The sequence below is a fragment of the Canis lupus genome, chromosome 22 (genome assembly GCF_048164855.1).
Source record: "Canis lupus baileyi chromosome 22, mCanLup2.hap1, whole genome shotgun sequence".
NCBI classification, from domain to species: Eukaryota; Metazoa; Chordata; class Mammalia; order Carnivora; family Canidae; genus Canis; species Canis lupus.
Genome location: NC_132859.1, coordinates 10800058 through 10872146, shown reverse-complemented (window position 1 = coordinate 10872146; position 72089 = coordinate 10800058). Strand labels below are relative to the sequence as shown.

The 72089-nt window shown below is 35.5% G+C and overlaps 1 protein-coding gene across 2 annotated transcripts; it reads right to left on the bottom strand.

The window, feature by feature from the left end:
* Positions 1 to 19124: 19124 nt before the first annotated feature.
* Positions 19125 to 49029, bottom strand: PLSCR5 (phospholipid scramblase family member 5). Of its 2 annotated transcripts, XM_072792360.1 has the most exons (9): positions 48625 to 49029; positions 42289 to 42355; positions 36820 to 36983; positions 32252 to 32294; positions 30978 to 31198; positions 28671 to 28832; positions 26295 to 26456; positions 23518 to 23601; positions 19125 to 23431 (listed from the first exon to the last, which is right to left on the bottom strand). In XM_072792360.1, the coding sequence occupies exons 2-8, from the start codon at positions 42299 to 42301 to the stop codon at positions 23563 to 23565; spliced, it is 804 nt and encodes a 267-aa protein (XP_072648461.1). In that variant the 5' UTR covers positions 42302 to 42355; positions 48625 to 49029; the 3' UTR covers positions 19125 to 23431; positions 23518 to 23562. The 2 variants fall into 2 exon arrangements, with proteins under 2 accessions (XP_072648461.1, XP_072648462.1); XM_072792361.1 differs by lacking the exons at positions 36820 to 36983; positions 48625 to 49029 and having other exon boundaries at positions 42289 to 42467.
* Between the last annotated feature and the right edge of the window lie 23060 nt (positions 49030 to 72089).

The window sequence follows — 72089 nt, the reverse complement described above, 5'->3', positions numbered from 1 at the left end:
AGATTGATATTCATATTTTTGAATGTTTGGTAGAATTTACCAGTGAAGCCATCCTGTCCTGGACTTTTGTTTTTTGGGAAGTTTTGAGTGCTGATTCAATCTCTTTACTAGTAATTGGTCTGTTTGGATTTTCTATTTCATTATGATTTGATCCTGGTAGGCTGTATGCTTCTCAGTGTTTATCCATTTCTTCTAGGTTGTTTATCTTGTTGGCATATAATTGTTCATAGTAGTCTCTTATGATCTTTTGTATATCTGTGCTATCAGTTTTTTTTTGTGCTATCAGTTGTAATGTCTCATCTTTCATTTCCAATTTTATTTAAGTCCTCTCTCTTTTTCTCTTGGTTAGTCTAGTTAAAAATTTAAGTTTGTTTATGTTTTCAAAGAACTAGCTCTTTGTTTCACTGATCTTTTGTTTTTGTACTTTCTGTTTCATTTATTTCCACACTGATCTTTGTAATTTCTTTCCTTATATTAATGTGGGGATGAATTTATTCTTCCTTTTCCAGTTCCTTGAGGTGTAAGCTTAGGTTATTTATTTGAGTTCTTTCTTATTTCTAAATTGCCATGAAATCCCCTCTTTTAACTGTTTTGCTACATCCAATGAGTTTTGGTATGCTGTATTTTTTTTCATGATGTATAAGGTATGTTGTATTTCTATTTTCATTTGTTTCAAGGTTTTTTTTTAAATTTCTCTTTTGATTTCTTCTTTGATCCATTGGTTGTTCAGTAGCATATTGTTTAATGTTTATATATTTGTGGATTTTCCAATTTTCTTCTTGTAATTGATTTCTATTTCATACTATTATGTTCAGAAAAGATGCTTGGTATGATTTCAGCCTTCTTAAATTCATTAATAGTTGTTTTGTAGTCTAACATATGCTTTGTCCTGGAGAATATTCCATATGTGCTTTAGAGGATGTTTATTCTGCTGATTTTGGATGGAATAGTCTGTAAAAATCTGTTAAATTCATCTTGTTTAATATAGGATCTCAGTCCAACATTTCCTTATTGATTTTTTTGTCTTGATTGTCTATCCATTGATGAAAGTGGGGTATTGAAGTCCCCTACTCTTATTGTGTTGATGCTTTTCCTTTTATGTCTATAACATTTGCTCTATATATTTAGTTGCTTCTATTTTGGATGCATTAATATTTACAAATATTTTATCTTCTTGTTGGATTGACTCCCTTGCCATTATATAATGGCTTTCTTTGTCTCTCACTGCAGTCTTTGACTTGAAGTCTATTTTGTCTGATGTGGGCATAGACAAAAACTGAGGTGTCAGACATATGCACAAACTCCTTTATGGGATGCTGGTGGCTTGGAGTGAGGCAGAGGGAGAGCCTAAAAATGGCACCTGCTGCCTCTCTCTCTCTCTCTGGAGAGCATTGCAGTTTGCCTCTTGATGTGTGTTAAAATAGAAGCCTTCTCCTTTCACCCCAGCTATTATGGTAAGTTAATCGTTCTCTTTCGTGGAAATACTGGGCAAGTTTCAGTCTGTTTTCTCTACACTATGCCCTGGGGAGTTAGCCATGATGAGTCATAGAAGCCTTTTAACAATTGTCATGTGAGCCTCATGGCTGCAAGCCCTACTGGTTTTTATTTTTATTTTTGTAAAGATTATTTCAGAGAGAGAGAGAGAGAGAGAGAGAGAACTCAAAGGAGAAGGAGAGAGAGTCTTAATCAGACTCTATGCTGAGCACAGAGCTGGAGGCAGGGCTCAATATTGTGACCCTGAGATCACGCCCTGAGCCAAAACCAAGAGTTGGTTACAACCCACTGCACCACCTGTTGCCCTTCCTACTGTCTTTTAAAACTAGATGTTTTGGGTCCCGTCTTTGAGGTAGAACTATTAAAAGTTTTAGTGCTAGATGTGGGGTCCAAACTCTTCACTTCTCAGGGGAAAGTTGGGAGTTGGGAGTTCCCTCTTGTTTTGTTGTTTTTGTTTTTGTTTTTGTTTTTGTCCCTGCACTTGGAATGGAGTTTATGGTAAGACTGGATCAGCCTCTTACCTGTTCCAGTGTGTGTGTGTGTGTTCCTCATTCATCTCATGTGTAGGAGTCACCCGATGATCTTCTAGATTTCTTTCAGAGGGAATTGTTCCATATATAGCTGTAGATTTGGTATGTTTGTAGGTGAAAGTGAATTTAGGAGCCTCCTATGTCATAATCTTGAACCATAACCCCTCAATCTTAATCTTTTTAATCATTCTTCTCCAGATGTCCTCCAAATTTGCAGTGTTCTTAAAGTTTGGAATCTATTAGTATAGTGTTCATTGTATCCAGGATAGAGGATTATCACCACATAATGCCAGAGCTACCACTTTTGTTATGGACATTATATTTCTATCAATTCATTTTAAAAAACTTTGGCTTTTTAAAAGTTACTTGAGCCTGTATTTAATATTATTTTTTATATAAAATGCTAATACAACCTCCATTTTGAATTCTTTTCTTTTAAGATTTTATTTATTCACAAGAGACACACACACACACACACACAGGCAGAGACACAGGCAGAGGGAAAAGCAGGCTCCTCACTGGGAGCCCAATGCAGGACTCAATCCCAGGACCCAGGGATCATGATCTGAGCCAAAGGCAGATGCTCAACCACTGAGCCAGCCAGCCATCCCATCCATTTTGAATTCTTGAGGACAACTTTTATTAAGTCTGACCCATTACATGTTTCTGTTTAAGATGTTCATTTATCCCTAAATAAGAAAATAATTTTTAAAAATTAATTATATACAAGGCACAGTGTTTTTTGTGTCATCAAGAATAGACACAAAAAATGGTTCAAAAGCAGAGCCTGCCATGAATGGTTCACAAGCAGAGCTTGTATTTTAGGAAATAATATGAATCATAAACAGAAGACAAATACCTAATATTTACAGTAGAAAGTGCTAACTTGCATAATAATATTACCATTATATCTTGACACGAAGAGAATGGAAAAAATAAACAGCAAAAATTAGATATCTTGAGACAGAAACAATATGGTATTCAAAAATGAAGAGTGACTGGATAGACAGAAAAATATCAAAATGTGCCATAGTGAGAGAAAAGTATAAATAGATGTAGGGAAATAGAAATGCTTCAAGCATGGCTACATTTTAATTAAGGGCATCAGCCTAAGATTATGTAAAATCTATATTTTTATTCTTTTTGCTCTAAAATGAAATTTGAAGAATTTCAAATCATAATTTGAACATATCAAATACATCAAATACAACATAATCAAAACATCATAATAATGTTTTAACTTCTTAACAATGAGATTTTACTGCCTTCCTCCCTTGGGAAGCTGTGTTTTTGGTTTTTGTAACTATCCACAACTGTATGAAGTGCAGAAATCAAGGTCTGCCACCAATGTGGTGATGTTTGATGCTTCCTCTGCCTTCACTACTGCCCAATTTGTTGTTTGAGAAGTGAAATATTCCATTCTGCAAAAGGATTTACATTTTGGCATACTCTGGAGGCTACAAGAGGCGTAAACCAGTGAGTGATGCACGCATGCAAGCAGCAAACTTACTTTATTAGAATAAAGGGATAGAACTATTACGTATATATCAAGAATGAGAATATGTTTTACTTCCTACAATGAAGTCATAAGATTTTGTAGAATAGAATTTACTTTGAGAGTCATTCACCATATCTCTTTTTTAATTATTTAATTCACAATTTTTAAAAAGATTTTATTTATTTATTTATTCTTTCTTTTTTTAAGATATTATTCATTTATCCATGAGAGATACAGAGAGAAAGGCAGAGAAGAGACATAGTCAGAGGGAAAAGCAGGCTCCATGCAGGGAGACTGATGTAGGACTCGATCCCAGGACACCCGGGACCATGCCCAGAGCTGAAGGCAGACATTCAACTGCTGAGCCACCCAGGTGTCCCTAATCCACAATTTTTATACATTATACTTTATTCCTGCTATTCACTGTTGTAAAAAATGTATGTTAATTATAATGTAAAGCAATATGATAATGTTTTTACATTTTTGACTCATGTAACAGTTGCATAGTTCATTCATAATGATTATTAAAAATAGGTAAGAACTTATTAATTTTCTGTAGACTAAAAACATTTATAATATACTTATTAGAATTTTTCATTTTTTCAGAAATAGCAATATTAAAATCTAAGAAAAGAATAAGTCTGTTAATTATATGGATAATTCATATAATTATATATTTATAATTTCTTATTTTCTAATGCTATGAAATAATGCAGAAAAACACTTAAACCTTTTTTTTTGGCAAATACACAAATGTGGCTCCTAAGTCTTGTGCCAAAGTGCACAGAGAATGGTACATTTATTAAGCATATGTGAACAAAAAATTCAGCAAGTCATTGTATGCCTTTGCTTATCTTTTTTCCTTTTGGCTAATGATATAATTATTGATGTTATTTATCTTCATCTGAGAGTTAAAAGAGTTAATATTTAAAATTTGCTAATTATGCTCCTAATTAAAACTTATAGTAAATATTTCCTGGAAAGGAAGTTAAAACTTAGTTCAAATAGAAAAATTCAGAGTTTCTTTAGATTATGATGCTAAATCACAGGGGTGCCAGGAATGCAGTAATGTTACTTTCCAAGAATTCTTAACATTCATCTATTTTCACAGCCTGCTGTTTTTAGTGGATATATGAATTTTTCTAATTCCTCAATGTACATGGTGTTTTGTTTTAGAATTCTCTTTCATTTTCTGGCATATATTTGTTTCCTCTTTGTTCAACAATTTTTATTTATCTTAGTCTTCAGTTTTGCTATGTATCTAGTAGTCTTAGTTTATTCATATTTAAGAATGGAAGACTGTTGACTTAATTTTTCTCTGCTCTTGTATGCCTGTTTCTCTGCTAGCTTTCTCCCACCTACAGGACTAGGATTGGAAGCTCAGATCTGAAATAATGCCTGTCACCCTTAGGGTGAGCAGATGGGAAAACTACTCTTTGAAAGCTAAAATGAGGTAGAGTTTACTTGTGGCATTGGAAACCATTACAGCAATATTAGAAATCATATGCTTATGCAGTTAATTAAAATTATTTGAATGCTGTTTTTTGGATGCCCGAAAGTATATTGGGCTGCAGTGCTCAATGAGCATAGGGAAAAGGGATAGGTTAGAAGTGAAGCGAGCATTAGACACTTAGGAGAAAGAAGAGGTAAGTTCTCATTTTTAGTTGTTTTGAACTGAGAGAGACATTTAGAGACACTTATTATGAAAAAATCAATGTATCCATTATATAGAGAAGGAATGGTAGGAAGGAAAGGCTGACATAAGGGACATAAGTAAGTAGGTTCAGATAAAAGATAGTGACAGTAGAAATGGAGATGAAAAGAAGTAAAAGGTAAAAAGAAGATAGAATTTGTAGCATTTCATGACTAATTAGCTTGTGACTGGTTGTTGTGAATACATACAAAGAAATAACTTCTTCCTTTTGCATGACCAGTAGACATAATTTTCATATAAAAATAATATGTAGAACTCCAGGCAACATGTCTCTCCAGAATTATTTTCTAACTGTATCAAAATTAGATTCTAAGTAATTAAAATCTGATCTACTGACTTTAATTGATATATTATATTTTCTGTAATCTAATATGAAGCTATGATATTTGGATTTACATGTAAAAAGTATGGAGGCAATTCATTCAAAAGCAGGAAGCCATCATCTAATTTTTCACTGTTCCTCATCTTTTTTTTCTATAATTTCATAAAATAATATCTGGGGCTCAACTTTTTAACTCATATTACTCAAGCATTTATGGTTTGATTCTGGAAGAACTACCTCACTCTTATGAGAATAAGAAGTTTATCTACCTGTTTCTGGTGTATTATTTCTGGTGTATTATTCTATGGGCTTTGCTTATATTGTTACTTTCCATAATGCTTCTGTATCATAATAAAATATTCTCTGTCTCAAAGACCTGACATTGCCACCCTCTTCCAGATCCTCATGGTTGCTGATATTTGCTCTCTATGTTACTTCCAAGTTACTTTCGTTACATTAAAAAATAATGTTCATTCATTTTCTCTGCTTCCTTTATTTTCATTATGCCCAAATGCACTAAATTAGGATCCTTAACAGAATTCATTTAATACTACCTTCTCTAAGGCCTGATAATACTTGAAGAATTAGATATAAAGAAACTATCTAAACCATGTCTTTTGTTTTTGTAACTCACTGTAGCACTGAGCATGCTCATAGGAATATTTCTTCTCTTTGATTTTCTATAGCATCATCCTCTTTTGTTTTCCTCCTGGTCTCTAGGCAGTTCCACTCTGTCCACTGTGGTCTCTTCTTTTCTTTACAGTTTTAAAGTATTGTGTCCCAAGGCTTTCCTCTACTTTTAACACTCTTCTCTTTTCATGCAATATAGTTTCCGTGGGTTAAGTCATGCACTCATGGCTTCAGTTCCCAAATTTATTTATTTATTTATTTATTTATTTATTTATTTATTTATTTATTTATTTATTTATTTATTTAAGAGTTAAACGTTGGGGGTTTAATCTTAGACTGCACATATTATATAATGTTTCTATTTTATTTTAATTCCAGTATAGTTAACAGACAGTATTATATTAGTTTCAGGTGTACAATATAGTGATTGAATACTTCCCTGCAACACTCTGTGCTCATCAGAAGCACACTCCTTAATCCCCATATTAAGGAGGATTCACCCATCCCCTACCCTCTCCTCTGCCAACCACCAGTTTGTTCTCTGTCATTAAGAGTCTGCTTGTTTTTTTTCCCCTTTGCCTGTTTTGTTTCTTAATTCCACGTGAGTGAAATCATATGGTATTTGTCTTTCTCTGACTGACTTATTTTACTTAGCATAATACGCTAGCTTCATCCATGGCATTGCAAATGGCAAGATTTCATTCTTTTTAATGGCTGAATAATATTCCATTACATATACATACCGCCTTGTTTTATCCATTTTTCTATCAATGGATACTTGAACTGCTTCCATAATTTGGCTATTGTATTTTTTTTCTAAGTTTTGATTTAAATTGTGTCAACATATGGTATAATATTAGTTTTGGGTATAGAATTTAGCGATTTATCACTTACATACAATACCCAGTGCTCATCATATTAAGTGCTCTCCTTAATATCTATCACTCATTTTACCCACCCCCCTTCCCACCTCCCCTCTAGCAACCATCAGTGTGTTCTGTAAATCTACAAGTGTACTTCTTTGTTTGCCTCTTCCCCCACCCCATTCGTTTTGTTTCTTAAATTCCATATATAAGTGAAATCATATAGTAGTTGTCTTTCTGTGACTTATTTCACTTAGCATAATACTCTATAGCTTGCCTGTGTTGTTGCAAATGGCAAGACTTCATTCTTTTTATGGCTGAGTAATATATCTTCTGAAGCAAATATCTTCTCCCATTCTGTAGGTTCTCTTTTAATTTTATTGTTTCCATCACTATGCAGAAGCTTTTTATTTTGATATAGTCCCAATAGTTTATTTTTGCTTTTATTTCCCTTATTTCAGGAGACATATGTAGAATAATGTTGCTATAGCTGATGTCAGAGAGATTGCTTCCTGTTCTCTCTTCTAGGAATTTTATGCCTTCAGGTCTCACATTTAGGTCTGAAATCCATTTTGAGTTTATTTTTTGCATAGTATAAGAAAGTGGTCCATCTTTCTTTTGCACGTAGCTTGTCAGTTTTCCCAGCACCATTTGTTAAGGAGACTATCTTTTCCCATTTAATATTCTTTCCTGTTTTGTCAAAAATCAATTGGCCACATACTTGGGTTTATTTCTAGGTTTTCTATTCTGTTCCATTGATCTACGTGTCTAGTTTTGTGCCAGTACCATACTGTTTTGATCATTACAGCTTTGTAATATAAATTGAAGTCTGGAATTATGATACCTCCAGTTTTGCTTTTCTTTTACAAGATTACTTTGGCTATTTGGGGTCTTTTTTGGTTCCATGTAAATTATAGGATTTTTTTTTTTGTTCTAGCTCTGTGAAAAATGCTGTTAGTATTTTGATAGGTATTGCATTAAATGTGTAGATTGAATTGGGTAGTATTGACATTTTAATGATATTTGTTCTCCTAATCTATGATCATAGAATGTCTTTCCATTTCTTTCTGTTGTCTTCAATTTATTTCATTGGTGTTTTATAGCTTTCAGGGTACAGGTCTTTCACCTCTTTGGTTAGGTTTATTCCTAGGTATCTTATGGGTTTTGGTGCAGTTGTAAATGGGATTGATTCCTTAATTTCAGTTTCTACTGCTTCATTATTGGTGTACAGAAATGCAGCAGATTTTTGCAAGTTGATTTTATATACTATGACTTTATCAAGTTCATTCATCAGTTCCAGCAGTATTTTGGTGGAGTCTTTTGGGTTTTCTATATATGGTATCATGTCATCTGCAAATAGTGCCAGTATTACTTCTTCCTTACCAATTTGAATGCCTTTTATTTCTTTTTCTTATCTAATTGCTGTGGCTAGGACTTCCAGTATGATGTTGAATAAAAGTGGTAAGAATGAATATCCTTTTCTTATGCCTGACCTTACGGGGAAAGCTCTCAGTTTTTTCCCATGAGTATGATGTTCGCTGTGTTTTATTCATATATGGCCTTTATTAATTTGAGGTTTCTTCCCTCTAAATCTACTTTGATGAGAGCTTTTATCTTGAATGCTGTGATTCATCAAAAGCTTTATCTGTATCTAATGAAATGATTATATAGTTTCTATCTTTTTTCCTATTGATGTGATGTATCATGTTGATCAAGTTACATATATCGAACCATTCTTGCATCCCAGGAATATATCCCACCTGATCATGATGAATGATTTTTTAAGTGTATTGTTGGGTTCTGCTTGCTAGTGTTTTGCCAAAAATTTTTACACGTATGTTCATCAGAGATATTGGCCTGTACTTCTCTTTTTTTGTGATGTCTTTATTTGGTTTGGTATCAGGGTGATACTGATCTCATAGAATGAATTTGGAAGTTTTCCTTCTTCTATTTTTGGAATGGTTTGAGTAAACAGGTATGAATTTCGAAACGTTTGGTAGAATTTGCCTGTGAAGCTATCTGGTCCTGGACTTGTGTTTTTTGGTAGTTTTTTTTTTTTTATTACTGATACAAGCTTCTTGCCAGTCTTCAATCTGTTCACATTTTCTATTTCTTCAGTTTTGGAGTTTCTATGTCATTTATTTCTGTTCTAATCCTTATTGCTTCCTTCCTTATGGTGGTTTTAAGTTTTGTTATTCTTTCTCTAGCATATTTAGCTGCAAGATTGAGATTTTTCTTGCTTCTTAAAATATGTCTATATTGTTATAAACTTTCCTCTTTGAACCACTTTTGCTGCATCCAAAGGTTTTAATATATTGTGTTTTCATTTTGTTTGTTTCCATGTACTTTTTGATTTATTTTTTGATTTCTTGGTTGACCCATTAGTTTAACCTCCATGTATTAGTAATCTTTCCAGATTTTTTCTTGTGATTGATTTCTAGTTTCACAGTGTTGTGGTCAGAAAAGATGCATAGCATGACTTTGCCCTTTTTGAATTTGTTGAGGCTTGTTTTGTGGCTTAATATGTGATCTATTCTGCAAAATGTTTCCTGTGCACTTAAAATTAATGTGTATTCTGTTTTACGATGGAATATTCTGAATATATCTGTTAAATATATCTGTTCCAGTGTGTCATTCAAAGTCACTGTTTCCTTGATGATTTTGCTTGGATGATCTGTCCATCAATGTAAAGTCCCCTACTATTATTGCATTACTATCAATTAGTTCCTTTATGTTTATTATTAACTGTTTTATGTATTTTGGTGCTCCCACACACAATAGTTGTATCTTCTTGTTGGATTGCTCCCTTTCTTATTATACAGTGTTCTTCTTTGTCTCTTTTTGCAGATTTTGTTTTAAATTTCATTTTGTCCAGTATCAGTATTGCTACTCTGGCTTTCTTTTGACATACATTTGCATGATAAATGTTTCTCCAACCCTTCACTTTCACTGCATTTATGTTTACATATGAAATGAGTCTCTTTAAGGCAGCATACAAACAGATCTTTTCTTTTTCAAAAGATTTTATTTATTTATCTGAGACAGAGAGAGAGCAAGCATGAGCCTGAATGGGGGAAAGGGCAGAGGGAAGGGAGAGGAAGAATCAGATACCCTGCTGAGCGCAGAGCCTGATGTGGGGCTTAATCCCCAGGGCCCCAAGATCATGACCTGAGCCCAAGTCAGAGGCTTAACCTACTTAGCCACCCAGGTGCCCCAGGTCTTATTTTTTTAACCACTCTGTCACCCTGTGTCTTTTGATTGCATCATTTAGTCCATTTAAATTCAAAGTTATTATTGATGGGCATGTATTTATTGCCATTTTTTTTACTTGTTTTGTAGGTTTTCTCTGATCTTTTTTTTCTTTCATGGTTTGCTGATTTTCATTAGTGATATACTTGGATCCTTACTCTTTATCTTTTGCATATCTATTACTGGTTTTTTGATTTGTGGTTACCATTCAGTTTATATATAACATCTTATGAATATAGCACTCTATATTAAGTTAATGGTCACTTAATTTTGAACTCATTCTTTACTCCTCTCCCACCATGTTTCAGATATTTGGTTATCATATTTTCCATCCTTTTATTTTGTGCTCCTTTGACTGATTTTTATAGATATACTTAATTTTATTTTGCTTTTGTGCTTCCTGTTTTTCTTACTCTTATTTATGTTTTTTGTTTTCTACTCACAGAATCCCCCTAACATTTCTTATAGATCTGGACCTAGTGGTCATGAATTCTTTTAACATCTGCTTGCCTGGGGACTCTTATTCTCCTTCTATTCTGAATGATAGCCTTGCTGGATAGTATATTCTTGACTCCAGATTTTTCCCTTTCAGAACTTTGAATATACTGTGACACTTTATTCTGGCCTACAAAGTTTCTGCTGAAAAATCAGCTGATAGCCTTTTGGGGTTTCCTTTATGTATCTGTCTTCTCTTCTTCTGTAACCTTTAAAAAATTTTTTATCACTAGTTTTTGCCTTTCTTTCTTTCTTTCTTTCTTTCTTTCTTTCTTTCTTTCTTTCATTTCTTTCCTCCTTTCTCCTTCCTTCCTTCCTTCCTTCCTTCCTTCCTTCCTTCCTTCCTTCCTTCCTTCCTTCCTTCCTTCCCTTATCTTTGCTGTTTTAATTATGCGTCTTGGTGTGGACTTTGTTGGGTTGAATTTGTTGTATCTTATAAGTCTGGATTTCTGTTTCCCTCCCCAGATTCAAGAAGTTTTCCGCTCTTATTTTTTGAAATATATTTTCTGCCCTTCTTTCTCTCTTTTCTCTTTCTGGGATCCCTATAATGCAAATGTTATTATGCTTGATGGAATCGCTGAGTTCTCCATGTCTTTCTCCTTATACAGTATTTGTTTGTCTCTCATCCTTTAAGTTTGATTCTGTTACTCTATCCTTCAGGTCACTGATAGGTTCCTCTGCTACCTATAGCCTACAATTTATTCCATCTATTGTGTCTTTAATTTCATTTATCATGGTCTTCATCTCTGATACGTTAGTTTTTTTTTATCTCTTTGTCAAGGGTCTCACTGGTGTCTTCCAACCTTTTCTGAACTCCAGTGAGTATCTTTATCATCATTACTTTAAATTCTCTATCAGGGATATTACTCATTTCTGTTTCACTTACATCTCCTGCTGTGAGTTTGTCTTGTTCTTTCATTTGGGACATATTTCTCTGTCTCATTTTTTCTAGCTCTCTGTGTCTATTTCTGTGTGTTAGGGAAACCAGTTACATCTTCTGCTTTTGAACATAATGGCTTCATGAAGAAGATGTTCTGAGGTGCCCTGCAGTGCAGTGTCGCCTGTTCTCAGAACCCAGCACTTTAGGGGAGTCCCCTATGTGCATTGTTTTCATTCAGCTATGATATCTGAGTCACTTTTCCTTTCGGTCTAGATACCTGCACAGATTCTCTGCCTGTTGTGGGCTATGCTCACTCTCTGTCATGTTAGTGAGACTCAGGCCAGCTGGCTCTGAGAGGGCACAGGATTGCAGGGGAGGTCATCAGCAGGATGATGGTGTTTGCAAAATTTGCACTGTGCCACTATTCCTAAGCTGGATCTCCTCAAGTGTGGTGGATGCAGGGTGTGTGTATATGTAGGGTTAATAATATGTGTGCTGAGCCCAGGGCCAGTGGGAGAACTCCTGGTTGGGTGTCGTGCACCGCTAGTAGGTCAGGAAGCAAGTGCTACCTGGCAAAAGTGCCCCTTTTGTTTTTGCTTGGGGTGTGGAGAGGAAATGGTGCCTGCCAGCTCCTTTGTTCCTGGAGAATTCCCCAGTGTGCTCTGAAGTCAGTGTAAACAGATATCCCTTCTGTTGTGCAAGCTGTAGCTTCTGTGCTGCCTCTTCTTGGGCTGCTGTCTCTTTAAGGGTGGGGACCCAGCTATCAACTGTCTTCCAGGCTCACCTAAGGCTGAGTCAGCTGATTTTTAAAGCCCCAGGTTCCAAGTCCAGCATGTTATATGAACTCACAGAATTCAGCTACTCTGGTTTTCAAGGCCAGACATTATGGGGATTCATTTTTCCCATGCAGGCTCCCTGATGCTTTCCCCTCTTGATGACTATAGTTCCTCCCCCATTTAGGCAGCTCCCACCCACCATTTCTCCTCCTCCTAAACTCTCTGAGGCAGCTTCTTCTCTACATTTAGTTGTGGAGTTTGTCCTGCCAGTCTTGGAATCACTCTTTAATTTGTTTACTCAGATATGAGTGATATCTAGCTATAAATGTAGGACAAGGTGAGCTCAGAGTCCTTCTACTTAGCCATCTTCACAAGCATCTTCTGGTCCCAGACAGAAACCTTTGAATTAGAGCTTTCTCCTGACAGATACCTGTCAATATTTTTCACTTTGATGTTCCATAATCACCTCCAAACTAATCCAGTAAGAGATGAACTTCCTGTTTTAACTTCTTACTGCATTCTTATGTGGATGGAAAATAAACTAGTAACAAAAAAGATTATAGTGTATACTAATGATAAATTAGATACAAAGTTATTTCAGAGTGTAAGTTTTGTCCTATTTAATATTTTGACCCAAGGATATTTTTTTTCCTATACTGAGTGCTCACATCATTAATGTCATCACAAGTCAGACTATTATTGAATTATGTGAAGGGGAATATTGATAGGCTGGAATTTAAATATGTTGGGTAGTGTCATAGATATCTGATATATATTTATAGGTTGGACATTATGACAAATAAATCATTGCAAAAACCAAATAAATATGCATAAAAGGTGGACTCATTTTGAACACAATTGAAAAGATTAGGAGTAGTCATAAAGGAAAAAAAAGCAAGACATTATTTCTCTTAATTTTAATCTTTAATTTTTTTGTTGCATAAATTCAAAAATGTCACTAATTTTCTTTTATGAGGCAAATCTGAATAATTTATTTTTTTAATTTTGCATTCTTATTTATTTTTAAAGATTTTATATATTTATTCATGAGAGACACAGAGCAAGACAGAGAGAGGGAGAGAGGCAGAGACACACGCAGACGGAGAAGCAGGTTCCATGCAGGGAGCTAGACGTGGGACTCGATCCCTGGTCTCCAGGATCACAACCTGGGCTGAAGGCGGCACTAAACCGCTGAGCCACCTGGACTGCCCTGAATAATTTCTTTTAAAGGGAGTTGCACTTTAACCATTGTGTGTATAGGGGGGTAAGTGTGTGTATGATGCATATAATGAGTTTTGTTCAAACATTTCAGAAGTATCTAAGGAAATAATTAATTCCCTCATTATGCCACTCCCAACTCTGAAATAATCACTATTAAAAATTAGTTCTTAAATAGACATAGTTCTATATGATAGAACTCCATTCTAGCTGTCATGCTTTTTAAACAAATGGCTAAAAACATTTTATATGACTTTTATGACTGCACACCTATGCTTCTGCTATAGCAAATAAACTAAACGTTTGCACTTCTCCCTCTTTTGTCTTTTCACACACACCCCACATATAATTATTTTTGATTTTACAAAAAATGATCATAATTCTGCATACTTTTGCAAAGTAACTTGCTTTTTGTCACCTACTATAATATAGAGATTTTCTATCCTATCTGTCCATTTATCTATATATTCTATCATTCATCAGACTTACAACTTAATTTTAAGAAAAGAGAATTCCATTTTATGTGCAAACCAGAATATATTAATTCATCACTGTTGAGCATTTTACATATTTATTAATAGTCAAGGTAAAATCTGGTATGATAAAAAGACTTGTGGACATGAAATGAAGAAAGTCATTTAATTTGTTTTACTTTTCATTTTCTATAATTTTGATATAGAGAAGTTGTACTGGTCATCTCTAAAGTTGTGCAAAACTAAAGCCCTCTGTTTTCCTGTGAGACTCAGTTCAGGTCATTTATATGGGTGGCATTGCTTTAAAATACTCTAAAGAATTTTACCAATATATAGGTAGTACTACTACTGTTACTGTGATTTCGCAATCACTCAGTGAATTGGAAACTTGAATTTAAGACAATAGACCAGGGATCTGTTCAGGCATCCCAGAGAAACACAGCTGTACTCTAAGGGACTCAGACTAGCAGTAGGTTCATATAATAAGTAAAGCACAGACAGATTACTGAAGATTTTGAATATCACATTTGGGATTTGGACATAAAAATAAAGCAAATACTATTTTGTTAGCTTTGAGTAGGAAGTTGTTTGCAACACTGGTTGCGTATTTGTACTACTGGGCAGATTTTTAATAAAGAGTACATTACCCAGAAGACACACCTAGGGATTTTGATCTAATTGGTCTGAAATGAGGCCTGGACATTGGTACTTAAATATTCTTATGGATTTTGTGCTCCTGTCATTTTATTTTCTGAAAAGCATATTTAAATGTGGTGGGACATCCCTGATCAGACCTACTCACCCTTGCTTGATGATCTGGAATCACCAAAGCTTGAAGAAATTTGACTCCATGTATGTGCCACCGCTTTGCCTATACATTTCCTGTGAGGATGATCAATACGCATCATAGAAGTGACCAAAGTGAAGAGTTTCCTGCATGATTCTAAATAATTTTAGATTATTATGTAATGATTGTTTAGCTTTTAAGCCAGAAATAACAAATAAGATTTGGGAATCTACTTTCAATTATATGCTTAATCTTAATAGTTACCTTTATTTAACCACTTAACAAGAGAATGTTATTCAGTTTCCTTGGAAATATAAGAATATATACATTCACTGAATTGATTGGAAATGTATTCAGTCTGTTCATGAAAAACAGTAACTAGGGGAGCCCTGGGGAGCCCCGGTGGCTTAGTGGTTTAGCGCCGCCTTCAGCCTAGGGTGTGATCCTCGAGACCTGGGATGGAGTCCCACGTGGGGCTCCTGCATGGAGCCTGCTTCTCCCTCTGCCTGTGTCTCTGCCTCTCTCTCTCTCTCTGTGTCTCTCATGAATAAATAAATAAATGAAAAATCTTTAAAAAAAAATTGAAAAACAGTAACTAAACTTTAGTGTTGCACAAAATGCATATATGAAAACAGTGTATTTCTTGTTTGATAAGAAAAATAACATCAAGTTTCACCCTTCCATATACAAAATCAGTGCATTTTTTCTAAGATTACAGAAAGAAGAAAGTGAGCACTCAATAGAAATTGGTCTTTCCATGCATCTGGTGATAGAGCTAAACAGAACTGATAATGTGAAGTGCTGCTGCCATCTGCAGCATGAAACACTTATTAAAGGCATGTTCCATATATGTGTGTCAACTTGCTTATATAAAAAAGTAAGAACTGTTTAATTTCTCTATTAGTCTTCCTATGTATTTTCTGCTAGCTTTAAACATATTTAAAAATGTAATATATTTTAAAACATTTGAAGGGTGTATGAACATGATATAGGTACCAAAATTAATTATATTTGATTGTTTGATTATTCTGAAATTAATTTTGAACAAGCAATTAAATGATAGATTAGTGGGATGCCTGGGGGGCTTAGCAGTTTAGCGCCTGCCTTTGGCCCAGAGCGTGATCCCAGGGTCCTGGAATCGAGTCCTACATCGGGCTCCCTGCATGGAGCCTGCTTCTTCCTCTGCCTGTGTCTCCGCCTCTCTCTCTCTGTGCCTCTCATGAATAAATAAATAAAATCTTTTAAAAATAAATGATAGATTAAAATAGTCTTTATGATTCATTGATACCAGGAAATATTTTCTAAATCTTTTATGTTTAGCAAAGTTTTATAGAAATCACTCCAATAAAATTTAAACTTTTTTTCAAATATTTTTTTTCTTTCAGGTTTACTCATTACTTTCTTATTTGTTATATATATATATTAGTAATACAGGTATCCACAAAGAGGATACCAAGATATATTGTCAGTGGATGAAAGATTTTGAGTTGTTGGGTATATGTTACTTTCCCAGTGATAGCACCAAGTGTTGATGAAAACATTACTTATTGAGGCCTTAGGGGGATGAGAATATTTCTCTCCTAGGTTTCTAAATTCTTTTTCTATGTATTTTAAAAATTTGTCCTTTTGCCATTTCTTATCCACTCATATTCTCATCTTAGAAGCTAGACAAAAGTTAACAGCACTGTGATACTTTCTTATAAGAATGTAAGTTATTTAACATTTCCGAACATTGATCTCCCCACCTGTGCCTTTGTGCTTATAATAATCATTTTGTTGTGTTGTTGCATTGCAGTTAACTGGAAATTGCATGTGAGAATCTAGCATAATATTTACAACATGCTCATTAATGTTAGCTTTTATATATTCATGAAACAAATAATTTCATCATGTTTAGTTTTGTTTGAGCAAAATACCAAATTTTCATATTTTAAATCTCTTATATTTATATTGTAATTGACCATTAAAAACTTGATATTTATAATTAAGTGGAAAATGCCCAGAAAATGTATTTTCAATTATTTTGATAATAGTATTTGGCAGATAGTCAAGAAATACTGACTCAGTCAACAAAAGCTAGATTATCCTTTTTTCCTTAACAAGATTATAGTTTATTTTTTCTCTTTAAAATGAATGATAGATTCCTTAAATTACATAACTTAAATTATTTAAACCTCAAACACCTGAACAGTTCACAATACATGTCATTAAGTACAGTGCTTACTTGTTTTTATGACAAAGAAAAGTCATAGCATAAGAAATTTTAAAAATCCATTTGCGTTCAGAGAATTTTTATCTAAAAAGCCTTTTAGGATAATGCACAGATTCTAAAACAAAATGTTAGAAGAAAGAAAAATTGCTAAACTTGAGAACTCAAAATACTATAAACGATAGGTTCTTTTCCCCCTAATTTTAACAATTAAAGAAACTACGACAAAATGTTAAGATAAGAGTATGTTGTGAAGTGTTACTATTTTATATTATTTCCTATGTTTTATCCTCATTTTGATAACAAACAAATGTATGTAAACCTCAATGAATTAGAATTTCAGTGAACTGCTATATATACTGCTGGGCTATACTCTGATTCTTCAGATGACCTAACAAAATCTCTCTTTTGTAGGGAAATATGGGTAACTTATTTAATGAGTTTAATTTCTTTCCTCCAGGATGTTATGAATAGGGAAGGATATTCATGGTTTTTGTTTCGTTTTATTTTTTTTGTTGTTGTTTATCTCTAGTACCTGTTGGTTCACTTGGACTCAGTTTTTTGTTCAATCTAGTTTCTAAACAATTTTCAAAGCCATTAGAGGATGCTTTGGTCAAGTACAAACAAAACACATCCAGGAGAAGCTATTCTTTGAATCATGATAGCAATACCAGTGAAGGACAGCTGCAAGCACAGCTGAGTGGGAAGGGTGGCCTCATTTCTCTGGAAGGGCCTCGATTCATTAGGTGAACGTCAACTTGTGGGACCTCTTCATTCTTTTTTTTCAAGATTTTATTTATTTATTTGTTTGTTTATTTATTTATTCATTTATTTACTTTTAAAAGATTTTATTTATTTATTCATGAGAGACACACACAGAGAGAGAGAGAGGCAGAGACACAGGCAGAGGGAGAAGCAGGCTCCATGCTGATGTGGGACCCAATCCCGGTACTCCAGGATCACACCCTGAGCCAAAGGCAAAAGCTTAACCACTGAGCCACCCAGGCATCCCTTTATTTATTTATTTTAGAGCTAGGGAGTTTGAAAGAGTGGAGAGAGGAACAGAGGGAGAGGGACAAGGAGTGGAGCCCAGTGTGGGGCTCAATCCCATGAGCCTGAGACCATGGCCTGAGCCAAAATCAAGAGTCAGAGGCTTAACTGACTGAGCCACTCAGGTGCTCCAGGGTGTCCTCATTCTTGATGATAATTACAGTGTTTCTGACTTCTATGTCTTTGTGCTGTACTCTCGGCATAGCTTTTTTGTTTTAGAAGTAAACTCCATATACAACAGGGGTTCAAACTCACAACCCCAAGAACAAGAATCACATGCTCCTCTGACTGAGCCAGCCAGGCACTGTGCTTTTGGTTTGGGATGTTCTCCTAGGGGCACACTTCCTGGATTTGACCCCACCTGGCCAGGGGCGGGGAACACATTCATCTCATGCGTCATTACTCTCTAAGGGTTCTAATCTCTCACTCTAAATGTACTGAATGCTTCCCTTTTTTTGTGCCTTGATGTATGTTCTTTTGTCATGAAACCTGTAACACTGTATTGTACCAGTTATGGTGAATGGTATGGCCATTCCTTCAGCTTCCCACAACACAGACTGGGGCTTCATCCTTGAGTTATTAATATTCCTTACATCTCATATCCAATCATGTGCCAGGTTTGGTTAATTTTCTCTTCCATACTTTGCCTTGCAAGACTTTATATTATCAAGCCCCTGGCCACTGACACCTCAGTTGCACAGGCTACCTGTATTTCTCAAAGTTGCTCTGCAGGCTCTTGGCTCAGAGCCTTTGAACTCACTTTTCCATCTGCCTGGAACTCCATTTTTCCACACGTTCTAGTGAATTGCTGCCTTTTTCCCCTTCCTCTGCTCAAATGCAACAGTAGTTCCATTTTTTCTCTATTTCTTTATTCTGAATTATTTTTCTTCATGAAACAACTGATTGTTCATCATAGCAACGAGTCACAGTCAAAACCAGTATTAAACTTGTTTAATCAGTGATTGATTACAAAAGTACACACATGTATGAAAAAAAAATTCAGTAACATTCCCTGCAGTCCAATTTTGTAAAATCAAGTAATCAGCCACAGCTTTAGTCCAGTGAACATTTCTGAGAGTCTGCCAGTCAGAAACAGTCTTACTCTGATAAACACATTTTTATAGTTAAAGTTAACACTCCAGCTTCTACACTTCACACTTTTCCAAAACCCTATGTAGACTTTCTTTTGCTTATAAACTGTCTTCCAAACTCAGCCCTCCCTTGCCTAAGCAAGCAATAAATTAAACATTGTTTTAGACATTGAGTGATAGACTCTTTATCAGGATTTATGATCACCTATGATTACATGATATTTTTGTTATCTGTTGGTTTATTGTCCATCTGTGTTAGAACATAAGCTCCAAGATGACAGGCACCTTGTTGCATTATTCCTTGCTGAAAATTCATGCTGACATAGATGCCCAGTACATAATAACAACGTCATAAATATTTGTTGAATGCATCCATCTTTAGAGTAGGAATATCTGCCACTTAGCATAATATCCCCACTGCCTAATATATTGCCTAGTATATAGAAACAATTCTGTAAAATATTAGTTATATAAGTAAATGAATACATTCGTTGACCATGCATATTCTAAAGTATTTTTTAGGGATATCCTTGAAGTAAACCCATGATTATTCAGAAATCTGTGCATCCATATACATAGGTCTTTTTTTAAAAAAATATTTTATTTGTTTATTCATGAGAGACACAGAAAGAGAGGCAGAGACACAGGCAGAGGAAGAAGCAGTCTCCTTGCAAGGAGCCCGATGCATGACTTGATCCTGGACCCCAGGATCATGCCCTGAGCCAAAGGCAGACTCTCAACTGCTGAGCCACCCAGGCGTCCTCACATACATAGGTCTTATATATTCATCTCTTTCTTCAGAAATACACTAGCTGAAAAGATGCCCACCTGCCTATTCAACATATCCTTTTGGAAAACTTAAAGGAATGACAAAATCACTGTTTAAAACTGAATCCAGGATCTTTATCCCCAAACCGGATCCTCTTCTAAATTTCTCTCTGTCAGTAAATGGCAAAAGCCAGAAATCCCCTTTCTTCCTCTAATCTTCAATTTCAACCCAGTATCAAGTAATGGTCATTTTACTCCCTAAATATATTTCTGCTCACTTCTCTCCCTTTACACGAGTGCCACATGTCCAAGCTACCAATAGCTGTCACCTAAACTATTTTTAGTAACCTACTAATTGGTCCATGAGCATCCTTTCCTGCACTCTTCCCAATCTAATCTTTAACCAATTAACTCTTAAGAATGTTCATCAGATACTGATGAGACAGAGTCTAGAATCTTTAACATGGCGTACTGGCCCTTTTCATCCTCCTCTTGTACCATATTCCCCTTCACTATCTAAACTTTAGTCACTGGCTTTCTTCAAGTCATATGAGATTGTCATGTCCTTCTCCTGCCCCATCACAGAACTTTTTCAAATGTTAACACCTCAGCCAAACACATTCTTCCTTCTGCTCCACTTATTCTTCACATGTTAATGGTACCATCACTCCCTCACAACCTGACCAAGCCAAATACCTCTGCTGTACTTAGTACCTTGTCTATCTCCTATAAATACTTACGTTTGACGTCTAACCTTTGTGTGTGCCATTATTGGATTAATGTCTTTTTGAACCATAAGCTCCACCAAAAGCAGGGGTACCATATTTTTGGCATATAGGAGGGAGTCAGCATATATTTATTAACTGAATGAATGAATGGGAGGTATTTGAAGCTGGTCACATCTTTCCCAGTACATCTCAGAATAAATGGGGTTGGAGCCTGTGTTCTGAGAGTGTAGTGGGGCCAAGGAGAGGTAGGTAGTAAAACAGAAAACTGTGATGTACAGAGGACCCTCATTCTAGAGCTGCATGCTTTTTCCTGAAAATTTTACTGAAGAGCCAAGTCTTATTAGTCTCTCATGGACTCTCATGTTTGTGGGAAAGGAAAAGGGAAAAAACAGAGCACAGAAGATATGGAAAGATCAGTTTTATCTTTAATGAGGGAGAGGAGACAAGATGGATCTTAATTTGTTGTAGTGTGCAATTCAGGAGCAAAGTGTTACGGTAGGTTTTTTTGTTTTTTGTTTTTTTTAATATAGCCAACTTTGATATAAGTGCTATAACCTAAGAAGCCTTTTATCTTTAGGGAGTCTCTTTTTAGAAGTAGGGGTTTAAAACTTTTCACTAGTTTTAGGAATCATTTAAATATTTTTTAAAATCCAAACGTTTGTCATGTTAAAATATAATATTTATAAGTAGCATTTTTCTCCCATTTTGCCGCACAGTAAGAGTGTCAAATGCTGTTGTTGTGACCTCAATTACAAAAATCTTTCACTTTAGAAATCAAAAGTACAAGAAGAATAGATAAAAGCAGATTCATCTTTAGGAAGAAAATTTGGGGGAAAAAACAGGGCGCCAGGCAGTCTTCCACATACTGTCTAATTTTCCTTTGTTTTTACTGCATTTTGTTACCCCACCGGGAATTCATATGAAGCATGGTGCCTGACGTGTAATAAGCCCTCAGAAAATGCCAGCTAATTTTCTCCATTTTATTAGTTAATAAACATCAGCCATAAAAATGCCACTTCCTTTAGCTGGTTATGAATAAGTCACACATACATTAGTTAAAATGATGAGAGGGGAAGAGAGGAAACACTGCAGTCCCCTCAACTGTCACCAAGCTCTGCAAAGTAACACATAGGAGACCTGAGAAGTTTGAGACTCTAGGACCGATCTCCTGATGCATGGCTAGCACACAGCAGGGCTAGGCTCAAGACAATGTCTGTCACACGCAGGACTGCCATTTGCTTCTGTGACTGCATTGTTCCAATACTCAGGTCATACTAGTGACACTGAAAGAATGGATGGGACCACCAGAAGAAAGATTGGGTGGGATTTTGAAGCATGGTTATTTTTTGGTGGTCAATGCTTGAACGATTCTGTTCCACCAGTTGATCTTTTATGGTTTGCTGAAGCATGCCAATGGAGGGGGCTCTCAGAAAACGTGCTTCTTTCCCCCTTTCCATCTTATACAACCTAAAGCCCTGACCCCAGAACCCCGGACTAAATTGCTATTTGTGGGCTATCTTGGGAACTTAACTGACATATATAGAGTTATTTCTAGATGAGAGGTTCCCAATTCCAAATGATTAACTTAGGCTTGGAACACATTTCCATCACTAAGCAGGGGATTGCCTGGAGTTTCTCTGAACACCTTTATAAGTGGATAGAAATTTGGGTAGTATTTGTATCATTCTAAATTAGAGTCCAAATGGTTACATGGTGCTTTGTTTAAAACAAATCTGTTTCCTCATTTTGAAAAGGGAAGAACTATCATCATTCCTAACAAAGAATTCTGAAAATTTCTTCTTATGTGGGTGGGCTTTGGACATGAGTGGATAACTAGGTGTAGTTACCTAGGGGACTCTGAAAACGTTAAAGCATAAGGCATTAATTAATTGAATTGACCGTATGCCCTGACTTCTATATTTGCCTCATGTGTTAAGTTTTTATTTGTTTTTGTTTGCTTATTTTTAAGTCCTGGAATAAGTACATTTTTCAGAGCCCCAGATCCCTTTCTTAACTGAACTTTCACTATAAATAGATAAAGTTCCTGCTCTATACCACTGCTTTTACTAACTTAGAAGTCTATTTATATACTTACTTAAATCTCTGGTGTGCCTTTGTGTTTACAGCATACTTTGGTTTGTAAATATTAGCTTCTTTATGGAAATATTAGTTCCTTACCACTAGAACAAATTGATTTCATCTATCTTCCTCCTCATCTTTAAGTATATTATTTATCCAGGTTTTCTGATATAAAGTGAAAATCTCACTACAATAAGATTAATAAACAATGTCAAAAGATTAGTCATGAAATAATATTTTAGAAATCCAGTCCTTTTGATTAGTAACCAGCCTTAGTGCCAGAAAAACTTCAAAGTGCTCTCTAAACATTGAATTTTCATCAGTGATGCTGCAAGCCTTAGTTCTCATCTTTCATGCTTACCCATGCAATAACTTCAAAAGGATTAAAAAGAAAGAATGACAATCTCTCAAAGTAGCCCTGTACTCGGGCCAGTAATCTTGTCTTTAGCTATCACGCATTTACAACCAGATAATTGCTTCATTACATTATGCTTTAATAAATATAATAATTAAACTTGTTAGCAAAAAAGCAAATATTCAAGCCATTTAGAAATGAAATCCAGAGCCCAAGGGATTTCTAGAAGAAAATGAAAAAGAGTTAGACAGCGTCAAATATAGACATCTTCAAAGGGAAAGAGATCACTTAAAGTTTCCTTTACTTACTGAAATAGTTTCTTGCATACTTTATTGTTTTTGTCATCTTGCTTATTATAATCCAGCCAGTGAATGTTCAAAGAACATAAAATCCTACAAATAAATAAACTGAATATGAGTGAATTTACAAAAATATGACAATTAAGATCAGGAGTCTCACAGGGAAGCTTTGATTGTATAAAGCAATCATGTTGCCCAGTGGTTGTTCCAACAACATGCAATTTATCAGTAGGAGGAAAATCAAAAAGGTTTAAGTTTGATGACACTTACACGTCTAGTTTTCAGAATACAAGTTACTTGAAAATCTTATCTGAATCAACAGAGTATCATCTGTCAAAACTTTGGGTGATCAAGACAGTGCACACTTCGATTGCAGGGCATTCTGTGTCAGTGCAGGACATTGTAATAAACACTGATTTTTGAACAAGTATTACATAGATCATCATGGACTCTGTAGTTAGTAACAAGGTAGTCATCTCAGGAAGTACTGAAAGCTATATCACAGGAGTCTGACAAGGGGTAGTTAGAGATGTAGGCTGTGGAATGGTAGGGTCAAACTAGAGGAAAACCAAAATTAGGTAGTGTTTGTGAATTTTGCTGTTTGGATCAGGGAGCAGCTTTCTGACGGTCTCTTTCTCAGTACAAGGTAACAAAATAGAGACAGCATTTAAAACATAAAAACATAATTCTTCCTATCAAATTATATTTAGAAGTAAGTGACTTATCTTGGTAATGCATGTTGAAATTGTTTTAAAAGCTCTATTGGCCAAAAAAAAAAAGGAAAAAAAATAGATGGGAGCGTTAGATATTCTCAGTGAGTATATTTCTCCCTCAGACAACGGAGTTAAAAAGTTATCTATTCAGATGATTGGGGTATTATCTGGATCAGTGCTTCTCCAATTTATAGTACACAGTGAATTGTTTACAGTAAATTTTTACTGATTATAAGTGGGTAGGCTGGATTAAAGATGATCTGTTTTTTAATATAAACACTAAATGTGGAGCTTAATCAGAAAGGCTAAATTAAAATTTTGGGGAAAGGTTTTGTGTGTGTGTGTGTGTGTGTGTGTGTGTGTCTATGTGTGTTTGTACATGTGCATGTTTGGAGGGATTGGTGTTGAAATGCTGAACGATCAAAAATGGGAAAGGCGAGCAGGAAGTGGGAAATTAAAAGCTTTATCAAGTGGATAGAGGATAATAAGCAATGGAAGAAATATTAGGTCATAGGCAAGATTGACCGGAATTGGTTAGATTTATAGATGCAAATGGGAATTAAAGGTGACTGCTTAGTAAGTGTAAAAACCTAGTGCTGTACATATATGAATTCTACCTCTTACCAATGATAGGGAACCAATAACTTAAATTCCTGAAAAAAAATATATTCTGTATTAGACCCTAAGTACCTATCAGTAATGTCACTAGGGAATTATTTTTAGTTCATCTACTTCCCAAGTGTCTTTAGAAAAAACCAAATACAGAGAGCAGCACACATTGATAGAACCGTAAGATTTAGGATCCTAAAACTCCAAAGGACAACAAAATATGAGAGGAAGAATGCAGGGTTATTTTATAATTCCATGAATTTTTGTGAAAGCACTGACAATGCTAAACAATGAGGTAGAGATATGAGGAAAAATAAGGAACAGGAGATGGCCAAGCATTTGGCACAGGTGTTACTTGACTTCTGTTCTATCGCCAATCTCCACACCAAGAAGAAAATATTTCTAATGAAATTATAAGTTGGGAAAAAAAGGACAAAGACTTAATATCTTTGTAATAATGGATACCTGTTAACTCATCCCTGTGAATCCATGTATCCATGTTCATACTGGAAGGGCAAGACTGTACTTTCCACATTCTGAATGTTACTTTAGTTCATTGTTAAATGATGAAACAATTCTAACTTTATCCAGGATAAAGTGACATTTACAGATTTTTTAATGAAAGAAAAAATAAGCCAAAAATCGAAATTGAAATTGAAAGGGAAGGGTAACTAAGGTTTCAAAGAAGTGATGAGTAGGATGTTGACAGGGCACCCATTCTTGAGGAAGAAGGTATGAGAGCCAGTGGAGAGCGTTGCCGGCTCCTAAATTCTGGCTTCTGAAGAGTTGGTGGTCCCAAAGTAGCCTTCTCTGCATAAACCTCCTTGGGGTAAATGCAGTGCTGTGTAGATGTAGTGAAATGCCGGGACACCTGCACCCCAATGTTCATAGCAGCAATGTCCACAATAGCCAAACTGTGGAAGGAGCCATGATGTCCTTCGACAGATGAATCGATAAAGAAGATGCGGTACATATATATAACGGAGTATTACTCAGCCATCAGAAGGATGGATACCTACCATTTGCCTCAACATGGATGGAACTGAGGGTATTATGCTGAGTGAAATAAGTCAGTTGGAGAAGGACAATCATCATATGGGTTCACTTGTACGTGGAGTATAAGAAATAGTGAAAGGGACTCTAAGGGAAGTAGGGGAAACTGAGTGGGGAAAATTAGAGAGGGAGACAAACCATGAGAGACTCCTAACTCTGGGAAACAAACAAAATGTTGCAGAAGGGGAGGTGGGCGGGGGAGTTGGGGTAACTGGGTGACTGGCACTGAGGAGGGCACCTGATGGGATGGCACTGGGTGTTAGACTATATGTTGGCAAAGCGAACCTCAATAAAAACAAATGAAGAAAAAAACAAAAAGAAAATGCAGTGCTGTGTAAAATGAGATTGGCACCACAGTAGTTAACAAGAAAAGGGAAACAAATCACTCATATTCTTTAAGACCAGACTTACAAAGAGAAAACAAGCACCAATCATCGCTGCTTTGACCGTCACATCTAGATCTGCGGGAACATGAATTCCAAAGTTGTCAGCATTGGTAAAGACATCATTTACAAATCCTGACCAGTACTTCGAAATCTTCCCAATTGTAAGCTTTTCGTTAATGGTCTTCACCTGTGAAAAGAAAATAAGCGATGTTAAATCTGAAGGTGAAACAAATGGTCTTATGTATCTTAGTATATTTGCTTCAAGAGAGACACAAATCATTTTATTCATCATCTGTGACAATTCCGTGTCATTCATTCCTTTATACATAAGCATAAGTTTGTAGATTTAACTTTAGAGTTCAGAAATGTTGCTTTGCTGACAGTTATCTAATCCATGTTAATTTTTTTTTGCTTTTGGTATGCAGATTGAGAATATAATAGCAATAAATAATTAGGGTCTGGCTACCACAAGATGGCAGCAGGTACATAGTCTCAATTACATGGTCTAACCTTGAAGGTAATTTCATTACCTGAGGTCCAGATTTTAAACCTTAATTCTTCAGTAGGAAAAAAAAAAGAAAGAAAGGAATAGAAAAAGAAAATCTTTTTGATAAAGATTTTAGAAAATATTTTTGGAAGAAATTAATTTCTAGGTACATTGTAAGCTTTTTCATTGTTATTGCTAACATTTTATAATTACTAATATATTTAAATATTATCAGTCATTTCTTAATCTCATTTTTATATTATGCTTAAATATTTATTCGGTCATTCCCCTGTAACTAACCCTAAGTCCTATTTTTCAGTAAAAAAAAAAAAAAAAAAAAATCCTCTGGGCAAATGTGCCACCCAGGAAATTCAAACTAATTTGACATCAAAAATCTGTAGTCCTTCTCAGCTAGTAGGAGTCTACAAGTCAATGTTATCAACTATTTTGCTTGCCCTGTTTCTCATTCAAAGGCTGACAGTGATTCAATATAAACTTTCACTTTCTGTATGGCAGGAGAAGATAGAAAATGGAGAAAGTTACTTAGGACATTCATTCCCACAAATACTAAAACTTCTTTTTTCTAAAGATTTATTTATTCAAGAGAAAGAGGGTGACAGTGAGACAGAGCAGGAGCAGGGGGAGGGGCAGAGGAAGAGGAAGAGAGCGAAGCCGACTACTGAGCAGGGAGCCTGATGCAGGCCTGGATCCCAACATCCTGGGGTCAGGGCCTGAGCTGAAGGCAGACACTTACTCAACTAAGCCACCCAGACACCCCAATACTGAAACTTTTAAGTGTCAATCATAAGGCATATTTGTATCCTTTAGGTTCTTCTTTTTTCTTTCTTTCTTTCTTTCTTTCTTTCTTTCTTTCTTTCTTTCTTTCTTTCTTTTATTTGAGAGAGAGAGTGAGAGTGCACCCATGCACACATAAATAGGAGAAGGGGCAGAGGGAATGAGGGAGAGACAAGCAGACTCTCCACCCAGCAGGAACTTATCCTATAGTCTTAGGAAAGCCATGCTGAGTTATTTTGGAGTAGAGCAAAGTTAGAACAGCTTCCTTTGCAAAATTTACATTGTAGTCTGGGTGAATAGTCTTCCCTGAAGTCCCTCAAACCGAATGTCCTGGGTGGGATATACATGAATGTATAGAGAATGAAGGAATGAATAACAAATTTACACTTTAGATTGGATCTCCTTTGCCTAAAATATATTTCTAGGAAAGGCTGTTAAGATAATTTATATTCTTACAATTGAATTTGCAACTACATATTGCTTTTTAACATTGAATTTACACAAATATGTTCATGTAGGTATAGCTTATTTTACAAAATGAAATTAGCAAGTCTTCTGGCCATTGCTTCTAAATTAGTGATATTTTAATGGACTGTGCTTCTTAGATGAGCTCTGAACTGAGATATGTAACCACCAGAGCTATAGGAAAGAAGATATAATTTAGGGTGATTCTAAACTATATTTCCTTTGTACCATGGGTGCTGTAATTCCATATAAACCAAAAATTTTAGGGGCGCCTGGGTGGCTCAGTGGTTCAGTGTCTGCCTTCGCCTCAGGGTGTGATCCCAGGGTCCTGAGAATGGTCAATCTGATAGATGGAGTCCCACATCAGGCTCCTTGCAGGGAGCCTACTTCTCCCTCTGCCTCTCTCTCTCTCTGTGTCTCATGAATAAATAAATAAAATCTTAAAAAAAATTTCAGTATGTCTTTTAAAAAGAATTCTTGAACTTGATATCTCTGAAATTATGAGTTGTTATTGGCATGTACAATATGGGTTTATTACGTTATTTCATAAATATATTATCTTCTAAGTTTATTTCAGAGTTATTTCATGATTTAAATATTTTAAAACTGAAAAATCAGGACCTAAGTGAAAACCCTTCATTCTGTCATCCATACCTCAAAATCCACATCACCAAAACAGCCACATGTTGCACAAGGACCAACAATTTTCAAAATATCTTCTTTGTTTGCATTTTGGATCGTGAATTTAGGCAGAAAGGGGTGCCACTTCTGTGCAACATAACCAACTATTGTACCAGGAGGGGCTTGGATTTCTAACTGTAAGAAGAGATAATAATAAAATAAGATTTTTCTCAGGTCACTGGGTTTTCATTTTACAGCAATGTCAACTTGCTTCTAAACAGCAACTTTCATGAAATTCTTCTGTATTCTACAAAATATTCTAAATATCTGCTTCCAAGGAAACACAGCAGGGGCTTTTTTTTTCTCATATTTTATACAAAGAAATTCACTATTTTGATATATATTTGGCATGACTCACTCAAAGTCCACGTCTTTAATCTTCTTTCCCTAAAGAGAACCTATCCTAGAATTGTTCTCTGAGCCTGGGACACTGGCTTCTTTGCCAGTTTGTTTTGTGTGGCAGTTGGTCGAGGACTGAAGCTGTTTCCCAGGAGGTACTTCAAATCTCCTCCCTCTTTTGTGTTGCCACAACACACATCTATTTTTATCCCTCCCTTACCAATGATTAGTTATTCAGGATTTTTTTCCCTTCAGGCTGTCAACTTCTAGCTTCTCTGTTCAATTAAAAACAAATGCTTCTTGTGCAGGTTCTGTTTTGCATACCAATTTCACTTCCTCCAAAGTATTATAGACTAGCAATTGCATTTTCAGGCTTCACTTTAGGATTTTACTCCATTCCCTTCATTCTCTCCATGTGTTTATTTCCCATCATATTGTATTTCAACATACTTATGCGGTCAAATCCCTTGTGAAATAAGCTAGAGGTGGGCAAGCATAATGAAAATTGTTTGCTTTTAAATCAAACCAACTCCTTATAATCAGTTGACCTTTTATCTTTTTTTAATTTATTATGTTCATAGTCTCATGTGTATCTCTCTAGCATTCTTGGGTCAACAAAGGTGGTTTCAACAAGAGTGCTTAGAATTATATAGACCTGACTTGTCAAATCACTAAGTTGTAGACCTGAAACTAATGTAAAATAGTGTGTCAATTATACTTAAATTAATTTTAAAAAACCCTAAATAGAAAGAATTATATAGATTTATTCTGGGATCACTTTTCAAATAATTGGTTTGATTTTGACAAAAATTGGTAATGGGTATCAGGATACATCTTACTTTTCACTGGGCTACTCTGAAATAAAACATCAATTATCAGAAACCTTCAAATGGATGTTTTATCTTATACTGACTACACCATCTTAGAGCATATTAAATCTCATATCCTCAGTAGGAGGATGAAGTTTCTGGGACTCCGTATATGAGTACTTTCACCATTTTATCACTTAGCTAGGAAATAGCTTACAGATGTTTGGAGAATTAGCTTTAGTATATAATGCTAGAAACTTCTTCAATTAACCCCATCCATATTAATATTTTTTCCCATTGTGCTAAGTAGAGTACTTACACGTATGTCCTCAATAAAGAAACTTTTTTTTCTTTTTAAAAAAATGGGGTTTGAATAAAGACAGAGGGTCAAGCCCCATTCATGATAGTTCATGGATGTTTAAGTTACCTCCAACCCCTAAGCCCCAGTTTCCTCAATTGCTAAATGTGGAGAGTAAAACCTATTCTTTCTAACTCATAGAGATGTTATGATATCAAAGACATTAAAGTAAGTAAATGTTCCATGTCGACTTAACTGCATTATGCCAATAGAAAGTTATTATTGTAGAGCTATTAGATAATGATGAAAATCTATCATACATTAAAACAATTAAATGACTCCCTTCAGAACAATAACATAGTCTTTGTCAAAGTTTGAAGTTCGTCATAAAAAGATGAATGGGTTGTGAAATTCTATACTAAAAATAATACCTCACCAACAGAACACCTCGGAAGAGTTTAGTATTAGCACTTTCTGATCTTTGCTACTATTAGAAAACACAAAGGGTAGATGTGCTTGATGGTGGAACTCATAGATATTACAATTATATGATTAATACAGAGATTCAGGGAGATGTGTCCTATTTACACAACCCTTTAGCTGTCTACCAATTCATGGAAGCCACTGTAGCTTTTGGTCAGAAAGGAAAACAACAACAACAACAACCGGTGAATTACCAAATCCTTAAGCTTTTCTGATTCTAAAGGAGCAATCTAATAATTCAAACAATTGAAAAGTGAATGGCCTTACGGCTTCAGATCAATGCCATTAATTAAACAAATTATTGCTAATCTTTTCAAACATAGAAAAATAAAAGTACACCCAATGACTAACCTCTTGCAGGTAGCAAGGGCACCAGCAGCTGTTACATCTCAAGGGCCTGTTTACCGTAATCACCTCCCGACCTGAGTTATCTGTGATCTTCAGAGTGCAGGATCGCAGCGTGGAACAGAAAGTACGATTGAAGCAGATGCTTTCCTCCACTGCAAAGTAAATTCTTTGTCCCAAGCTGTTTTTAATTTCATATTTGTTGGAGGTCTCTGTGCCAAGTATCACTAAGGGAAGAAAAAAATTCATCAAAACAATGCTCTTGCCTAGTACCAAATCTTTAAGTAAAGAGGTAGTGTTATTAAAAGAAAAGAGTCACTAATTATTAAGTATATGGCATGTTTTTCACCCAAATCTTCTTCCATGCTCTAAAATTTGAAGACTAAGCTATGGAAATCAAAGTCAACCAAGAACAAGGCTGTACAATGAGTACATTTTGATTCCAGATATATGACCTACTTGATAGATGTAGTTCCACTCTCCAAGTGAAGAAACAAGTCTATAAAGAATCAAATCCTCAAATAATACTTCTATCATTGCTGTGGAATTTACTGGGACAACTCACAGCATAGTAATGATCTTTAAGATTTGTATAGCAGTATACCTACAGCTGCATGTTATCCTGCTATTACAATTTCAACTTATTTTAGATATAATATAGAATATTAAGGACAAAATACTCAAGCGAAATGAATTCAGTTAGTCATCATTGTAAATCTTTGTCAAATAACATACCATCTGATTATTCATTAGTGCAATGATAAAACATCACATTTTGTTCAATGGATTTTTGTTATTTATTTATTTATTTATTTATTTATTTATTTATTTATTTATTTATTTATTTATTTATTTATTGTTTTTGTTTCAAGTTTTGTTTAAATTCCAGATAGTTAACATGAAGTGTAATATTAATTTCAGGAGTAGAATGAGTTTTTGTTATTTAGTTTCAACCTTGATTTCCATTTCTGAAATTATTAAGAAAATAAATTATTAACAACCATGGAAGTGATAAAATATCTTGTATTATTTTAAGAGAAAAATAATGTTAGATTCCTGATAACAAATTACCAAAGACTTGGAGAGTTTTATGCTCTCAGGTTTATCTACATCAGACTAACAATTTACTTTCAACGTTTGTTTTAAACAGTAGACCTACTGATCTTTTAAATTTTATCCTCAACACTTAATTTTTTATGAGATATTTAAATATAACACAATTACTGAAGCCTAAAATATTTGTAACAGTTCTAGTTAAGTGTAGAATATAATATACTTACTTCCAAGTAGCTCCACCTGCTGGTGTATAATTATCAGGTCTAACTGTTAAAGAATGACAAAGGAAATAAAAAGTGTTATATCATGGTTTGAAAACCTTCGGAGATACTACTGTTAACCTGTTTGCCACATGAAATTTGGTGATTTCCATGTTCTCTACCAGGAAAATGGTTGAAAACAACTCACATTTTATTTTTTATTTTTTAAAAATATTTTATTTATTTATTTGACAGAGAGAGAGAGAGAGAGCACAAGCAGGCCGAGTGTCAGGCAGGAGAGGGAAAAGTGGGCTCCCTGCGGAACAGGAAGCCCAACGTGGGGCTCGTTTCCAGGACCCTGGGATCATGACTGAAGCCTAAGGTAGACGCTTAACTGAATGAGCCACTGAGGCACCCATTTTCTCATGAAAAAGATATATTTTTTATTCAAGTAAATTTTTAAAAAAAATTACAAGAACCCTGAAAATCCCAAGGCCGAATTGCCCAGAATAAGAATAGGAATTGTTGGTTAACTTTGTGTTCTTTCTGTGATAAAGGGAAAAATGAGGTACTCTTAGAAACAATACTTGGAGAAGATTTTTTAAAGTCTTTGAATAATAATGCCTAAAAAGTTTTAAAACTCACTTTTTAAAGCAATGATTTGAATGCCTGGCCTCTCCTTTCCAACCTTCCTAACTTCTCTTTCACTCTCAACTCAATCCTCACAGTGATAAAATGTCTTTGTTAAAGCTGAGAGAGGTTATTCTACAAATTGTTCTCTCACGGCTTCCTTTGGACTAGACAAAAAAAAAAACAGCCAGAAATCCTACTGATGCCAACAAAATACCATTTAAGCAGAATAAGTTTTGCCACTAACAGCTGACATGATAAAATTTGCTTTATGTCATTAGAAATGAAGTTAATTTATAAAGTACCCATAGATGAGAAATGACTATATTAAAAAAGTGTACAATGCAAATTTTTAAAGGAAATAGTAAAATACATTCTTAGAATGAATTTTTTTTCACTAAGGTAAATTCATGAACCTTGAAGACCACTGTCTTTTCCAACACTTCATTTTCTATTTTGCCTCTTAATTTCTTAACTGTAGTCCTCCTTCATTAATAAACTTACTGGTAACAAACTGAAATATTAGTAATATTAGGTATTGATTGGGCATCACAAACCTGGAAAATTTGAAGTTACATTATTTCCTACATTCTCCTTGCTTATCCTGAGATGCCAGTAAAACTAATGTCACGTCCTCTATTTAAATCTTATTATTGGTAAGAGAGTGCATGTGGCTTCTTTTTTTTTTTAAGGTCACAGAAAGTATTTTCCATAAATAATTAGTGATTTAAGATATTCTAAAACCTATTCCAACAATAATGGAAATTTTTAAAATATTAAAATCAGTCTTTTGTCGTGTCCTATTGTTAGTTCTGTTCTCTTTTGAGGAAAATGGAGGATGAAGAGAAGCGAGAAGTCACAAAGGTTATCTGCCATTATCTAGCTGTGGTTCCCTTCGTGGTAACTAGGGGCAGAGAAGAACTATGAGGGCAAGACTGAGGTTGGAGTCTGGGAACTTCATGTTAGTGCTACAGATCAAGTTTTAGTCTTGACATTTAGAGACTGTCAATTGAAATCCACTCCATGTTGGAAAGGGAAGTTGTAACCCTCTGCTTTCTAACAATAGCAGGTGTTTAATAGTGGCTAACATGAGGTAGTCACTGGGGTAGATATTTTGACATAGTGTTTGATTTAATCCTCCCCAAAACTCAGAGGGTAGACATCGTTACATTGTGAAGAAACAATCCCAGAGAGATAAAGTAGTTTGCCTGGGATTGCAGAGTTTGTCAATGGGCAGGCTGGGATTTTAAACCCAGATCGGACTACCTGCAACCAATTCTGACATGGGTTCTACTCTCTTGTATTGGCATCGCTAAACTAATCTTACGAACTGGGATAAACAATTCTTAAAGTGATACTGTGGAACTTCTGAGTAGCTTTTCTTCCTATTTTCTCTCCCCCTTATACACACCCCAACCTCTGTGATAATATTTGATTTGATCTATCTCTGTGGGCAATCCCCTTGGATTTGAGGGTCTTGTTTTGTTCTTGCAGTTTCCATTAAGTAGTCCTGGGCCACTTATAAACTATGGTTCAAAGGAGCCCCTTCCACCCTTTGCTATTAATTGAGGGGCTAGGAATTGTTGGAAACTTTAAACATACCAGATCATATAATCAGGTGTTAGGGCAAGTAAAGAACTCAAGTATGAAAACCATAGAATGGAAATCTAATGACAGCTTTGCATATATAGCTTAAGAATAAATTCTCATGTATAACTTATCAGGTTTACAGATATCAGTGATTCCATTTAATATATGTACTTCAAAATATATTTGATCTATGCATATATCTTTGTAGACTTGAACTCACTACTCTTACCTCTGGGTGACTAAATTATAATTATCCTTTGACACTAATAGGATAAAATGATATTGATTATAATGAACATGTTAATCCAGAGAGAAAAACCTAGTTTATTCTTAGGTTTAGCTCTACATGAACAACCTAAATGTGTACGCACACACATCCATATATGTATATTGCACAGGCAAATATATGCACATATCCACATATGTATACATATGCATATGTGCATTTACATGTTACATAACTGAACATTTTCAAATTGTTAATGGGAACAAGATTTTCATTAGTCATTGGATGGACTTCATTAAAGGAGAATAGATGAATTTTTAAATTTTTACTTTGACTTTTTTAATTTAGAAGGATTTTGTGTATTTTGTATATTTTCCTGTTTATTGAAGAATGTACTGTTTTCAGATGTTCATGATTTTATTTAATTCTTATGGTTTTTAGGAAAAAATTAACACCTAAAAATGCACTTTATGTGTATCTCCTACAGACTTGTGGTGTAAGACATTTTAAAATGCTCGTTTATCCTGCTATAAGTACACTGCTTTAGAGCAAGCAAGTGTTCTTTTAGTCTATGGTGAATAAATTACCTTTCCCTTTGAAGTAAAAGAGTCACAAATTTGTGGCATATTTTTATTTTTCTGAAAGAGATTACCAAAGGTATATGTCTGGAAAATTGGCTTCATTTTAGAGCTGAAGCCAGTCGGTTCATATCTCTATTTATGGAATGCAAAACAAAAAATGTATTCACGTCAAGCATCTGGCTCCGGGTGTGTCATCATTCATGGATGGAAGAAGAATATGTGATGACCATATGTGATCATCAAACCTCAGCCCTCTGGCACTGGTATATCACTTTTATACTTGGCAAAACCTTGTCTGACAACATTCCCAAACAGCTTGCAGCAGTTAATCAACTCTAGTCAGCTATTACAGCTGATCCTTTCTGCAGATGGAAGATGGTAGGTTAGCTTTTCCAGCTCTTTTACATATCTCCCTGAGCTCGCCAGTCTCTGAAGTATATTTGTCTGCCAGTGGGTTTCTGGAGAAGGCATCTGCCATTATAAACATTTTCCCAGGAACATATGCTGCATGCAGCTTAAACCCTATCAGGCATAACAGAAAATCTCTTGTACCTTAAGGGAATTAACACAGAGATTTGATTTTGATAAAGGAGATAGACTTTATAGTTTGAAAGAATGCCAAACAAGCTGCAAATTGCAGCAGATGTGCTGACATCTCAATATTAGTGTATTTCTAATCTTTTGCAGGATAAAATACAAAAGCAACAACTATGTTATATATATGTATTATATATATAATACATATATATATATATTTGCTCTTTATGTGCCACATGGTTCAGATGATAATATTTCTTGATTGATTTGTTATAAGGCTTGAATCACTGCTCACCCTCCAATGACTATATCTAATACCAATATGATCTTTTAAGCAAATCAGCTTGGAGATGCAACAGTATCAAAGACAATGAGGTTGACTTGGTACCTTGCTTTCCCTTGGATTTATAGCTACCTTTTGAGATTCAGTTGAAGACGCTGAATTCTCAGATCATTACGGAAGTCTCTCCTGAGTACTTAGATCCTTAACAACCTCTCTCTCCTCTACGCACCTGCACACATTACAATTGTGTGTTTATCTGGCTTTGGTACATAGCCTTGCACTGTTTGTCAACATTTTTTGCATGCCAATTAAGTTGCAGAATGTTCGGGTTAGAGGGACTAGGTTTTATGCTTGTTATATGTCTTAATGATAGTGAGTACTCAATAAATATCCTTTAATTAAATAGCTGTAGGTGACTAGACATGTTAGACAATTCCTTGAGGATGCATTTGCTTATATCTTGAGCAATGAGCAGAAGGAGGATAAATGTGCTAAACAGCTCCATCAAAAATGTTTAGTGTCATACTCTGCCAAATAAATAAGGAAAATAGAAGTGGGAATAAAAGAGAACAAGTTTCTTTCCAAATAATAGAGATTTTTTTATCATAATTTCATGATTTACAGTGCTTTTCTCACTTCAATAAGTGGTTTGCTGAAGTCCTTCAACCTTGGTTGAAAAGCAAGAAACCAAATCTGTATTCATTTTAAGGGGCGAGCGTGTGTAGAAATAGAGAGATAAAAACACCTGACTTAAATATTCTAGACCAGGAGGGAGACTGCCTGGCAGAGGGAGAGCTGGCTGCCACACTTGGTTCCCTGGGTTGGGAAGTGAGTTGTGAAAGCTGCGGTCAGGGTCTGGAGCTCCAGGAAGAAAGCCAGGCAAGTCTCTACTTCTTTGGTTCTGTGCATCTGAAAGAGAATGAAAATCTCAGCCCATATTTAAATTTAGGCCGTTTCATTGAGTTTTTCTCACGGTATTTGTTACGCCTGAATTCAGAGGGTCAATGATCTCCTGCATTTTCCCTATTGCCATCCCTTAACCCTAAGCCAGAGAATAAGGAAGGCAAAAGATGGCTAGTAGTAGTTGTGGGAAGATGGATAATTGGGCAAGAAAAATGATTCCATAAATATATTTTCTGAAGGCAAGTTAAACTCCTGTTCAAAGAGCTAAAAAATGATAAACTCCAAAAGGAAAAGAAATAGTAAAAGGAACTAGATATTCTCTACTCATAAAAGGATAAACTTAGACATCAGTTTTGAGTCATAATTATGCGTTTCAAGGCATATTCTCCCTTTCTCAAATATTATGAAGGTACCTTGTATTTGCTGAGGATATTTTGTCTCTTTTTATCAGTCCTACTGCTATGACTAGTTTTAATTCAGTGGTCCTTACTCTTCAGGCCATACCAGAAGCACCTGGAGGGCTTGTTAAAACACAGATTCCTGGGTTTCTGCTTCAGGAGTTGGGGTAGGGGTGAGACTTGAGAATTTGCATATCCATTAAGTTCCCAGATGACCTAATGCTGCTGCTCTGACCATGTACTTTGGGAACTCATGGCTTAATTCTATATACTGTGAAAATATTCAAACTAATCTATGAGCATAAGGGCAGTATAATATCTAATGAAGCTTTGATTTCTCAGTATTTTGTATAAAAGCATCCAAACATTTTTGACAGCATGAATCCCTTTGTAGTTTACCCAATATTACAAAAGATAAAGTGATTACAGAAGTCTATAATGTCTAGCATTGATTTTTTTAAAGAGAATCACCTGTTTTCTATAGTATTGCCAGGTAAAAATGTTACTGTTTCAGTGATTGGTTAGGTTAAAATTTAGAGATTCGCTATTTATCCTGCATTAGTCTGGACCGTGTGTAGTATCATGCATAAGATGTAATTATGCATGAAAAAAATCTTCTTTTTAAAAAATATAAATTACTGCCTTTCTACTGTTATTTTTCCTTTTTCTTTTCACATGATTGCCATTTAGATTTCTCCCTCTCCCTTCCTTAGATACCATTTTTTTTCAAAGACTATCAGAGTTTTTATGCCTCATCCTTATTAATCCATAATTATTTGAGTCCTCACATTTGCATTCATTTAGTTTGAAAACACTATGCTGTCTTAGATTGAGCGTAGGTATGGATCAAGTTTCGTGATAGGTATTTTCAAATATTAGAGGGGGCATTATGAAAACATAATTCATACTATTCTGAAGACATATGAATGGGGAGGGCAAGGAAAACAGTTGCCAATAGGAAGTTTATAACAGATTGAAATCTGCACACAGATTTAAATAAGTATTCTCACTGTATATAAACTAAAGTTGGAGTGATATCCATATAATTCATAGTAGATTAGAATGGTCTCTTGGTCTCTCCTGAGTTCATGTAAGTTGTGTGTATGTGAGGGTGTATTTTTCAGAATCTTTTAAATCTCTAAAAAATAAATTTGAAGAAAGGTCTGAGTTTCCTTTGGAGATAGTAAATTCCCCACTATTAAGATAATTCAAGCAAAGCCTGAATGAGTTCTTGGAGAAGGATTAAAAAATAAAATAAAATAAAATAAACTGGTGAAGAATACATGGCTCCCAAGGATTGGTCCTTTGGACATTGACAAACTATTTGCAGTAATTCATTAAGTTTGTGTATACGTGTGGTGTTAATGAAAAACAGTTGCCAGGTGATTCATTTATTTACTTAACCTTCAGGTTGTAAGAATAGATGACAATAGGTGTTTAAGTTGGTACTGGTCTGTGACATTTAGAATTTGGACATGGTTGTGTTAGGACCATATGGAAACACACTTGTCATTTGATCTCATTAAAATAGAGCTCTATATATGAGCACCTGGGTCGCTCAGGTGGTTAAGCTGCTGACTCCTGATTTCAGCTTGGGTCATGATCTCAGGGTCCTGGGATCAAGCACCAAGCCTGGACTCTGCTCGGTGGGGAATCTGCTTGTCTCTCCCTTTGCCCCCCCCCCCTTTTTAATAAAAGCAAGCAAATCTTTAGAAAATAAACAAATAAAATAGAGCTTCATACCAATAATATTATAGCAATTTGCTTCCACAGGCCCCATCCTGAACCTCTCAGATCAGGGCAGGCAAAAAGCACATAGGCTTAGGTACTCCTCTTGCTCTGGAGAAGGTGGCCTGAATGGAACCTCAGGCAGTAAACTGGGGAGAAAGACTGTGTAAGACCATGTCTGATTTGGGAGAGAAGGTAATGACCAATACGGCAACATCAACTAGAAATAATAACGCAGAACAATCCTTTCTTCAGTTTAGTGCCAAAAGCACTGCTGTCATGGACTTTCAGAGAAAGATAGGGGCAAAATTATGACCTAGGGAAAACTAGTTCGTAATGATAAAATGTTATGCTAGAAGTTCATCCTGGGTATGAAGGTGTGTCACTATTGACCAAAAAGGGAACTTTATGAGGGGCTGGAAATGTTCTATATCGTAATTTTATGGTAATTATACAAGTGCAACCTTATTTAAAAAATCATGAACTTAAGTTTGGTGTTCTTTATGCATTTTATACATGTTATCTTTCAATTAAAACACATATAAGGATCAATTTCTAATAAAAACCAGCAGAAGATTATTAGATTCTCTTGTCAATTTTATTATTAGAAACATTAGCAAATTACTCTAATTATCTTTTGTAAGCTATGTTTGCCATTACAAAGTGCAGATTATTGAGTGTCTTGTGAGTGGCTCTACATTCCAGACCCAGGTCTTTGGGTCCTTAGACCTCACAGCAGGTCCAGAAGCAGTGATGCATTTGGGACACAGGACAGATCATGTTGAAAGTTGGAATAGAGTCTCAGTTGGAAACTCTTGGTACCGTCATTGTGATATCACTTGATTTCTTTCTTTCTTTCTTTCTTTCTTTCTTTCTTTCTTTCTTTCTTTCTTTCTTTCTTTCTTTCTTTCTTTCTTCTGATTTTATTTATTATTTTATTTTATTTATTTATTCATGAGAGACACAGAAGCAGAGACATAGGCAGAGGAGAAGCAGGATCCCCGCAGGGAGCCCATGTGGGATTCGATCCCAGGACCCCAGGATCACGATCTGAGCCAAAGGCAGACGCTCAACCACTGAGCCACCCAGGTGCCCCCCACTTGCTTTCTTTTCTGAGATTTCAGTATATTGGAGCAGATTTTAAAGATAGCTGCTGTTCAGTTTAGATCATCCTGGAAACTTCTGTCTTTCTTGAACTTAAAATTTGGGACCAACTTTTTTTTGTTTTTTTGACAAACTTGTTCTTAAATTATGTTTATTTATACTAAATCAGGAGAGCCCAGACCACACAAATATTTCTTCAGTTCTAATGGCATCCAGTATTCAGACTGTCCTTTGGTTTAGTGGTGCTGTGTGCCTAAACTGCCGACAAAATGTGTGAAATATCCAATTGTCCTGTATTCCTTGGGAAAATAATAATTATCAACATAGTTCATGGACCAGAGGACTTTCATGATGTTGTGAATAATGTCCTGCAACATATTTGAGGAAAACGGTGTACAAGAATATTTTAGGTAAATAATGATGATAATCTGACTTGCCTCTCAAATCAGACTTCTCATTCCAAAGGAAGCTTCATTTTCATTTCCTCTAAATAGAATAGAGTCTCTAACAGATGTTTTGCTCACTAAATAATTTGAGTAGGTTGCAGTAGTATTAATTTTCCACCTGAAGTTTTGCCTCTAAGTTTAGTGACTCTTTATCATTACTGAACATCACTGCCTTTTTGGTAGATTAATCATATTTTGATCTCACTATTGCTTTCCAGTCACAAGTTTCTTCAAAGACTCAGACCACCAGATAAAGAAGGAACTCCTTTGAATTTCTATCTGGCTTTGAATTTCTATCTACTCTTTTAAAAATGTATAACTAGCTTATAAATATTTCACATACTCGGCAACTCTTTACCTTACAGGCTACAGTTGTTGCTGTAACTCTTATAAAGTGTTGAAGTGTTTTGGATTAAGTGTTAGTGTCAGTCTTAAATGAAAGAAAAGACTTGTCAAGATTTTTTTGTTCGCCTTCAAATGTAAAAATGAGGCACACATATATTAAAATTCATGATTTTGTTGTTTCATGTATATATTTTACAATTGGTTTGAGCTTTGCCAGTGACACTCAGGGACTGGTGTACATTAAATGTTGAAGAAAAAAAATGAAGATTATCTCCTTTGTTCCATATTAAATCACATCCAAAAGTGTGTTTTGATAAAGAAAGCAAATAAGCCTACATGCTTCTTTGAATGTTTCATTAATTTAATTTAGGATATTTTAAATTGGTAGACTCTATTATCCTATTTGTAATTAGGTTAAAAGGTTTCCACCAATTATACTAATCATAATTCTGCATGCTAAAACTTTTTATTATAGGCTAGAGTTTAATGGTTTGGTCTGATAATGGAAAGAAACACATTATAATTTCATTTTTATATAATTTCACAAGTGTTTTTAGTGAGACTGAAACCCATTACTTTCAAAAACAACCATATCTCTGGTCTTTTTAGAAATTTTTTAAAGTAAGAGAGAAGAGAGTACTAATGATATTTATGCAGTTTCACAAATTTGAGGGATAAATTCCCAGTCCCCCTGCCACAAACTCCCTTATTAATCTGCTTATTTAAATTACTTATTTTCTGTTTGCTTTTTTATATATATAATTTACTATCAAAGAAGTTTTGGAAGTTTTTTGCTTCGTAATTCAACAATATTTACTTCTAGTCTATTAAGTTTATTAAAATTTATCAATAAAACATTGAATTCTTTATGATAAATGGATGTACACACATTTTAAACAAATTTAAAAGACTGAGCTATCCTTTAACACTATTTAACTTATGCGTGAAAAGTTTTCTTTAAATCCCTTTAAACTTGGAATATCAACCTGTCCTTGTGTTTGGCATTAAATATTGCCCTTCTAAATTCTGCTATGCAGCTTTTCTTATTAATTCACTATATTTATATTCATGATAACTAAAACCTTGTTTATATCTTAACTTTTACATTCAATCAGATAGTTTTTTTTTAATTTAATGGAACAGTCCCTTGAAGTTAAAAATTCCAGTGTTCAAAAAGTGATAAATGACAGGTTTTAAAATATCAATCTCACTGATTGTAACATCCCTACCACTGAATATTTTTAGTCATAAATAAGGACAAATTTATTAGCTGGCTATATTTACTCTTACCTTTAGAGGCCATGAAGATGTCTGAGTCACTTCTTCAAAGGCAGCCAGGTTAAAAGAACAGGCTTTTCTTGTTGCAGCAAGGAGAAAAAACACAGCATGCATAAAACTTCAGAAGGTGTCTGTCTACTTCATGTCAGCTTACAAATAACAGAGGAAGGGAGTGCCTTACTGTTTCCAGAGTGATGTATTTTATCACTTTGGACAACAGGGGGAGACGAAGCTATCACCAAAGGTAAACACTACTCAAAGCATCCTCTCTCTTGGTAGCTGAAGGAACAATTTACAGATAATAAAAACAGGAAAGGAAAATATGCAACACTCATTTTAAGAGTCTTGTTTTCACTTATTGTTTTTTATTTCTTGGAATATATACCTTTGCATTTGCTATTACATCAGAAATGCTCAGATCTTCTGTGTCAGAGTCTATGATACATTATTCTGTCCTGTGTAAGTTTCTGACAGTTCTAAATACAATATTTTATATTTTGAAAATGTTCAAAATTTTAATTTTATTTATTTTATTTTATTTTTTGTATATATTTTTATTGGAGTTTGATTTGACAACATATAGCATAAAACCCAGCGCCCATGCAAAAATGTTCAAACTTCAGTGTTATTCTTCTTTTGAGATTTCTTCGCATTCTCTCCCCCAAAAGCAAAGGAGCAAGAATTATTCCTTACTATTTATGTAACAAATAAATCTATAGTTTCGTTTTTAATTGAATTTGATGAATCACAGACATATGAAAATACAAACATTCAATAATCTTGCAAAGTTAATGAGAACATACAGGTGATATTTAACTGCATTGCATACTGAGGGGGAAGAGAAGGCACTGTCACCTTGACTAGATAGCTCATCTTTCTAAATGCAGGTGACCAGGTGACCATGGAGATTTCGCTCCCCAAGTCAATTGCCCTGGATGGCATGATTTGCAAAGGTTGAACTTGCAAGATATACTGCATTATAAGCAACATTGTCTGTCTTCTAAAAATAGTTAAGTGGCCTAATAAGCCATAGAGCATAATGAAAAATTATTATAAAGTCAGCCTCACAGGTTGTTGTTGATAGTCAAAAGTTTATGTTCTTATTTGGCAAAGAGATATTTCTTTTCTTTTTTTTTTTTTTTTGAGATATTTCTTTTTATTGTTGCTTTTGTTTTGAAGTATTTGGGGTTGAAGAACTACCATTAGCTGATGTCATTTGCAGAAAAGGTGAATAATATGACTAGCATTTTAAAAAAATATTTACTTATTTAGAGAGAGAGAGAGAGAATGCGAGAGCAATTGAACGTGTGTGTGTTCAAGGGGGCGGAAGGGGAGAGACAGAGGGAGAAGGAGAGAGGGAAAATTCTCAAGCAGATTCCCTGCTGAGCACAGAGCTGACAAGGGGATCGATCTCAAGACCCTGAGGACCTGAGCCAAAATCAAGAGTTGGAGGCTTAACTGACTGAGCCATCCAGGCCCCCAATATGATTAACATTTTAACTAAATTATGTTTCCTGGATTTCTTAGCATTTGTCTTGGGCATTTGAAAAAAACTTTATTCTGAAGGAGCTAAATTGTTATTAATACTATCAAACCTGATATTTCATTTTTTAAATATTTTATTTATTTATTCATGAGAGACACAGAGAGAGGCAGAGACATAGGCAGAGGGAGAAGCTGGCTCCATGCATGGAGCCCAATATGGAACTCATCCCAGGACCCCGGGATCACGACCTGAGCCAAAGGCAGACAACCGCTGAACCACCCAGGTGTTCCAAACCTGATATTTTAAATTATGGTCATAATGGACCTGTTGATTTTGACTTTCCACAGAGCACCAATTTTGAGTTAATTGTGTATTTGGGGGGATACCTGGGTGGCTCAGTGGTTGAGTAACTGCCTTTGGCTCAGGTCGTGATCCCAGGGTCTTGGGATCGAATCCCACATCAGGCTCCCCTCAGGGAGGCTGCTTCTCCCTCTGCCTATGTCTTTGCCTTTCTCTCTGTGTCTCTCATGAATAAATAAAATCTTTAAAAAAAAACATGTATTTTGGCAGGCCAATCATCCATCTATGTGGATATGGCCATATGACTGACTAATGGATTCTTTCAATATTTAACCTGTAAGGGAGAACTTCCAGGCCATTTAACTTGGTGTAGTGTAGGAACTGCCCATTTCTTTCTTTAAACTTTCTCCCTCTGTCCTCCCAAAGACAGTGCTAATATTGCTTTTTCTTTTCAAAGGCTCAGCAGATACCAACCTGAGGTTTCCCCTTCCCTCCATCCCTTTCCGTTTCCCAGCCTTTCTCAAAGAGAGGCTCACAAACTGTCCTGATGGACCCATGGGAGATTCAAGTGTCCTATTGCTGAGTGCTCCTACAGCCAAGTGGTGTTGCTCCAAGAGCTGGCTTCGCCTCCTCTCCTGCTGACGTTGCTGCTGTCAGTCATTTCAACTCCAGCTGCAAGTTGCCCTCAATCCCCCTCCCCCCTTTCCTTGCACCTGCTGCCTCAGTGAAAGCACCTGGACCTCCTTTCAGCCCTCAGAACTCTCATGTCCACCTCTCTGTTTGTGTGCTATGAAACTCTGGGCTGTTTCAAGCAGCATCAATATCAGTTTCCTTTTGCCATCAGGCTACACCTTTCCGGTCCACTGGTGTGATGCCGTGAAATATAGCTGGCACAAGGTGGGTGTGTCCAACAGGCACAACCCAGGGCTTGAAAACACAGTGGGATCAGTACAGAAAAAGAGACTTAAAAATAAATATTAGAAAACAGTCAACGGGCCTCCCCCTGCACAGGGTACAACCCTCTCCTGAGCCTCTGCTCTGCAGCTCTGTTGCTTGGGCATGCTTATTTTCTCAGGATGTTAGGTCTTGACTGTCCTTGTCCCTTCTAAAAGAAGGGCCTCTTTAACTACCCTCAACTTCAGATCCAGCCAAAAGAAAATGGGAAAAAAAAACCCTGCATCATAATTTCACTACAATTACCTTCTACCCATGGCCTTTCTGCAGAAGGACATATCACAGCTCTTCCCGAAGATCTGTTTATTCAATATCCACATCCTTGTTTAGAACATTTCCCTGAAGAGGTTTATTCAATATTACATCCTCGTTTAAAACTTTCCCTTGGAATCAAATTAAATATTTAATAGTTAGATACTGGACTCAAATTCTTATGTCTGAAGAGGCTCATCAAAATAGGGTCTCTCAGTAACAAAAGGAGAGACTGCAAATTATTTAAATCTGTCTAGTGGCAGATAAGCTCCCTGTTATGATCAAAACAGCATTATGTTTCAGACAGCATCTGCTGGGGAAAGGGTGGAAAATGGAATAAGGTATAAGCCAATGTGTCTAGGGCAGGACCAAGGACCAAGCATTGAGAATAACTAGCTTCAGGAATATTTCATGGTTATTTTGGTTTTACTATAAAATTATGTGTTCCTAAAAATTAAATATATACACATATAACATATACATATCTGTATACATATATAATCATATATATACATTTATATGGAATGAGAGGGAATTATTTGTTTTTATTGATTTATATTAATATTTTTGAAGTGTAATTCCAAAACACATTTTATTCACTTGAAATTGTGTTTTCTAAAATTCATTATAATTCATAATGTTACATTTGCTTTTAGCAGCTCCCTATTATTATATTTTATGGATATAATGCATATACATTTTATTATATTTTATTTTATTACACTTTTGCCCATTGTCCTTCTAATGAGTATTTAAATTGTTTCCATTATATAAGGCAATGTTATTATGCACATGTATTGTGGTCTTTTGAAGGTAAATATCCAGAAATGAAAATGCTGGCTTATGGAGTATGAAGATTCTCATTTTTATTAAGCATCATTGCAGAATTTATCAAGTACTAAGCAAATACTAAAAAATTGCTATCACTGAAGATCATTGGAGAATTGAACTCTAGTGTGCTTGTAACAATTTACATACCCAACAGTAATGGGTAAGTGTTCCCATTTCTGTATACCCCTTCCAACACTGGTCTGGTCAATAGAGTGGGGAATTAACTAGGGACCCCCAAATATTGATTTATAAGAAGGCAGCATCCATGGGGGTGACTGGGTGGCTCAGTGGGTTAAGTGTCTGTCTTGGGCTCAGGTCATGATCCCAGGCTCCTGGGATCAAGCACTCCACTGGGCTTCCTGCTCAGTGGGGAGTCTGCTTCTCCCTCTCCCTCTGCCCCTCCCACCTCCCACTTATGCTGTCTCTCACTCTACACTCTCTCTCTTTCAAATAAATAAAATCTTAAAAAAAAAGAAGGCAGCATTCAGAAGTTTTAACTATAGCATGGCTAAGTAATGTGAACACTTTTGTATATATTTATGTTTTCAGCTATTCCTATCATTCTGTATAATGTAAGAATAATAGCAAATTTTATGAATAACTGATCATAAACTAGCTACTATAGGTGGAGAAGGGTTTTTAAATGATTATAATTTATTGATAAAATAGCTCCTTTCATTAAATGAGGCTTATGGCATAGTCAGCGAAAATGTGAATCCACTTTTGGCAACCATGTAGCACATAAGGCATGCATTTCTATGCATGAATCTTATCCCTGGATTTATAATTTCCCATACTAAAAGTTGTTGTGTAATAAGATAAGGTGTGTATAAATAAATTAAGAAAGGAAATAAAACAAATATAGGGAGAAATGTCATTATTATAAATGTTTTTTTCCAGAGTTATTTGATTTATAACTATACTATTAAATATCCATTCCCTTAATGTAAACTTGAGGATGTTCCTTTCCTAGGAATGTGTGCCTCCTACGTCAGTAGCCATTTATCTACACTTTGCAAACCTTCTATCACAGTGCATAGTGCATTTCTTTCTTTTTTTTTTTTTTGCATTTCTTTCTTTTTTAAAAAAGTTTTTTTTTATTTATTCATGAGAGACAGAGAGAGAGGCAGAATGTAGACAGAGGGAGAAGCAGATTCCCTGAGTGGTGCTGGATGCAAAACTCAATCCCAGGACCCCGGGATCAACACCTGAGCCAAAGGCAGATGCTCAACACTGAGCCACCCAGGCATCCCTTAAAGTGCATTTCTTTACTAACTTATTCAAATCTGTCCTTTTGGTGCAATGCTTTATGCATTCATTCAATAAACATGTTTTAAATTTTTACTATGTGCATAGCATTATAGAGTATATTCAGATGTAATGATATGGCCCCCATTTTGGGGGGATGTGTACTCCACTGAAGTATCATAATACAGGATTGAAATATTCTTTTTATTTTCTAAGCTAAGAGTAAGTTACAACCTCCTGAAAATAAAATGATGTAATTCATCCTCTCTCTGAAAAGTGAAACTAATTGGAATCAATAATGCATCATTCATTGTTTCATATACGTCTAATTTTTCCTTTCCTCTGTTCCTTTAAAAAAGGGAAATAATAACTATAATAAATAATAACTATAACTATAATAACTATTAAGATATTTTTTCTTAAATAATAAAAGGATAGTAAACTGGATCATGCCTCCTAGCTGTTAGTAAAAGATGGATTTCTTACCCCCTCTCACTCTGCACATTTAAAAAGATACTGATGAAAGGATTAGGAAAAAAGGCAAGAATTCTGGATACAGAGAAGAATCTGTGAAAGTAGGAGAAAGCTGGTTCTGGAACAAATCTAGAAGGATCCCCATTTACCAAGATGACATGGAAAGGACTCCTAATTTAGAATCCTGTGGACAGACTCCATGGGACAAATGGTGTCCCATAATCAGTAGATTGTAAAGCCCAAGGCAGAAGCAGAAGCTTAGTTTGTATAAATTTTAGCCTTATACATTTTCTTTAGGTAGGACTAAGTTAAGCTGAATGGAGTCCTTTGAAGTATTCTGTGTTTATTGTGCTTTATCTTCAGGTATTTTCCTGATCTGTTATGCCATAATGTAAACTTTTAATAGTTCCTAATGGTATTTTGCTTTAAAGAGTCTAAAAATAGGGGGTGATATTCTGAGAGGTTCTTGGCTCATTCCAGGGATATTACTAGAGAAATAGATGGAAATTACAAGCAGAAAACTTGTACAAACATATGACATATCAACAACTATTTATTTAGGTGTCTTTCAGAGGTATGTTTATGCGTGTATCTGAGAGAGAAGTGGGGGGAAGATAGAGAGGCAGAGATGAGAGATAGAGATAGATGATAGATGGATAGACAGATAGAAATAGAAGCTGCTAAGTCGATTAAGGAGAATTAAAAATCTGAAAAATCTTCAGAGACCTCAATCCTCCCCACCAAGAACTACTTTGCCATTTTGAAAATCTCTTTATTTCTACCATTATTTTACATATACTTACCTTGTGCCTTGCTTCTTGCACCTTGCTCCTTGTGGTCACTTTGTCCTCCCAGCATCTGCCTGCATCCCTGACATCACCAAAATCCTGCACCAAACCCTTGGGTCGCTGCAGCCGCCAGCCCAGCAGTGCGCTGCATACAACTGCTTTCACTGACAGCAGCCATATCCCGCACAGCCAGGGCAGCTGCAGTTCAGTGCCAGCCAGAGGACACCAATTGTTTTCTGCAGCACATCTTCTTCGCATTCCCAGCATTGAAAATAAGCTTCTGCAAGCTCAGATCCCCCCAAGAGCATAGTTCCAAGAAACTGAGATAATTATCATAACAAATATACATTAAACATATAGGCAAAGTACACGAGAGTTAATTTATGCTCAATAGTGCATGTTTAGTGTTTTCTTCTGCTGCTGTTTATAGGCTAGCTCATTCAGAAAATGTGACCACATTTAAATGCATGCTCTGCTAAGCAGTGGCTAAAAGAGTGGGATGTGTCCTGTGTGACATGGAGAATGTTGCTTCACTACATGGGATGGGAGTGGAAAAAGAAGGCCTGTTTTTGTTATTTGTGTACATTCTTTTTGTTGGTGATGGTGGTGCCCAATGCAGGTCCTGACTGGTCGTGGGCATTCATGGAACGTTAACTACAAAAATGATGGAATAGAGGTCACCAACAACATGATTTCTTGTTTGGACCTTCTCCTTTCATTATTTTGTCTACAAGCAGATGCATGGACTGTGAAGAATGGATGAGAATTATGATTATGCTCTTGACTTCAAATTATCGTCAGTTGTGATTTGAATAAGATTTATACAGCATACTCTTGTGTTCTGGGCATATCTAGAAATAACTCTGTGTTTGCCTAAAGTATATTTATGTTTTGTGTAGTTTTGTTTTTTCTTTTGAAATCTCCTTGGTCGTGTTTTTTCTCCAGTCGCTAGGTAGATTCTAGTGCAATAGAAATATATTTTGAGCCACATAGGTAATGTAATTCAAACTTTTCTAGAAGTTACATTAAAACTTTTCTAGAAGAAACAGGGGAAGTTAACTTAAATAATATATTTTACTTAACCAGATATTTCAAACATATAATTTCAACATGTGGCACTGTCCAATTTTCAAGGGCTCGGTATCCACATGTGTACTGGACATGAGAAGTCCTATTCTACATTTCAAGTGAAAGACTTGGCTGGTGACACATGAAAGATTGTTTATTCATTTTATGTGTTTGTTTAAATAGTATGTGCTTTAAAATAATTTTGAACTTCAGTTTTTGATTTATATATTTTTATTTTTATTTTTTTCTCAAAAGCTTTCCTATTTTATTTGTTTTTTTAATTTATAAATTTATTTTTTATTGGTGTTCAATTTGCAACATAAAGAATAACACCCAGTGCTCATCTCATCAAGTGCCCCCCTCAGTGCCCGCCACCCAGTCACCCTCCCCCCCCTGCCCACCTCCCCTTTCACCACCCCTAGTTCGTTTCCCAGAGTTAGGAGTCTCTCATGTTCTGTATATTTTTAAATAAAAGTAGCACATGGTATGGAAAACTTTGAAATGATACTGAAAATTATAAAGTAAAAGGTTATATTCTTTCCCATATCAGTTTTTTCCCCAAAATAATTGGTGTGAACTCTTGTGTATGTATTTTCAGGTCAAAAATATGCTTATAATATGGGTCTACTTTTATATTTAGAATATAGCAATATGTTTAGAATTTCTACCATATGAAATCATGCAAATAGACCTGTACTGTGCTTAACTTCAGCAGTAAACAGAAAAACTACATGTGATATCATTACTCACTTCTTAGAATGACAAAAACTAAAAGGACTGACAATACCAAGTGTTGCCAGACACAGCAATGGTAGCTCTTATATGCTTGCTAGTGAGTGTGTATTTTGCTACAATATGTAGAAAAGTTTGGGATTATTCAGCATGTTTGAAGAGACACATATTCAATGCCCTAGCAATTCCATTTCTAGGTATATATCACAAAGGAACACTTGCACATCTACGTCATGAGAAATATGTAAGAATACTCATAGAAGCATCCATCATTATAACCCCAGATTGGAAACAACCATGGGTTGGGAAACTGGTCCCCTACCACAGAGGTCAAGGAGAGACCAAATAGGCAGACCACCTCTGATTGGTAAGTGGTGGTTTGAATAAGCAATGGATTTACTTACAAGGCTCATCTTGGGCTACTCTAGGATTTTGCACCTTTCTGCCAGGTTCTTAAGTTTATATAGAGGCCTTGACTGGGTTTGGTCATAAATATTGTCCAGATGATTTCAACACCACCTTCCTCTCTCAAGACTGTGTCCTTGGGGCAGCTTCTTGTGGGGCGGGCAGGCAGGATGCACATTCCAAGGACGGATGAGGGATGAGTCCCTATAATCTCTCAGGGACTAGCCAGAGATTACATCTTCTTGATGACCTCCTTTACACAACAAAAATGTTCATTCACACACAAAAAATTGGTAAATAGTTGCATACTTACATAATGAAATATTACACATAAACCAAAGTGAGTAAACTACAGCTATCTGGATGCAATATGGGTATTTCTTTCAATCATGCCATTGAATGAAAGAAGCAAGCCACAGAAAGATGCTTGTCTAGGGTGATTCCATTTCTATAAAGTTTGAAATAGGCCTACGTAGATACTAAAACTATACTTTTAAAAAAGTTACAGCAAATATGAGATCTGTAGTTACCTTTAGGGAGAAAAGAAAAATATGTGAATAGGCATAGACCTATGAGAGATCCTGGCAACATTTTAATTTTTAACTGATGTGGTGTTAGACTGGCGCTGCCACACTGGAGAGTAATCTGGTGATATTTGATATATACTAAGGTGTGTACTTCAGTGAAATTCTTCCCCAAATCCATAATGGGATACTCATGACAGTGAAGAGTTGAAGGCAACCCAGATGTCCATAACTGGGGCAATGGATAAGCAAAATGTGATAGATTCCCACGGTGGAATAGCATACAGCTCTTAGAAATGATTTACCAGATGTACACGCAGTAATCTGCGTGGGTAGTGGCAAAAATGTTTATTAAAGAAAAAAAACAAGACAAAGTTTATTCAGTTGTTGGTATCTACTGATACTGCTTTTGTCTTCTCAATGATTTTAGATTCTCTGTCACCTTTTTCAATACTACTTTTATATTAACACTTGAAAAATAAAATATACACATAAATGACAATGCCATGCCCTTTTGCCTTCCCCCAGTAATCTTGTTTCCTATTCTACCTTAAAGATATAACTTTTATACGTATATCTTAGATACTTCTGTAACTGGTAATGCAGTCCTTCCATTATATCAAATTCATGTATCCTATCCTCTATTTCCGGCTCATTCTCTCTGGTATTTCTGCTGAAACAGACCTTTGATGCACCAGCGCCTCCAATCCTACCCCTCATTGGTTTCCCTTTCATGTCCTCATTCTCTTGTTCACCCAGCCTAAATTCCATGGGGGAATTGTTTTAATTACACCCCTGAGCATACACATTTCCTACTTCATAGTACTCCTTTAGTAAAAAAAATAAAAAATAAAAAATAAATAAATAAATAAATAAATAAATAAATACATACATACTGGTTGAATTCAACTCTTCTACTCTAGGCCTGTACCTAAACGTATATAAAGCACACAAAACAATGCTTATTAGTTTCACTTTTTTATTTATGATCTCAAAATCAACTGGCCCTCAATGTTGCCAGATTATCATTTCATTGACTCTCTTGGATGACTCTTTCACACCTTCTCTCAAACAAGCATCAATACCTTCTATCCTATTCTCAGCTGATGATTTTGCATCCTACTTCACTGGGAAAATGGGAGGAATCAGAAGATGACTTTCAAAAATTCCCACTGCCACAGGTAGCTGCCTGCCAACAGCACGCATGCACATAGCTGTCTTCCTCCATGTAGCCGAACATGATTTATCCGGGCTGCTCCCTGCAAGCATGCACTGCATCTCAGCCTCTCTGGTAAATTCAAGAACTCTTAACTACTAATCTCCTTTCTATCTCTCTTTTTAAAAGATTTTATTTATTTATTAATGAGGGACACACAGAGAGAAGCAGAGACACAGACAGAGGGAGAAGCAGGCTCCCTGTGGGGAGCCCGATGTGGGACTCAATCCCAGGACCCTGGGATGGTGCCCTGAGCCTAAGACAGATGCTCAGCCGCTGAGCCACCCACGTGCCCCTCCTTTCTCACTCTTATATCAAGTTTTCATTCGTCACATCATGTACAAACTCATGATGACTTCCATATTAAACTTTTTTTTGACCCACTTCTCTACCAGCCATAGATCATTTTGTTCCTCCTCTTTGTAGCAAGATTCCTCAAAGAAGATTTCCGTATTTTTAGCCTCTGATTTCTTGCTTTCTACGTTCTCCCAACCCACTCCACTCAGGCTTTTGCCTTAGTGATTCCACGAATAACTAACTTTGTTAAAGCTTAAGATAGTTTCTGTGCTCTTAAACCCAGCGGTTAATTTTGGATCTCCTTTTCTGGTTTTGCTGGACCTACTGGCAACGTTTGACACAGTTGATCAGACCTTCCTCAAGAGGCTTTTAGTGTTATCTTTTTTTTTTCTTTTCTGCTGATCACAACTCTGTCTGTTTTGCTAGTGATACCTCTTGTTTCAAATGTCTATTTTGGAGGACTCCAAATCTGAATCCTTAATCATTTTTTCCCCATACATTCACTTCCTTGGTAATCTTGTCTAATCTCCTGGCTTTAAATCTTTTATTTTTTTTTCTTTTTGAGATTTTATTTTATTTGAGAGAGAGCATGCATGAGCAGGGGATAAGGGCAGAGGGAGAAGTGGACTCCGCTGAGTAGGGCACCTGATATGGGGCTGGATCCTTGGACCCTGAGATCATGACCTGAGCCAAATGTAGATACTTAACTGACTGAGGCACCCCTTTAAATCTTTTATATATTTCCAAAATATATTTCTAGCTCAGGCTATGTCTATCTCTATTGTCACACCTGATTCTATTCCCTTATTCACTCTATTTTAGTCACACTGGCTTTCTTGCTATTCCTAGACCATACCTGGGAATCTATCATTTTAGTTTAGCTCGAAACATTCTAACTAGAATATTCTTCTGCAAGGTGTTTGCAGGTTAAGGCCCTCATCTCATTTAAATTTTTGTCTACATATCACTTTTTAAATGAAGTCTCTACTAATCACAGTATTTAATGTTCCTACACCCCACCCCCCAGCAGTCCAGCAGTTTCTTTTCTCTTTTTGACTTGAAAATTATAGGTTCTATTTCTATTCTTTAAAGACTAACTTTACATATTGAGCATGTCCATATAATGAAGTGTAAAGTTATTTTCTATAACTGCATCTTAATAACATTTGGTTTTCATTCTATATATAAAATTTTCAATGCTTAGTCCTTTACCATAGCTTCCCTATATCATGGGTGGCTACATGTGTCATCATGTTGTGTTTTCAAAAAAGGCTCATGGGATTGTGTTTTCTGAATTCATGCATAATTGAAAATTTCTTTCTGTTGTCTTTACACTTGCTTGACAGATTGGCTGGGTATAACATTCATGAGTTATGCTTCATTTCCCCTTAGATCTTTGTAGACTCTGCTTCTATTGTTTTTTTAATATTTATGTGGTTGTCTGAAAACAATAGGCATTTCCTGCTTCCTAAATGCCTTGGTTTCCAAGCCTAGATGACTGAAGAATTCTTTCTTTATCCTCACAGTTCAAGAAGGTGACTATCACACGTTAAATGGTTGTTTGTTTTGTAACACTTTTTTGGGAAGCATGTAGTCTTTTGATCCTTACATTCATATATTCTTTTATGTAAGGAAAACTTGTTTTAAAATGTATATTTTTTTCTGTTCCATTAGTTGTGGTCTCCACTTCAGATGCAAGAATTATCCTAGGTTTCTTTGTTATCACTTGTTCTGTATCTATTACCTTCTTTCTAAGTGTTTTAAGTACTTTGTTTTCTCTGCATTCACATTAATATTTCAAGAATCTGTTTTCTTTCCTATTATTCATTTTGCTGTTACTTTTAATCTAATTACCTGAGTTAGTTTCAAGTTATTTCTTAGTTCTGTAATGCTACTTTCCCTCCTTCAATTTGGTCCTTGGCTCTGCATTTTCATTTCATTACGGTATCTTACCATTGTGAATTTAGTATATTGATGACTTAGATCTGTGTTTTCTTTGGATTCTTTGGGAATATGCAGTTAGAGATTTTTCCTTATTTTCTTAGATAACTTTTCCTTAAAAGTTGATTTTTTAATTTCATTTCACATATGCTACCATTTCTTCTTTCTCTTTCCATCCATGTCTTCTTTCCTTTTCCTTTCTCCCTTTCTTTCATCTCTCTCTCTCTCTGCCTTTATTCCTTTTTTTTTTTTTTTTTTTGGCCTTTTCAATAGCCTTTTGCAGTGCTAACATGCTTCTTTCTTTTATCCATCTCAGTCAAGGCCTTCTGATTCCTTTGATGTAGTGGGGATAAATCCTCCATGATTTTCCTTTCCAACCTGATATGAAATTCACAGAGCTTCAGTTCAACATCTTTAGTATTTTGTAATCTATTACTTTTATGTAGCATATGACCATGAAAGTCAAGAGGATATCTTATTTAAAGGATTTGATCTCTGGGTTCTTTTTTCCATTTTTGTGAAATACTTTGTATCAAAATCTCAGTGTTCTCTGTTGCTGTGTATTCTGCTTCTGTCCTGTGGGTGGATCCCCCTCCACCCCAAGTAAAGTGGGATCCTACAGCTCTCCTTTGCTTCCAAGATGATTAGGCAGGTTATTTCTCTTGTCACTTCCTCCAACAGCCATTGCCACTTGCTCTAAGCACTGGGACAGAAACACAGTTGGAAACTTGCTTTTGCCCATAAAATTTCCAGAATGACTAGTGTACTGCCTGTAGAGTTTGAGGGATTGCAGCACTGCATGGTAAAGGCAATTCAGAGACTGCAGATAAGGTGTTTAGACCCATGGCCTTTGGCACATGCATTTCACTAGGCTTCATTCGCCTCTCCCAGACAATCTGCCTTGCTTTTTAATTCTTTGTCTTTGACTGCTTTGCCTCCTGACTGGACACAACTCTGGGAAATATAATTCATTTTTTCCCTTTAAACATCTTCCTGCCGGGGAAATCTAAATGAAGAGTCTCAGACATTTTTCCTGTCTCTTAAGAGACTCCAGTGTGGTAGGGAGGGGCTACGTATCTAGACCTTTTTTCCTTCTCTGCCTAAACGTCTCTTCAATTTGCCCTTCAAGTTGGGAGAAAATATTTTAAAATCTTGGGCTTCGAGACACAGAAAGAGATCTTAAAATCATGGTTTCCTAACCAGAAACTTAAGTAGTTTTCAATATTTGTGTTATTTTTGATGGTAAGGACTGATAGTTACTTGGCAAGTTGAAAATAAAATGATGTGACTAAGTACATACAACTAGAGAGATATTCTCTGACTCTAGATTTATTAATGCTCTTATAATTGTATTTCTATTATACTTTTTTTCTTGTTAAACTACACAACACAATGGAGAGGTGTTAAAATATTTATTTTAGTCATTTGGGTCATTGACAATATAAGTCAACTAGTAATTTTTATGCTAATTCTTGAAAGTTCATTATAAACAATGTAACATATTTTGGCCAGTTAATCAGGAGCAGCGATTTTGATTTACAGTTTCATGCTGTTATAAATTGAGATATTCTGTCCAATTTTTTTTTATAAAGGAGCAAAGGGATGTTTCATTAAATTTCAAAGCCTGTCTTGTGTCTGACCATCAATGTGCTATTATTACACTTAATGTCTTGTTCCTCATGAGGGAAATCTTTTTCTTTTTTAATCCCCTGTCACTTTCCAAATCATCATTTTTAAGAATCTACCAATCAAAGGAAATTGTGATTCTTTGAGCCTCTCAGCTGTACTCTTTGTAACCATGGAAACCAAGCCAAACTGTTGCCATGGTAACCTTCCTGAAGCAATGATTTCTCTCATTATCAGTTTTTCCTAAGATTAATAAATTCATTGGAAGTTTAACATAAATAATGCTATATTTGTGTATAATTTATGGCTTATTTTTAAATCTCTCTCATTTTAAATTATATACAACTGAATGTATGGTTCATGATGGAGGAACAAGCACATTCAAGTGGCAATATTTTAAGCAATTGATTGAGTGCCTGAAGAGAATTAATTTGACCTTGATGCTGAGCATATTTTGTCTTTAGTGGCACATATTTAGTAGCTTAAGGTGCATTCCCTCCCTGCCCCCCTACATACAACTTGATTTTGCTATATTATATGCCTTGATATTATAAATGCTATTTTTGGCCTTCAATTTATATAATCAACATATTGATAAAATACAAAGGACATGGTTATGGATAAATAACAGAAGATAAATTATAGATATCTTGGGAACATAAAAGCAATTGTATCTTTATAATGTGTGGTGAAAGTGTGATTTTATAAAGAGCTAATTTGATATTGTTGGAAATCAATTACTACTGTTTAAATTGGTAATCCAGGAAATGGTAGCATAAACATATTTCAGAATAATTTTATAAATATTTCCAGATATTTATAATATTTAGGTATTTGAATATTTTAAAACATTTTAAGAATATCCTCTGATGTGCATCCAAAAGGGGGAAAAAGTAAATTGTTAAAAAGAAAAGGGGACCAGAATTGGAGGTTTGGATGTAAGACTCATTATTTTAAACTTTTATATGGTTTGATGTTTATTTTTTTTATTTTTATTTTTTATAAATTTTTATTTATTTATGATAGTCACACAGAGAGAGAGAGAGAGAGAGAGAGAGAGGCAGAGACATAGGCAGAGGGAGAAGCAGGCTCCATGCACCGGGAGCCCGACGTGGGATTCGATCCCGGGTCTTCAGGATCGCGCCCTGGGCCAAAGGCAGGCGCCAAACCGCTGCGCCACCCAGGGATCCCTGATGTTTGTGTTTAATACACCAGCAATATAAATAAACATCGAATCAAGATTTTGTTATTCTGTAGTTTAGAGTGGTGTTTTTCACAGTAAAAAGGAATGTCTAAGAATTTTTATTTCTCTCTAAACTGAATACAAACATAAGCATATGTGCTAGATTTTTCTAGGAGAGTCCTATTCTTCATAAATCTCAAAAATACTTCATTCCAATTGTCCCTTTGTCCCCTTTTTTTTCTATTATAGAGAAACTATGGACTCATGTAATCGGTGAAACCAAGGCTCTGAATTTGGAGCATGAACACATGGAAGGGCTAGCATGTGCACTGTCTCTATGTGATTGAGGATGGGGCCTCTGGGAGTCTGGGAACCCTGGGAGTCTAGGCACCTTCAAAATAGAACAAGATCAGAAATATTATTTATGAAGACATTATTTTTAAATTTGTGGGTGTGGAGACCCAAGATGAATACCCCTCAGTTTATTAGTCAGCCAAGTCTGTAAGTCACTAGTGTGTGACTTGTGTGGGGTTGGTTGCCAAGAAAGGGGAGACAGCTATTCTGACCTCACCCATCTTTGACTTTCTTATCTCCTGGCTCTTTACTGGCTAGACTCCAGCAAGAAGCCAGAAGACATGAAAGTTCTGTTTTGTGGAACAAATAAGTCAGTTTCTCTGGGCAGAAGACAGAATAGGGATAAGTGGAGATAGGCAGAGAATGGATTTTTAGGGGCAAAAGGAAGACATCTGTCATGTAACTCCCGTCTTCAGACCTTTTGTGATTTTGCTAGAACTGGGATTTATTCTCATCTGTCAGAAAAAATTGCTGTAATCAATATACAAATCTGCCATCTCTACAATATGAACGGCCTCCTCTTAGATATGGCAACGTTGAGCATGCAGCACCTACAATGTGATGGGTTACTGCGTTACATTTGAGTAAAAATGGAGAATGAGGAACCTGACTGGATTCCATGAATGGTGTCTTTTATTTACAGTGTCACAATTATCAATAAAAAGGAGCTACCATGAGTTCAAATTTCATGGCATCACCAGGGTGACATAGACGGAATCCAGAGAGTGGAGCTGTCTCATCAACATGCTGTAGGTCCCCAAGTTCCACTGTCTGAGAATTCTTTCAAATATCATTTTCTACATAAAATTTATACGTCTGATGGGAAACACAACAAAATGATTCTAACTGTAGAAACAATGACCATAAAGATTTCTTCTTAAAAAACAAAAAATTGAGGGCATCACTAGAGTCCTGTTTCACTTGAAAAAGGGAATACTTGAAGGAAGAAAAAGACCAGGAAGGAAATTCACATGCCTTTAACATCTTTTGCATCAGGTGCTCTGGGAGGGAATCAAATACATATATATGACTTAATTTAGGTAATCATGGCAAATTGATAAGGCAAGTAATTTTTCCTTTATTTTAAAACTACTGTGTATGTTTTCCACAAAATTTGGTTCCAATCATGTTCTGTGGTTGCTGTTCAGTTGAAGGCAATTATGAGGTATAACATAGCCAAAGCTAGAAGAAAGGAATGTGAGAAGGTAATAGACTAACTAGATCAGTGCATTTCAAAACAAGTCTTGGGAAATCCTCATGTTCCAAGAATAAGCCTCTGGGATTTCTGAGGTGTGAGGGGCAGGGCAGGATTTGGGGGCCCAAGTGATGCTGGATGGGTAGATTTCAGACTGTTTCTTTTCTTTCAAACAGAGAAATGTGATGTGATATGCTTTCAAAATTGTCTTTCAAAAGAAAACTAGTCTAGAAAATTCTAAAAATTGTATAATCGGCTTCTTAATATTCACTCAAAATCCCCTCTAATATGTTAGTGGCATAATCCTTTCAGACTATATTACAGTTAAGTAGAAATGAAGCAATAATCAGCTTGCTATTCACATAAAAAGCAGTATTGCTTATTTTGCTCCACAAAGGTTCATTAACTCATTTTAAGCTAGACACTTCATTAAACAAACATGTGATCAGCTACAAGCAGTTCTTTCAGAAAGTGAAAGTGAGAAACCCCGCAGTAGAATGTGACCTCCCAGGGTAAAATTCTTTTCACGTTCTTTCTTAGGATACGGCGTTTGTCTTTTCTTTTGGGGCTCTCTTTTTCGATTGCTGCCTTCAACTTACCAAGAGAACAGTTTCGAGGAATTTGTCAAATTAATAAGCAATTACAATCTGTCCGTTTGTTGTATGAGTTCTGCATTTTGATGGCAATACTGAGTTTAGAAGGGATGTGCAATTTTGCCCAGGCACGTGGAGGTGTGAATCCTGCCTATCAGGTACACAGACAACCTTAAGTGACCTTGCCACCGAGACACCTTGAAAGACTGAGGGAAAAGGAATTTGAAACAGATTTCTTTTCTCATGTGATCATCTTTGTTACGTGTGTTTTTTTAATTCAAATGTCATTGACATATGACCTTGTGTAAGCTCAAAATGTACAAAGTGTTAATTTAGTACATGTATAGATTGTAGTATTTAAGGTAACATCTCTATCACGTCATATAATTATTTCTTCTTTGTGTTGGGGACCATTAAGATATAATCTCTTAGCAGTTTGGAAGGTGATACTATGGTATTGTTGACTGTAACACACCATTGTGCATTAATCCTCCAGGATTTACATACCTACCAGTTCCAATTCTCTCACCCCCTTACCTTTGGTAACCACCATCCTACTGTTTTTATGAGTTTGACTTTAAAAAATTTTTCATATCAGTGAAGCCATACAGTATTTGTTTTCCTCTGACTTATTTCACTTACCATAATGGCCCCAAGGTCCATCCAGTTTGTCCCAAGGGGCAGAATTTTCAGTTTTTATTTTTGCTCATAAGTAAAATGGGTTTACCAAAGTAAGAGGCCCTAGGGGCTCTCACAGAAGGAACTCTCCTTACGTTAGCGTGCCAAAGGGAAAGAGAGTAGATAGTCTACTAGTTTAAACAAAGCAGAAAAAAAAAAGCTACATTTGAGAGTTTTCTGTTTTAAAAAGTGTTATGTTTAGCAAAAAAAAAAAAAAAAAAAAGAGGGTGAGGAGAATTACACAAGTTTTCACCTAATTTATTCTTTGGCTGATTTAATCCATGTATATTTGCATATATTAGCATACAAGAGAACTCACCGAATGAAACCAATTATTTAAGTTGAAGCTAACAAATAATGGCAAGAAAAGAATGAGGGAAATTGTAAGTATTTGACTGCAAGTATTTACAGATAAGGAAATTGAAGTAAGGACTTATATGTTATCTGTGTTTAATTTCTCCCCTCATATTTTATATTCTTTATAACCGGGAAGAGTCTGAGAACTGTTACACTGGCCTTTTTTAAAGTTGCTTTTCAGAGGGCTAATTGAATTAAAAAAAAAAAAAAAAAAAAAAAGGAACTCTAATGCTCAGAGCTGTAAGGGGTCTCCAGGGTTTCTGTGCTTCATCTCCATACCCTCAGGCACATTTTGCAAGTAATTTGGACAGATAAACCTACAGGAAAGGTGATTTCACAAACCATTGCTAGTAATTCATTGTAATGTTTAACTGACCTTCCCTTATTGGCAGGAAGTTCTTAAATCTGTGTGAAACGCTTGGTACAGGAACTTAAATATCACATGAGAGAAAATCTGATGCAGCATTTGTCCCGTTTATGTCTGGGTCAGTTACAACCAGGGCCTTTGTCTCCTTCATTTGAATAGAAGCTTCCTGAAATATGTCAATATTTGCCTTCTCCACTTCCTCCCCTACCCACTATCACCATTCTCTACTTAGACAAGGACAATCTGGCTTCTGTTTCCTAATTCAAAGACCTATCGCTTCTCTGAAGTAACTGTTTCCAAGGTAACACAATGCCCTCTGGTTTCCAAACCTAAAAATGCTTTGAACTTTACTCATTTAACCTCTGTTGGCACTTGACTGGGTCGACAACTCCCTTGTTTCAAAACATTTTCCTTCCTGATTTATTGGACGTTATGTTCTCTTGGTTTTGCTTTTACATTTCTGAGGATTTTCTGTATTTACCTAACTTTTAAATTTAGTGTTACCTATGCCCCTCCTGTCCTTGATCTCTTTTTTTCCTCACCCTATACTGTCTCCCTGAACAATTTTATCCACAGACTGGTTTTAGTCTCTGTCAACTCCAAATCCGTATTAGTTCATACCTCTCTTCTGGTTTTCAGATTTGTATAACATTTTATAAGAGTGTATTGATTAGTTAAAAATCTCTGATGTTCCATTAATTGTACACACATACCATCACCAATACCTCACTGAAAAATCGAATTTTCAATACAAAAATCTCTAATATGTGCCATTCTCTTGTCCTTTCTTCGTGCTAGACATAAGACTTAAAATCAAGTAAAATACATACATGGTCCTCCAGGAGCTTAGGTCCAGAGACCCTGAGCTGTCTCTTGGGTTTACCCCTTAAGGGCTGTAGTGCCATCTTGTCCTTCCCCGTCATGGCTTATAACACACTGTGCTATATCTGCCTGTTTCCTCATGTACATCTCTCACACATAGTGTCAAAAGGACAGGAACTCCTTCTGTCCTGTGTATATATCTTTCTAACTTAATATAGATCTGTTGACTTGAATGGCTTTTCCCCAGTGCCGTATACCCACCTAAGCATATAAATTTGATGTAAAAAGAAAATTATTATTTGCTTTCCAGAGTTTCATTTTTTGTACTTATGGAATTATTTTTCTAGCAGGTCAAGAACATTCTATTTATTTTTTAATAAAATAAAATCGTCAGTTATTTTACTAGCAAGAGGAGTTTACATAGGAACAGCAGAGGAATTGCAATTCAGACAGACAAGCTATGAGAAACCATAGTCAAGTCCAAAGAGACAAAGAGAAGGACAGTTTTTATTAGATTTTAGGAGGAAATGGGGAGGATTATTTTGAACAAAAGTTCACTGGAGAAAGAACAAGAGTTTGAAGTTGTGGAGGTTTCTCATTGTCTGTAAGTGGTAGTTAATGCATTGCTGCCTGGGCTGAGAGAGATCTTTTTCTTAAAAGCAGGAGATAAAATTATTGTGTGGAATGTGTCCTTCCTTGTCAAGCTAAGAATTGTCTTCTTTCTTGCTACTGGTTATACAGGCTGCAACTAGTGTTCCGTGCATGAGAGCTCCCCCTTCAGGGCTTCTTCACTCCATTTTAAATAAGATTTCCTTTACTCATTTTCAAAATATGTATTTGATATTTATAAACAAAATGGACTCATGTAAAGTTGCAAGTGACTTTTAGTGAATGTATGGCCTCTGGGACCAAAGAAATATATTTGGAGAAATTTAACCTCAGATGTTAAAGGATTACCAACTTAAGAAAGCATCTAGAATTTATTTTTTTGTACTATTCCAGGGAGGTTAAGGAGGATGTCACAATTTTACTGAATCTTTAAAAAATTCTTAATATGTATTTTTATCGGACCTGCTTTTGTAGTGGAAAAACACATTTTTTATTGATATTAGCCTATGCATTACGGTGAAAAATCTTGATCATTTTTTCTAAGATCTTTTACTTGTGTCAGGGCAATGATATTCTGTAAAGTCTTTGACATTGTATACACATGTTGGAATATGTACATAACTTAATTATATGGAGTAGGCTCTGTAGCTTTTGTTAGATTCTCAGAGGGGTCTGTTTTTCCCAAAATGTTAAGAACCACAAAGCCATACTCTTTGTTCTATACCAGATCTGGAAATTATTAGTAAGAAAGAAGAATTTTTCAGGGAAAATATCAAATGAATACCTTAAGCCAAAAAAAAAGTCTTTTTGTTTTTGAAATTTACACTACACAGAAATGCAAGCTCTCTTGATGCTGACCCTACAAGGGCATTTCTATTTGTATCTGAATAGATTCATTTCCAAAATTGGAGAGTAGCCCATGTTCCATTACCATGTAGCCCACAACATGCTTGAGATTGCTAATTAGGGTGCAAATCGTGGTGGTATTCCTGGTGACCTGGACATGTGTTCAATAGAAATAGAAATGAGCCCCTCAACTCATTCCACATAGGCCAGAAAACATCTGCCAGATGGTTATAGCTTTCAGTAACTATTAAACTGGATCACATTTGAACAAATGACTTAGATATATAGTGTTTGAAAGCTTATTCTGAATTTTCTAACATATCCATGGAGATTAGTCTTAATGAAAAACTACATTAATCTATCTCATGTATTGTGATTAGCCTAAAACCGATAATTCTCTCTCACTTTTGCCAAAATCAGCCCCAAAATGGCTTTATCCACTTTCAGATAATGTTAACAAAACATCTGGGAGATTTATTGAGATAAGGATATCTAGTAGGACATCAAAATTAATTTCAATTCCCTGAGGTATCTTATTTTAATTAACAAAGCCATGATCTTGTTCTATTAATTAGCATGCTGAAGGAATAAGTTTGAGATGAATTTAATTCTAGAAAAGCATTTATCTTCCAAAATAATAAAAAGAGCATTAACTATCTCAATCTAATTTGTTTTATACTTTTAATAACAGTCTTGAAATTCCATCCAGAAGAGTAATATAACTAATATTCATTATTTTTAATTTAAAGCTTCATTTTGGGTGTGCATATTTCTTACAAGCCTCATTATTAGTAGTACCATAGTTCTAACATTGTATCTTTTAAAGATTATTAATGTGAGCACAAGTTCATTTATTATGTGATATTATTAAACTTTCTGTTGGGTGCGAGCCTCATATTTATTTCACTCCAAGTGTTTTTCCTCACTAACTTATGGAAGTATCTGAGTATGCCAGAGTACAACTAGGAACAAGGCACATGGAATTTGTAATAACTCCCTGTTCTGCCCAAACATATAATTTCTGTCTAATCATATATTTCACTCTAGATTGCTTTTATTGATATATCCTTATATTTTAAATATAGCTAAAACATTTTAGGCAAAATTAAATTAACAGATTAGATTAATAGTATGTCTGATACAATATTAAGATTACTGTAATGGAGCATGCTGAACAATTTCAAATAACTTCATCTTACATCAAGCCACAAATGATGGCTTCAGGTGGTATAATTAGAGGGACTGGATTGTAAGAGCTTAAATGGCATCCTACTGGAAATCCTCCTTAGAACTTTTTCACTTTCATATCTGTTTTGTTGTAAACAGGCTTGCATTTGAAGGCATCATAGAATAGTTCTCAAATAAAACACTGGAAAATGGAGTGTATGCATTTACTACCCGAATGCAAGAAAAAAAAATCAGTATTTTGTATATGGTTGCTGTTTTTCAATCTTTCATACTTATAACCTAAACCATGGTCAGATAATGTTTTAGGCTTTGTGGGCCAAGAGGCAAAATTGAGAATATTATGGAAGTCAGTATACGGCAAGTGAGAAAACAGAATTACACAAATCTTATTGATGGCATTCAAAATGTAATAATTGAGGACAATTTTTGATAATACAAATCTACTAATGAGAAGAATGGAATTCTTCTTTATAAATAATATTTCACTTAATTGGCATTCAGATTAGTGTTTCCTATCATCAAAATTAACTGCAAGTGTTTAGCTGCCAATGCTGATCCATAAGGAGATATTATGTATTTCATCTTTGAAAATATCTTTTCACAGAGGTAGGTCTGCCAAATATTGATATTAACCCATGAGCATATGGAAGACACAGAATCCTGTTAGATTCTTCTCTAGATATTTGCCTTTTGGCATGTCATTGCATTTCAGATTATTCATTTCCAGTTGAAGGTTGTGGGGAAGTTCCTCACTTTGAGGAAGTTAAATGAACTTTGAGGTGTGGAAATTTCCTTTGAACTTGGAACTACTAGAACTTAGTTTAAGCTTAAAATGTGTATCTCCTGCAAAACTGTGGTAATGAAGGCATTTCTTTTTATCTTAACTTCTGCCAATCTATGAGGCATATATAAGGCAGCTTGACATTACTTATGATTCAAACAATATTAGTTGTCATCAAAATGACTTTCCTGCAGTATAAGTTCTGCATTTAAGTACTGTTATTAATACTCATAATTTTGCCTTTTAATTCTAGGTCAAATTAATGAAAAAATATTATAGTCTATAGCAAAAGTTATTTCCAACTCTGTTCAGCATTCAAAGGTAGTGGTTGAGGGTGGTTCTTTTTTTAATATTTTATTTATGTATTTGAGAGGGAGAGTGTATGTGAGTGAGCAGAGGGAGGATCAGTTGGGGAGGGAGAGGGACAAGTAAACTGTGTGTTGAATGGAGTCTTGCAGGGCTTGATTTCATGACCCTGAGATCATGATCTGTGCTGAAATCAAGAGTCAGACACTTAACCGACTGAGCCACCCAGGCACCCTGAGGGTGGTTCTTGATCACAAAAGTTTTAACCTTGCCTCAGCTCAAGAAAATCACAATAGAATATCCCTGCCAAGTTATATAATTGCCCTGTGGTAGAGCAAGTCAGGGTAGTCAATGTCTATTTTTGACACACATTCACAGAATTGATGATGATCAAATCCATGAAAGCCAATGAAGATCACTGTTGACAACTATGGTAGTGACTTATCTAATAGAAAGTCTTTTATTCTTTATGTACTTATTCACAATGTCACTGGGTTAGTTGGGGTCCTCTAAAAGGCAGAGACACCAACGTGGGTTTAGATGTGCAAGAAACGTACGGGGGAAAACATCGGAGAGGCACAAATAGGAAGGAGCTAGAGAAGGTGGGGCGAGCATTCAAGCTCTAATGCAGTTCTGACTCCTGTCAGGGAGGAAAAGAATGAAAAGGGGGTTTACAAGCAGTTTGAGGAAGGTTTCAGCGAGCCAATTGGAGTACTTGAGCCAAAGTCACCCATCAGAGGAGTCCCTTCTGTGTTCCATCTTTGGCTGGAAGCATCCTGCCACAGTCCAGCACAGGTTCCATATAAGTTTACTTCTTCATATTTACTTGGGGAGAATTTCCTCCATAGTTCCTCTGGGTCTGCCTTCCTGAGGGGAAACTTTTAGAGTGAAATTTGTTTAATAAACTATAGTCCCAAACACTGCAGTTGATCTTAGACTGCCACTGGTCCTCATTCACCCATTTCCTCCCATACAATTCATTCTAAATCTCCGTGCCCTCCCCTATCACCTTAGCATATGTTGGTTGCTTATATGGTGGTATGATCCAAACATTCATTCCTGAGGGTTTGAGTGCTCAGTGATCATACTTTCCTCAGAATCTCAGATTTTTCACAGTTCTTGACATATATCTAGTTTCTGCATATATCTAGTCAAGGGGGTAAGGGAATACCAGGAAATGCCCAACTGGAAAACTTGGGTTCTGTATGAATTCCTCCCTGCCCCACTGCCTTCTCATGCCATGCAGAATCACTTACCTTGTTGGTGCGGTGACTTCCATATTACCTGTTGGTATCTCAACACAAGGGGTTCTAGTGGACAAGGTGTCTTGGTGGCAGCTTTAGCTTATAATGTAGTGGTATTCTTGCCAATTCCATTGGTAAGAGTATATTAGTTTTGGGGTTTCAGGACCTTCGCTCCTGCATAGTCTAGTTGTAGGGATGGAAAGCACAAAATTCCTATTGGATTACTGGAAGTAATAGTACATAATGTCATTCTTGCTTTTACCTGTTGGTATGTGAATCTATTTTTATTATTGGAAACAAAATGCCATGTTGAAACCTCTGATTGAATGCATTTAATACGTATAAAAGGATGGTATTCCATTTCCTCAGAGAATTGCCTCTGAGCTGGTGCTGTAGTTAAACATTTAAAACTGTTCCATCATTTTGTGAGGTTGGCTGTTTCTAGATGGTTTGGTATGTAATATGATTATTGGATTCCATTGTAATGGGCTTACTCCCATACCTCTTTCACTGCAAAGTAGGTCCCCTGGTCTGATGTCATGCTATATGAAATCCCTAAACCCCAAGATGTTGGTGCTTACTGAAACCACACAGGTAAGGATGGCAAAGCTATACCCAGAACAGGAATCTGTCTTTCTAAGAGGGATGGACTGCTGGCCTTTCCAGTATGTGAGAGCCAACATAGTCAACATGGTTCCAAGTGGTCCATTGGTCTTTTCGTGTAGGAGAGTTGTGTTTGTTGTCAGGAACTGTGAAGAATCTGAGATTTTACTGTATTTGCAAGCTAAGTTAGCCTGCCATAGTTTCATAGATTTTGGCAGAAGATGTGAGACTCTTGGATCAAGGGCAATGGACAATTTAATATGTACAGCCATAGCAGTAGTTTAAGTGTCATTATTTTTGTGTTGGCTTCCTCAGGCTTAATTCCAAAAGGGGTTTGAAAGAGGAATACATATACAGTGAGTTGAACTACAGAACAGAAACCGAATTTAGGAAGCTCAGACATTTTATTTTATTTATTTTTAAAGATTTTATTTATTTATTCATGAGACACACACACACACACACACACACACACACACACAGAGGCAGAGACATAGGTAGAGGGAGAAGCAGGCACCATGCAGGGAGCCTGATGTGGGACTCGATCCCAGGTCTCCAGGATCAGGCCCCAGGCTGAAGGCAGCACTAAACCGCTGAGCCACCTGGGCTGCCCGAGCTCAGACATTTTATAATGAGAAGCAAATGATAGATATATAACAGAGTTATTTTAAGGACAAAATATCATTAAAAGCTTTTTGTACAGTGATTTAACAGCATCTAGCATTTGGTCAGGATTAGAAATAGATACTTTTATTATTAGGTAGTATAAAGGTTTACTTCATAGACCAGGGATCTCAGTAAGATTTATTATTTGTAGCTAGAATATTAAAATGCAACTGTTACCTTTTTGGGGGGGAATGAGAATTTACATGTTTTCACAAGGCAAAAGAAGGCAAATACAAAAACCAACCAAAAAGGAAACAAAACATCCTCTGTAGATTATTCCTTATTAATCTAGATTATTCAAGATTAGGCCACCTGAATAAAAAGAAAGAAAATAACCTGAGTTTTTGCCTGGAAACACTACCAATTTTCTTTTGAAATGTGTTTGAGCTTTCATGAAGTTCAGTATTTGGTAATTGATGGTAAATCTGGCATTTACTATGACAGAGAACCTATATTTATTGATAATTTTACTTTGGATGCTACAATATAAACCCATACAACTGCACAATGAAGATGACTATGTAAGTCTAAAAGGAACTTCTGAGGGAAAAAGCAGTATCACTGTTTACTTCTGTAAGTTTTAATTACATTATTAGTTCTAACGTGTAGTATCATAGGAGAGCAAATGATATGGTTTCAAAAATTTACAGATTCTGAAAAAGTTAAATGACCGTCAGGACTCTCATTGACCACAAAACTCTTTCAGATTTCAGCCTTTGTTTACATATAGAAGTTACTCTGCATTTTTCTTAAATAATTTATAATCTATATGGGATTTTTACATATACTCTATATCTGTTAAATAAATAGAAACACTGGGACCAGGTAATATGATATCAAAATTTTATTCTTGGAAACCTATTTTGAAATATCTTGCAAAATTTAGTTTGCTACATCAATCTGCTCTCCGAGGAAATTATCTCAAATTGTAGGCTTCAGGGTAAGCGAAGGCCATACTTCATACTTCATAAATAGAAATGATTTTCCTAACAGCGCATTGCTTTTGCAACTCGTACAATAGTCATCTTAAGGGGCTTCTCTTCTTCTGTTCATGTGGTCTTAGATAAAACAAAGTGCATTTTATGCCATCCTCTTCTTGAAACTTTTCATTGGCATATGGGCACCCTTAAAATAATCTCCAAAATTCTTACAAGGGCCTTCAAAACGTTACAAGTTCTGTTTCTTGCCAAAGTATCCTCTAAAAATCAGCCACTGTTTTTGATGGCAAAAAAAAATGACTGGAAATAACCAAATACCTATCAATCAGAAATTGACGTATTCACATAATGGAGTGCTATGAAGCTGTAGAATCTCTATCCCTCTCTCTCTGCAGATGTACGTGTGTGTTATTTATATATAGATCATGTATATCACATAAATGTATGCATATGTCTATGGATATATTCATCTATATATTTATTGAATCAGGATGTAGCGGAGCAGAAGGGATAGGATGGCAACGAGACTTCACTGAATATACTTTGTTCTATAGATTCGACTTTTCTACCACTTATATATTTCAATAATTATAAAGCTACCTTAAATTTGAAAAAATCCCTAAAAAGTCAAATTCAAAAATCAGTAAATGAATCTGTGTCTTTGTTGGTAGCATAACCACAGGCATAGTAGAAAGGTCATTTTTCCTGATGATTTAGACTCTCCTTTAGCTTCTATATCCTGGTAGTTCAAAGGTGTCTACTGAATCCTTTTGAAATCAATTCACCCCATTACCTGGGGATCTCCCTGGGTCACTGTGGCCTACAGGAACACATGTGTGTTGGCTTTCACTCAAAATTCATATGTTCAGATGACTCCTGCTTGGTTTCTGACTTTCACTGATCTCCATTTGAGAGCTAGATGCTGGCTCCAGTGCTATGTGTACTCCATCCAGCTCGAGTTCCCCAGATGATTGGGTTAAATTTCTCCCACTTATTTTGTGGGTAGGAAACATATTTTTTCCCTCCTCCCAGGGCTGGGAGATTGCATGGCCCTCTGGCCATTCTCTCCAAAAATCTATACTCTCTCAGTGACTCCTGAATGTTCCTCTCACCTCTTATATACTTGGCATGGGTGATGGGCTAAGGTGTCTGACTATTTGAGGGATGTTGCTTAGCAAGTTCAGCATAGTTTCTCTGATCCCTATTTTAAACACAGGCGGAATTATCCTCTTTTATTGACAGCTTTGGAGCTTCAACTGATAGTAAAATTTTAGGTAAAATAGGCATAATGGTTGAATGGCACTGGATGAATTTCTATAATAGTCACTGAGCCTAGACCACAGAACTTTGACAAACCAGCAGACTACCAGCTTTGGGCTACTCAGCTACCTTTAAGAATAAATACCTAATAGAGTACTTAATGTTGCTTTGTGATAAAGACATATGTTCTTTTTGTGAAGTATCAGCAAAAGGCAAATATAAATTTTATTAGAAGGACCTGAAGAATTTACATATTGCTTGTGAAATTCCCAAACACCCTAGAGTCAAGAATATAGGAAGAGATGAAAAATGCCTGATCCTGAATTTAACCATTATGGGAAGTATATAGATAATGTCTATAATGTTAACAAAAAGTTAATAAATAGATATAAACACATGCAAATTAAAGATACAAATAAATTACCGAAAAGAAAGAAAAAGGAGGTAAGAAATTGGAATTGATTCTCCCTGGGGATCAGTAATTAGGGTCAAAATTTGGTCCTTTAATATGAAATAGCTGACAGAGAACAATTAGCTAATATTGTTTACTTGTTTCTTCCTTTCTGCTTTTTCATATAGTACATTGAAAAGAACTATAAATATTCATAATTTAAAAACTAAGGTGGAACTTTCATAATAGAGCCACCTAGTGGTGAGAAACCTGTGTTATGGAGGCAAAAATTACAGATTTCGAGATTTCACAGTGATTTTATGAAGTAACATTTAAGATGCAAGGGAGGATTTTATTTTTATAAGATATAAATAATATAAAATATAAATTATAATCTGTATAATTAAAATTATTTGGAACTACACATATAGTAGCAGTAAATAATGAGAATACCAATATTTATACGTGTGTGCTTCTCACTCTCAAACGAACAAATCTCCCTGTACAAATTTTTATGATTCTTTCCCTATTTTTTCTCTACCACAGATCACCATACAAAAACTAAACCTTATCTTCTGTACATATTATTTATCCTGCGTGTAGATTGGGGCTATTGATATTTCCATGGATCCCTGATCTATGGAGCAATGCTAGCCAAGCATCCTAAGATTCCTGGTTGCCTAATGAATTAAAAGGAAATCACAAATAATACAAATTTTCTTCATGAAATAAATTTCTTTTTTTTTCTGTTTCTTTGTAACATCAGTCGTGACTAGAAAATATGCTAATATTTCACGAGTATAAATAGTGGTCCTCTATTATGTTTGAATCATTGTACCATATTTGTTCCATCAGTTTTTCTGGGAGTACAGATTTTGGGATCATGAGTAGAAGTAGGCTCAGAACAGAAAGAAAATTTTGTAAATAATTCAGCATGTCTTCTTTTATCTTTGCTCTATAATTTCAATTACATATTTGTGTGTCTATATTACAAATATATATTTACATATGTATATTTCACTGTGATATTCACAGTAGCCTAAATTACTTGTTATGTGGCAAATCATGACTGTTTCATGTCTAATGATTTCCTGGAGATGCATTACTACCCGCTTTAGCCATTATTAACCTGTGATACAAATTGTAATTTAATTATACTTAATTTTTACCTTCTTTGTTTCTGCTTCATGTTTGAGTGATAAAACATACATATTTTTAAAGTCAAAATATTGCTATTTGTCAGTTTTGGGAATGTGAGGGTTGGCTTGCTCTTCTCATAGAAATGTTAAT

Coding starts and splice junctions, on each gene's coding strand:
- PLSCR5 (XM_072792360.1), bottom strand. Junction 32,295..36,819: donor GTCTAGAATATTTAAGTCAG/GTGTTTTTATCT, acceptor ATTCTTTAACAG/TTAGACCTGATAATTATACA. Junction 26,457..28,670: donor TTGGTGATGTGGATTTTGAG/GTATGGATGACA, acceptor TTCTTTTCACAG/GTGAAGACCATTAACGAAAA.